Source organism: Arachis ipaensis, chromosome B8, assembly GCF_059453495.1.
Source record: "Arachis ipaensis isolate K30076 ecotype BB chromosome B8, ASM5945349v1, whole genome shotgun sequence".
Lineage (NCBI taxonomy): Eukaryota > Viridiplantae > Streptophyta > Magnoliopsida > Fabales > Fabaceae > Arachis > Arachis ipaensis.
In genome coordinates, this window is record NC_142443.1 from 1,276,080 (window position 1) to 1,337,027 (window position 60,948).

At 32.9% G+C, this 60,948-nt stretch overlaps 6 protein-coding genes and 1 non-coding gene across 7 annotated transcripts in view; 5 read left to right on the forward strand and 2 right to left on the reverse strand.

Moving 5' to 3' along the window:
* The window catches only part of LOC107612814 (homeobox-leucine zipper protein ATHB-15), a 6,629-nt gene extending 3,416 nt beyond the window's left edge, over positions 1-3,213 (forward strand). The window contains exons 11-18 of the mRNA XM_016314566.3: positions 1-78; positions 502-687; positions 782-862; positions 1,488-1,622; positions 1,723-2,048; positions 2,382-2,487; positions 2,646-2,795; positions 2,889-3,213. The exon at positions 1-78 is cut by the window's left edge and continues 115 nt beyond it. Coding sequence (XP_016170052.1) covers positions 1-78; positions 502-687; positions 782-862; positions 1,488-1,622; positions 1,723-2,048; positions 2,382-2,487; positions 2,646-2,795; positions 2,889-3,035 — 1,209 coding nt within the window. The 3' untranslated portion in view covers positions 3,036-3,213. The remainder of the gene's footprint in view (positions 79-501; positions 688-781; positions 863-1,487; positions 1,623-1,722; positions 2,049-2,381; positions 2,488-2,645; positions 2,796-2,888) is intronic.
* Positions 3,214-4,871: 1,658 nt separating this feature from the next.
* LOC107610300 (uncharacterized) lies at positions 4,872-6,120 on the forward strand. Its single transcript, XM_021108462.2, has one exon. It carries the CDS (start codon positions 4,974-4,976, stop codon positions 5,550-5,552), a length of 579 nt encoding a protein of 192 aa, XP_020964121.2. The 5' UTR covers positions 4,872-4,973; the 3' UTR covers positions 5,553-6,120.
* Positions 6,121-7,066: 946 nt separating this feature from the next.
* LOC107614348 (Avr9/Cf-9 rapidly elicited protein) lies at positions 7,067-7,948 on the forward strand. The gene has a single exon (XM_088497106.1). It carries the CDS (start codon positions 7,126-7,128, stop codon positions 7,729-7,731), a length of 606 nt encoding a protein of 201 aa, XP_088353232.1. The 5' UTR covers positions 7,067-7,125; the 3' UTR covers positions 7,732-7,948.
* Positions 7,949-28,572: 20,624 nt separating this feature from the next.
* Positions 28,573-28,644, reverse strand: TRNAC-GCA (transfer RNA cysteine (anticodon GCA)). Its single transcript has one exon. It is a non-coding gene; the product is annotated as a tRNA-Cys (tRNA).
* A 3,573-nt stretch (positions 28,645-32,217) lies between these two features.
* On the forward strand, positions 32,218-33,586 carry LOC148546971 (uncharacterized). Its single transcript, XM_088496836.1, has 3 exons — positions 32,218-32,907; positions 33,028-33,033; positions 33,233-33,586. Exons 1-3 carry the CDS (start codon positions 32,218-32,220, stop codon positions 33,584-33,586), a joined length of 1,050 nt encoding a protein of 349 aa, XP_088352962.1.
* A 6,138-nt stretch (positions 33,587-39,724) lies between these two features.
* Positions 39,725-44,812, reverse strand: LOC148546972 (uncharacterized). The gene is made up of 2 exons (XM_088496837.1): positions 42,584-44,812; positions 39,725-42,418 (listed from the first exon to the last, which is right to left on the reverse strand). Exons 1-2 carry the CDS (start codon positions 44,810-44,812, stop codon positions 39,725-39,727), a joined length of 4,923 nt encoding a protein of 1,640 aa, XP_088352963.1.
* A 2,908-nt stretch (positions 44,813-47,720) lies between these two features.
* On the forward strand, positions 47,721-59,770 carry LOC107612651 (ABC transporter G family member 29-like). Its single transcript, XM_016314348.3, has 23 exons — positions 47,721-47,856; positions 48,053-48,423; positions 49,939-50,148; positions 50,248-50,332; positions 51,123-51,282; positions 51,390-51,466; positions 51,581-51,634; positions 51,722-51,812; positions 52,971-53,272; positions 54,574-55,172; positions 55,817-55,977; positions 56,074-56,180; positions 56,266-56,419; positions 56,530-56,682; positions 56,785-56,960; positions 57,050-57,382; positions 57,471-57,761; positions 57,850-57,933; positions 58,023-58,156; positions 58,255-58,482; positions 58,574-58,745; positions 59,001-59,255; positions 59,351-59,770. Exons 2-23 carry the CDS (start codon positions 48,074-48,076, stop codon positions 59,621-59,623), a joined length of 4,449 nt encoding a protein of 1,482 aa, XP_016169834.2. The 5' UTR covers positions 47,721-47,856; positions 48,053-48,073; the 3' UTR covers positions 59,624-59,770.
* Positions 59,771-60,948: the final 1,178 nt, after the last annotated feature.

Genomic DNA, 60,948 nt, shown 5'->3' on the forward strand with positions numbered 1-60,948 from the left:
CTGAATCTTTCCTTTGCCAATGGATTTCCTTCTGTCAGTAATGCAGTTTTATGTGCCAAAGCTTCAATGCTGTTACAGGTCAGGATGCTTTGAAATTTCACTTGTGTTTCCCTAAAGTTATAAACTAAAATATTTTATTGCTGTGGAATATGTTATAGACAGTTATATGTCAAGAATACTTTTTTTGTATGACCAGTTTAGCTTTTGTTAAACTGAAAAAGAATCACAGAATTCAAATTGTTACAATATAATGGCTATCAGTTGCTTAGTTGACTAAATTACGCCTTACGAAAGGGACATACAAAGACTTGGTTGATCAGTTATCAAGCTTTTGTATTGAGCTATTCCTTAACATGTGTCACTCTTGTCATCACTAGTTAAAGATAATTATTATCTCCTTTCTAATTATGCTCTTCTCCTTAATTAAATGTACCAGAGACATTGTTAAGTTTTAATATTTCTCTGATGTTTCTCTTTTATGGCTGTCTTCCATTTCTTCAGAATGTGCCTCCAGCCATTCTTCTAAGGTTCCTGCGGGAGCACAGGTCAGAATGGGCAGACAATAACATGGATGCGTACTCAGCTGCTGCCATTAAAGTTGGTCCTTGCAGCTTATCAGGATCTCGCGTAGGAAATTATGGGGGTCAAGTTATTCTTCCTCTAGCCCACACTATTGAGCATGAGGAGGTAATAAATTGGTGTAAAAATCTGTAATAACAAACAAGAATTATATGATTGATCTATTCTAACTTCTTTTTAATTTTTTTTTAATTAATGGTAGTTTCTGGAAGTGATTAAATTGGAAGGAATTGCTCATTCTCCTGAAGAAGCAATGATGCCCAGAGAAGTCTTTCTTCTGCAAGTGAGTTTCTTCAGTTTCTTTCCCCATGTTGCTTGTTTCACTGCTTCCTCCTGTAACATCTGGTACATACTTAATGTGCATGATTTTGCTAGATGTGAGTCTAAGATGTAGAAGCCAACATTTAGGTTCTTTATTATAACTTGAGGTCACATTTCCCTCATGTAATATGACGCAATTTGGATTATTTAATGATTTTGTAGTCACTTTTGATTTTCCATAAAATATGGTGTGCTTCTAATGTTTAGCCTTGGATTTGGTTTATTTCTTGATTTGCACTTTGCAGCATGTAAAACTTGATTGCATATTGGAATTCAAAGAAAAGTAGTGTGATGGCTTCGTATGTTAGAATTGGCTAGAATCGATTTTTTTTTAACCGAGTTGCTTAAAGCTTAATTGCATGCACGTCTGACGACACATTGCCATGAATACTATGTGTTATTGTAGACCAAGTCTATAGTCAAAGTATTAATCTATCTATGATCTATTATGAGAAAAATGTTTATGGTTTGGGGCCCTTCTCTTTCTCTGTTAATAGACACTTAGTGGAGTCCAGGAAGAAGTGTCATTTTCTCACCAATCACCATTTGGAATACTTTCTTACAGTTTATTCAATTTATTTTGATAGCTATGTAGTGGAATGGATGAGAATGCTGTTGGAACCTGTGCTGAACTTATTTTTGCTCCAATTGATGCATCCTTCGCTGATGATGCCCCCCTTCTGCCTTCAGGATTTCGCATCATTCCTCTTGATTCTGGAAAGGTTAGCCTCAATTATTGTTGAAGTAGTATATTTTGTTTGTATTTAATATCTTATCTTTCACAAGGTTCTATCTTTTCAAATCGTGATGCAAAATTTGCAGGAAGCATCCAATCCAAATCGTACCCTTGACCTTGCATCTGCCCTGGATATTGGCCCCACTGGAAACAGAGCTTCGAATGAAACTTCTGGAAATTCTGGCTCTGTGAGATCTGTGATGACAATAGCATTTGAATTTGCATTTGAAAGCCATATGCAAGAGCATGTAGCTTCCATGGCACGCCAGTATGTTCGCAGCATTATATCATCAGTCCAAAGGGTAGCATTAGCGCTTTCACCTTCTCATTTGAGTTCACAAGCTGGGCTTAGGACACCATTAGGCACTCCTGAAGCACAAACTCTTGCTCGCTGGATCTGCAATAGCTACAGGTGTGTAAAATTCTCGTGTCATTTGCCTTCACTGTTCTGAAACTTAGTACAGCGGTTCACATTCTGTGAGATGTTCACATTAGGAACTGAATTCTTTTTAGGCATGTGCATGCCCAAGTGTTTAATAAGGACTTGTGGCACCAATTCATGATATGTTGCAGTTTTTAATATATAATCTCTGGTGTCTGATCCTTTCTTATTATTAATCAATTGATCGAGACATCCATATAAGTTAATAGATACATGTATTGCATTTGCACATTGAGTGAATTTCTGGTTTCTCCTGCTGCAATTTCAAACACTAGAATGATGTTTGACAGTTCTAATTTGTAGGTGCTACTTGGGTGTTGAGCTACTTAAATCGAATAATGAGGGGAACGAATCTCTTCTCAAGTCATTGTGGCATCACTCGGATGCACTATTGTGCTGCACTCTAAAGGTATCCTTTGAATTTATTTCAATTTCACAACACTATTTCTCAAACCTTAAAGCAACTCCTGAGAGAATATAACAGTCAGATTTCAACTTTGATTCTTTCCAGTTATTTTAATCATTTACCAATTAGAAAGAGCATTCATTGAAACTTGGTTTTTGCAGGCATTGCCAGTGTTTACTTTTGCAAACCAAGCAGGGCTTGACATGCTGGAGACTACCTTAGTTGCACTGCAGGATATAACTCTAGAGAAGATATTTGATGATCATGGCAGAAAGATTCTCTGCTCAGAGTTTCCCCAAATCATTCAACAGGTACTTTTCATTTTATTTTTCAGATTGCAGCATTTTTGTTGCTTTATACAGTTCTCTTTATAGATCATTGTGTTGATTTCTCTTGCTTTGTAGGGCTTTGCATGCCTTCAAGGTGGTATATGTCTTTCAAGTATGGGGCGACCAATCTCTTATGAAAGAGTAGTGGCTTGGAAGGTGCTGAATGAAGAGGAGAATGCACATTGTATTTGCTTTATGTTTATGAACTGGTCTTTTGTTTAAACATTATGTGTTTTAAGTCTAGGAACCGCAAGTGTCCAACACCAACTCTTTTTAAGACATATTTTGTTGGCTGCTGTTGTTTTAATTTCCTATATTTGATGCCTAAGACTTGGATTGCCTGTAAAACCTACTTTATGTGTTAACCTATGTTATGTTTATTAATGTCTGATTCCCAGTCTATTATATATAGTACCTAATTTTACTGTCAAGTTTTGAAATCTTTTACACAATTAAGATGCACTTCATTAAAAAATAAGTGATACTTTTCCTTACTAGGCAGTACTTTCACCAAACCCTGTGCATTTGGTTGCCTCATCACAGTAACCAAATTTATGGAAGCTATAAAAGTAGTAATAATTAGTAAATTTAAACCGAGTGTATTTTATTTTTAAATATGACTATTTTATAATTTCAAATTCAAATAATTTTGGGAAGAACAAAATATAGTAAAGATTTGATTGAGAGGATCCATGGAGATTATTCTTGCATCATGTTTCCCTTACCTTGAAGGCTCTAGCATGATTCACTAGATAGATAGGGACTGCAACTTTATTGAATAATATCTTCCTTGAAAGATGAGAGTTGAAACCAACTTCATTCATTCACTTTCCTTTCATACTTTTAAGCTCGTGAAATGAAAAGTATATATATATATATAGAGAGAGTAAAAGCTCGTGCTCCATACATAGCTAAGTCCCTTTCTTCCTTCATGTAATTATATTTTACTAAAGCAGAAAAAGTAGAGGCAAAGTATATATGTATGGTTTCACCGTGCCATCATGTGAATACACCCCACACTTTATAGTAATTGGTATTCTGCTTGCAATGGACCACATATGAATAATGCAATTGCCAAAGGGAACAACTTTTTATTAATGTCAACTAACTTTCCTATTGCATGGATATGATACATTGATCCTTGTACATCATCCTAACAAAAAAGAAAGGAAGTTTTTTTTTTTTTTTTTTTTCATTTTCTTGAAATATTTTCTTTTCAGTGTGCTGATTAAGCATGGCCATCATGGCAATCCAAATTACATGAGATAAAATTAAAATGAGTGGATACGGAAGGGCCAAGAGAGTAACAATTAGGAAATACTACATATTTAGATCCTCTAAATGGAGCATATTTGTATAGTGGACAAGAGATGAAAAACTAATCATTTAGTAGAACCCACAAAATTATATTAAAAATAAATATCGAAATTAACTTTTAATTATTCAATATTGATCAATTTTTTTATTTTTGTAACTCTTATTTTATTTTGGAGAATTTAAATTAGGTAGAAACTTAGGTGCAGTCGACTTCACGTGAAGTTGATACGTGAAAGCCGTTAGATGAAAATTCAGTCAAATCATCTGACGGCTCTCAGTATCAACTTCACCTAAAGTCGACTTCACTTGAGTTTTCACCTTTAAATTATTCTAAATTTTGATACACTCACCCTGAATAATGTAAAAATTAAATAATGAATGTGTGTATATACATTATCCTAAGACCAGTGATACATTATTATTCAAGTATCATCAACTAGATAAAGAAATCATGATCATAATTAATTGTTAATGCAGGTGAACCATACCTTTTCTTGTAGCCACAACTACCAATCAGCATGCATTGCAAGTTATTATTAGTCCAGTTGCATTGTATACAGATTATTACAGACCTCTGATTTGAAATAAAAGCTACTACTCGACTCATCACATCCTTTCCAGAAAAATCTAGTGAGTTCACGATCTTGAAAACTGACATTCCAGTTTCTAAGATCCACACATGTACCATTGTCTCATCCTTAGAAACAATAGTAGATTCATTATAAATAGGATCCTTCCTTCATTCTCCAACAACTTAATATATTCACTGTAGTTTCATTATTCAATATCAAACCTTTTATATATTTTCTCTCAAAGTAACCAACTTCAATTCAATTCAAAAGTATGGCTCCCTGTGGAGAGAGTTTCCCAAACCCTAATTTTGGTAGGAACAATATTGCCAAGCCACCGAAGCAGTCACTATGTAATAACAATCATATTCAAAGAACCTTCTCAGACATCTCGTTCGAGCTCGCGAAAGAAGAGATCAATGATTTGAAGACACTTACGCCCATAAGTGAGGTAGAGGATGCAAAGTGCGAGTGTTGTGGCATGTCGGAAGAGTGCACGCCGGAGTACATAGGCCGCGTTCGTGGCAAATTCTCCGGCAAGTTTGTGTGCGGGTTGTGTTCGGAGGCGGTGAAGGAAGAGTTGGAGAAGAACGGAGGGAAGAAGGAGGAAGCACTGAACTCACACATCAATGCTTGTGTTAGGTTCAACAAGTATGGTAGGGCTTTCCCTGTTTTGTTCCAAGCTGAAGCCATGAAAGCCATGTTGAAGAAGAACAAAATGGAAGGGAGAAGGGCTAAGTCCTTTAACCCTAGGGACACCAACAATGGACCAAAGAGAGGATCCATTGCAAGGAGTTCAAGTTGCATTCCTGCAATCACAAGAGAGATCAATGATCTCACTCTTGCAAATTAATTAATTAGTTTTGCGACTTGAGTGCAGTTGTCTGATGTTGTTTAACGGTTTCTCAATATCAATTTTACATAAAGACAACTGCATACAACTGCATGTGAGTTTTCTCCTTCGAAATAACTATCGATTTAGAAAAAGTAGTAATTGAAAAATTAATGTATTTTAGACAATTTGTCTGTATACATAGATTTTTCAATGAACTACTTTTTCGTACTAATTAAGGGGAACATGGTTATGTATTATCTTTGTTTACCTGTTCCCTATAATTTTCTCTGCTGACCGATGTTTCAATTTGTGTGCAATGGGAAGAAGACCTAAGTCACCTTAATTGTAAGGGTTTTTTTCAGGTCTTTGAACCCATGCATGCATGAATTATAGTTTTTGGAAGTTGGTTTGTAGTGCCACTTCTTATTTTTCCTTCTTTCTCTTGAGACTTGAGAGGGTTATAGTCCATGTTGCGTTTTAGGTCATCAGGGTATGCATGTCTTTTATTTCTTGTTTTATCCAATAAATTAAAATAATATGTATTCTAGATATTATTGCCAATCTTATATATATATGTTATTCTTAATTCTACCATATATATATGCATGCATGCTGAGAATTCTTAATTCTGATGTATCTTGAACATTTTTCTAATCGATGTAAACACATAAATAGTTATAGCCTTTGGCTTTAGGTCATTCACTACTGTTACATATATATTAAGTAATAGCCACCAATCTAGAAATGAAAACAAAGACGAGATGAAAGATTTTTCAAAAATAAAATAAAAAAGCAAACCCCAAAAGGATGTCTGGTATGAATTATTCCAAAATATCTCAAACTCAAAAAGGAAGCGCAGCACTCCACCAATAATGATAGATGGGGTCAATAAAATAATAAAAGAAAGACATAAAGTATCCAAACTAATATGTGGTGTATGCACCCACGGTTTCTTAATTAGGGTTAGGTTATTATAATTCTAGCACAGGATGTATTATACAATAATAACATATAAATGCATATATTATTTTTAATAATTTAATCAAATATATTAAATTATTAAATATATCTTAAATTATAAATAAATTATTAATTTTAAATTCTAAAATATTATAAAGTTAGGGCTAACTAAACATTAATTTCTACTGGTTTATACATATAATAACTTTTGGTAGAAATTCAGGTGTAGTCAATTTCACGTGAAATTGATATTTAAGAGTTATTAGATGATTTGACTGATTTGACTAAATTTTTGGTGAAAACTCATGTGAAGTCGACTTCATGTGAAGTTGATAGTTGAGAGTCATTAGATGAAAATTTAGTCAAATCAGTCAAATAATCTAACTGCTCTCAATGATCAACTTCACGTGAAGTCGACTGGATCTGAATTTCCACCTAAATTTTTATCTAAAGACTCTCAGATATCAACTTCACGTAAAGTCGACTTCACCTAGTTTTCACGGTAATTTTTTGCTCTTCAAAACCTTAAAGTACTTGATTCCCAATGAGTACTATATAAGGTCCTCACACCCCTTCCCTTCTCTTCAATCCATTCTCTCTTCAATTCTCTCTCTCTCTCTCTCTCTCTAAAATGGAAAGCAATAACGTTCCAATAATGGCAAAGAAAGTGTGGAACATGGTACGTGTAGTATTCTTCATGCTTAGAAGAGGCATATCAAAGGGCAAGCTCGTGATGGATCTAAACATGTTCCTCAAGCGCCGCCGCAAGCTCGCCGGAAAAGCCATCTACAACCTCATGTTCCATCACCACCACCACTCAAACAACCCTAATCTACAGTTCTCCGCCCCAAGGGAGTACGAGTTCAGCTGCAGCAACACTCCCAACAACCACTACTTCTTCCCAATCGGCAAGCGCCACCGCAATCACAACCACCACTTCTTCGCATGCGCTCACGCGCCACCCACTCTCGACGACGACGTGGTCACCGCGAACGCGCTCAAGGCGGTGTTGGAGATCTTGAACAACAACAACAATAATAATGATCAGGTGATGATGGCTATGGTGGAGGCTTCGCCGGCGCTTCCAGGGTTCGGCCGGAGTCCAATGGTGAGGCAGCTGAGAGTGACGGACTCGCCGTTCCCGCTTCATAACGACGACAAAGACGACCACCAGGTTGATAAGGCGGCGGAAGAGTTCATCAAGAGGTTCTACACCGAGTTAAGGAAGCAAGATTAGTTTTAATTAATTAATCATCATTACCTTAATTATTATGTTAATAATAATAATGTTCGTTTTCCAATGTTAATTATTAGTTCATCATATTTTTGGATATATGTTTTCATCATCATGATCCTGAGTTCAATTAATAAAGATATACATGTTTGTATTCTACTTCAACGTGTAATAATATTTGTTGCTTATAAACAATAAAAAAAATCAATAATTTATAGAATGGAAGAATATTATATAAACTATATGAGTGAATATACGAAATAAATCGGATTGGAATTTAAGGAATCTTTATTATTTATTATTTATTTTCTCAAGTTTAGATTTATACCCTTCGTACACCTCCTTGTACTGGGAATATATTGAATCTTTGCATCTACAATGAATAATGCATCTCTTAATAATAATAATAATAATAATAATAATAATAATAATAAGGTGAAAACTCATGTGCAGTCGACTTCACGTGAAGTTGATACCTGAGAGCTGTTAGATGAAAATTTAGTCAAATCATCTAACGGCTCTCAATATCAACTTCACGTGAACGTCGACTTCACTTGAGTTTTCACTTAATAATAATCAAGCTTTATTAATGATCCTGATTATTATTCCATATATTTATTATGCTCTCTAGCTGGCTAGATGATGAATAACACAATATTATACCAACAGTCATTAGCAACATAATCTTGAATTATTTGGACTTATGGCATATGATTGGCGTGATTATTGGTGATCCAAAATATTTTAATTTGGATTTGAAGTTAATTAAATTGGGTTTTACAGCAACAAAACAAACCCCACTACTCTTGGGTGTCTTCATATGATTCCACTAACATAATAATGACTAAGTAAAATTATATAGCTGGCCCCTCATCAAAATATTGTTGCCTTTCTTAACTTTAATTTTGCTTCTTCTTTTTTCCTTACTTTTGCTTTTTCCTCTTTATTTCTTTATTTCTTCCCCTTTTTCATGCCAAGTTAATGAGATTTTCAAGTTTTCCAATATACCACTTTTCTGATGCTTAAGTGGTTGCTATACTATATAGATATAATAAATCAACTAAAGTGTCACCTCTCTACAGAAATTAAAGAACACACTAACCACATAAGATGAAGAAAAAGGTGGCAATAATATTGACTTTGTTTAACATGCTTTGCTTTTTAGGTTCCCATTACCATTTACATGCCTCAAGGCTGTAATAACACAAGGCAATTTGAAAATAACTTTTTATTATGAACTAATAATGTGAATTAATTATACATTTTAATTCATTTCATCTGCTAATTAAAATAATACCAAACAATTATCAATATATATTCATGAATTTTGGATTAGAGAGTAGATATTAAAAATATAAGGTTTAATTACTCTGTTGATCCCTATAGTTTTGCAAAATTTTCAATTAAATCCCTATACTTTTTTTTTTAATTGAGTCCATATACCAATTTTTTTTTTTAATTGGATCCCTACACTTTTTTTTCCTTTTATTTAAGTCCCTGCACCAATTTTTTTTTAGTTGGGTCCCTATAAAATTAAGCCGATTACTGCTAAGAGGTACCTAATTGAAAAAAAATTGGTACAGGATCCAATTAAAAGAAAAAAAAAAGTATAGGGATCTAATTGAAAATTTTACGAAACTATAGGGACCAATAGAATAATTAAACCAAAATATAACTGTTTATGTATCTCTTTTTATTAACTTAAATTTTTTAAATTAGACAAATAATTTCATGATATAATATTAGAATTTTATAACTTAAATATTTTAATTTTAATTTTATTGACTCTAAAGTTTTTTTAATATAAGACAAATAAAAAAATGTATACAAATTTTACATGAATGTTCAAATTAACTGGAACTTTTTATTATTAGTGAGAGGCCTTGTGATTTATATTGGATAGCTTGTTAAATAAAGGAAATTATTAAACATGATTTATTTGTCAAAATTAGAGAGTAAATGGCACCACTAATAATACTGCTGATATCAAATCAAATGAAAATGATAAGACAATGATTTAATTAATAGCGGGTAGGTCAGACAGAGTTTGTTAATTTGATGAGTTACTATTATGAACAATAAATAGTTAAATAATTAACAACAAATTCCAAAATGTCAATTTCTGGAAATAATTATTGTAGGTGAGGTGGATACCTGGATTTGTTCTTTCTTGTGGGCAAATTAAAAAAGATGGCACACTCAATTTAAATTAAAAACAAATAAAAGGACCTAGTCATTTTTAACTTTTATCAACAATCACAATTGAATTGAAAGGTGGCAGCTCGTAAAGCCAAAAGCTTAGGTGAAGTGTTTGCTACTATTTTTCTATGAAATTATTGTAAGGAAAAAATTAATTAATCTAAGTTTGATTGGGAGACATGTGTCACTTTTAGAACTCATCACCTTTGCCTTCTATTTTCGACATGCTTCACGTGTAATCAATCTTCATGCCATCACAATCATTATTATTAGATATATATTACTTATAATTGTATGCTCAAAATACGTGCCTAAAATGATTGTTTTCATGTTACCATATGCCAGAAGAAAAAAAATTAAAATAGTGTATTTTGTGTATAAGAAATTAAATTAAAGAAAACTTTAGGTTGTAATAGGCTAATATACAATATAGTAATTGTTGTTGCTGGTCCTGTTACGTATCAACACAAGTTATTAATGTATCATAAAAAAGCAGATACTTTAGGTTTTTCTTAATTTATTGAATTAAAATTAATTTAATCTTACAAATTTTCTTACTATATATTTTATAAAGCTCCTTGGTGACCCTTCTTTAAATAGCACTAATAATTTGTCAGTAATACTAAAAAAAAAATATTTAAAATTATTTTATATAATATAATATTTATAATTGTATATTTATTATATCTAAAATTATACAATTATTTTAACGATAATTAATAAATACGAAACAAAATAATTTTAAACTGTTTTAATTGATTTTTTATTCCCTCCAAAATATTATTGATAATTAGTAATGCATGGTGTGCTAATATAGCTTGCATTTAATTATAATTAGGGGCTGCTTGAGGAATAATGAATAGTTTTAAACGTGAGAAAGTGTCTCTTTAATTAGGCACAACGGGAAAGCTAAGCATGCATGATATACTGTTTGACCGCATGGCAAAATTCAAAGTACTTCTTATGCTTTTATGTGCTTTTTCTTTTTTGGGTCGATGCAGCTTTGTATAAAAGTTGACTTGTATATATATATAAGCTCCCATGGATGCTAAAATCTTAATTATTGTTGCATATACTTTGCATCTCAAATCATTATTTTAACGGGTTAATTACTTAGGGTTCATTCATGATAAATATTTAGTTATGGAAATCATGATGAATAGTGTACGGGGATGCTCCCATAAAAATGCATAAAATATTTTTTTTTAAAGATATTTTTTAATAATTAAAATTTAACTTATATAATCACTTAAATTATATTATTTTTGTCAAAATTAGGTCAGATAAATTAATTTGATTGAAAAATAGTGAATTAAATTTTAAATTGGTCTAAATTAATATTTTTTTATAAAAAATGACTACAATACCCCTATTATATAAAATGACTAAAATACTCTTATTATATATATTAATTTTGAGAATCCTAAATTCTAGTCTTTTCTTTTCTGTCATTATAGAATTAGAATTTAAAGTTTTCAAAATTAATATATATATATATAAAATAGGGATATTATAGTAATTTTTTATAAAAAATATTAATTTATACCGGCTCAAAATTTAATTTATTAATTTTTTTGTTAAACTAATTTGTCCAGTCTAATTTTTAATAAAAAATAATACAATTTAATTGATAATATGTGTTAAAATTTAATTTTTAAAAAATATCTTTAAAAAAAGACATTTTTTATATCTTTATCTAAGTGACTCCTATAGTGTATTGATTGATTGAGTCCTTAATAAAAAGAGACTATCAAATACTAATCAATTCTTTTATATAGACATTTACATCAATAATACTTAAGTTTTTTTAAAGATTAATTAATAATGATTAAGAATAATATTATGATAAAGAGTAAAGTTTTGGTAAAGATTAAAAATTATTTTTTTTTTTTACCAAAAACAATGGAAAAAATTATCATGTACAACATATTTTTTTATTAATTAATGGAATGTTTAAAAAAAAAAAAATCAAATATGGTTGCCCTTCAATTTAAACGAGAATACGTGGTTGAGTTTTCATCCACGTAAATTCTAAAACAATTTAAGTAAACTCCGCCGTTTAATGTGGCTACTTATGTGTCATTTCTACGAGTTTCTTGTGTTAGATTTTTTGGGTTTCAAAATGCAATCTGAGTCTAGCAACGGATTTCGTGCAACTCAATTATTGGAAAATATATATATATTATTTTTCATTATTTAATACTTTGAACGTTTCATGCATAAACCTTGTCTCTTTCTTCGAATGTTTGTTTTGTCTTGTAATTATTGGAAGTGGTGGTTGAGCAGTCAATATCATTGTGAATGTATATAAACATGGTGCAATCTAATAATATTATGATTGAGCTAGCAGCTACCATTCAATAAATAAATTTAAATTAACTAATTAATTTCATTTAATTTAAAGTCAATGTAATTAAATCTGGCTTAAGATTTTAACCGTGTCATTTTGTACACTCGCGCGCAATTTTGGGGGGACGTCGCTGTATATGAGCAAATATTTGTATGAATTAATATTTAAAAGGTCACAAAAAAATGGTTTAATTTTACAGGAAGAACGGTGCATCCACTTGTCTTTTCATAGAAACTTCTATGAATTAATATTAGGTTTAATTATTCTGTTGGCCTCTATAGTTTTGCGAAATTTTTAATTAGGTCTCTATACTTTTTTTCCTTTTAATTGAGTTCTTGCACCAATTTTTTTTTAATTAGGTCCCTACACTTTTTTTTTTCCTTTTATTTAGGTCCCTATAGCAATTCTTTTTTTTTTAGTTGGATCCCTATAAAATTAAGCCAATTACTATTAAGAGGGATTTAATTGAAAAAAAAATAGTGCAGGGACCTAATTAAAAAGAAAAAAAGTATAGAGATCTAATTAAAAATTTTACGAAACTATAGGGACCAACAGAGTAATAATTAAACCTTAATATTATGTAAAATTGTTTTATATTTTCGTACAATAAAATTATACGAACATGTTACATTATTGTGGATGGTTATAAACTTATAGTAATTTAATATCGAAAATTGTGAATAGTTAAATATTTTGTTACCACAATGTTAAAACAAAAATATTTTTATTTTTGGAGACAATAAAATTAAAAATCAATAAAAAACAGCATAAAATTAGTTTATTTTGTATACTTTAATTACCAATAGAATAATTGAATAATATAAGATATAATAAATATATAATTATAAATATTATACGTATAAAATTATGAATATTAAATTAAATAAAATAATTTTAGATTATTATTATCTCTTTATTTATTTATTATATTTTAGGCAAAAATTGCATAAAATCAATATTCAATACTAATTAGCATGATTCTAAATTATATGATATTTTTTGTAAGAAAACACGGTACAAGTTCCGTAAATTTGAAGAAAAAGACCACAAGAAAAATCTATGCATGTCAAGGAAAAATATCATGGAAGCAAACATTTTTATATCTTTTAATTTATATGCATTTTGCTAGATTTTAATTTCTTTCCAAAATTCTAGGGGAAGACGCCAATGGTGCTAGAAGGTATGTTACACAAAGAAGTGGGGGCAGGTAGCAAAAGTTCATTTTCTTTGATGCTAAGCTTTCTCTTGTTTCCGCACTCCACTTTTGTAAGTCTTTCCTTTTTCTTTTTCTCTTTTTCTGAATTTTTCCATTAATTCAGATTAATTACAATAATAACCTTGTTATTAGAGATTTTGGTAGGCTATTTATTGTCTAATTTAGAGACAAATTAAGTTAACGAAAATATTTAATAAAAAAAATTTTAAAAATTATTAAAATTTATTATTTTTAATTTTATTTAATATATTTTATAATAAATAAATATTAAATAAGATAAATTTATATTATTTTTATCTCTTTAACATTATCGAACTAATTTATTCTCCTAGCCAAATTAAAATAAATTCAGGCTTTTAGTTTTAGAATAAATATTTTCTAACAAAAAAAACTTATTCAATTAAGTATCAAAGTATATAATCTCACTAAATATGTCCATTCCAAAACTCAAACACAATATAAACTTATAGTCAAACCTGCTTTTATGAATAGTTATCATCAATATCTAAACTTGTAGTTTATATATTTTGCTATCTACAAAAATAATTAACATTAAAAACAAACAACATTTATGTAAATATATTTACAAATCACTCAAATTATCGTCGTAATTATTAAACTATTTTTTTTACTTTAGTTATGACAATAATAAAAAATTTTCATAAACTATAAATTTAGCCCAATAAAATTTATAAATTTAATTATTATTTTAATTTTTATTATTTTATCTTATTTTTATATTATTTTTTTATCTTATATTTACGTACTCTTTATGTACTCTTTTAATTTTATTAATAATAAACAAATAAATAGTCATAGAGTAAAAAAATAAAAGTGTATGATAGCATTTATATATTCCATCCAAAAGCATCTAACTAAACTCCTGTAAATTACATTATTGGATTTCATTCTATTATATACTATTGAAGTCCAACTCTAATTATGTACTCTACTGATAGTTTTAATATAATATAATAATTTATAATATCATACTATTGTACATAGCACATTTTATTAAAAATAATTTTTTATAATAATTAAAAAATCACATATGAATTATAATTAATTAAAAGGATATTTTGTCATGAATTATAATTAATCATTCTGTATGTTAGTTTGAATTATATGAATCATTCTGACCCAAAAAGAAACATGATTCTTGCTGATTTTATTATATCTATTTGGAATGAGCTATCAATCTATATCAACATTTCAGATAACAAAGTACATCTACGTTTCAATTCAAATTTCTTCAAAAGAGAAGTTTTTAGCGAGCTTGATCGGTTGCTTAATTAACGCAGCAGTCGCCTATATGTGCCTATATGTTCCATTGGGGATATCATTAAAGTTCCTGCAAGCTTAAGCGATTATTGCTGAAGCACAAAATCACAGATTTTTTATTTTAATAAATTAAATAATATAATAATTATCGAAAATTCGAAATAGATAATTTAAAAAGATTTCATATTTTATGTCAATGGAGTAGTAATATATTAGGTCATTAAATAAATTACGTATATTTAAATTATATTTTAAATTTTTAAATAATAGATAATTAAAAAAAAGCAACCGTATTAATAGTAAGTAGTACATATAGTTTTTCTATATTCACTTATTTTTTTCATTTATTATATGGGAGTACATACAAATTTTATTTGTTGTACGGGAGTACATAAAGAATTTAAATAATTTTAGTAGAAAAAATTTCATATTCTATACCAATAGAGTAGTAACATGTATTAACTGGATCATCAAACAAATTATGTATATTTAAATTATATTTTAAATTTTTAAATAATAAATAGTTAGAAAAAAGATAACAGTTGGCAGTTTAATAGTGCACTTATGTACAATACAAATAAACGTGTTAATCTTATTATTTAAAATGAACGGTTTATCTTTTTTATTATTTAAAATCGTACATCTTTTCTATTATTTAAAATATTCTATTCTTAATAGTTTAGTCTAATTTAAATTATTAATATTTTTTATTATTTTTAAAATTTATATTTAATTATTTATAAATATATATATCTTATTTATACTATAAACAAAATAAATTTGCATCTATCGATGTATATGAATATTGAAAAAATACACATATAAATACAAGTTTTATTATGCATGAAAAAAAAAATCAAAACATATATATAGCCACATATGGCTCTGTCCCCTTCATAGGCTATCATTTCATGAATTTTTTAGGTTTAGTACTTCATGATTTGATTTTAGTTACTATATATAATGCATGGCTGGCACATAAAGTTAAATTATTAGATTTCTTGCTTCAAACCATTCGATTTGTGACACTTGAACGCATAGAAATAAAGATGAACAATAAGACAATAAATTATTAAAATGAACAATAAGACAATAAATTCTTAACCATCCTCGAGCTGCTAGGTCTATTTTTTCGGACTCTTTAGAGAAGATCAAGAATAGGTTGGCTAGTTGGAAAGGTCGGCTCCTTAACAGAGCAGGCAGGCTTTGCTTAATTAAATCTGTTGCTTCTTCTCTTCCTATTTATCAGATGCAAGTGACTCTTTTTCCTATTTCGATTTGTCAAAAGATTGATTCTGTACTTAGACAATTCTTGTGGAAGGGAAAGGTGGGGGAGCGATGCTTAAATTATGTCAAGTGGAGCAAAGTTGTCACTCCAAGAAAATATGGAGGCTTGGGAATTAGAGATACCCAGTGTGTAAATTTTGCTTTATTAGGAAAGCTTGTTTGGCAATTACTGCATAATAATGATAAGCTTTGGGTAAGAATTATGTTGGCAAAATATTTATCTGGGAGGTCTTGCTTTTCATCCAGTTTTTCTAATAATGTTTCAAGCACTTGGCGAGCGATTTATAAGACAATAGAAAAGCTTCGTGATGGTTTTGATTGGTGTACAGGCAGGATGTCTCAATCCTTTTGGTATCATGCTTGGCGACCATGTGGAACACTAGCTCCTTTGGTTCCTTTTGTGCACATCTCTGATTCTCACTTGAAGCTAGAAGATGTCTGGTACCATGGACATTGGCGGTGGGATATTCTTTGCACAATGATTCCGGAAGAAGTTAAACTTGATTTGATGCTCTTTAATCCTATCAAGCAGGCAGGAGATAAAACAGGTTGGTTTTGGACAAACTCAAATACTCTCACCTACTCGACTAAAAGCGGGTATGAATGGCTATTGAAGAAGAAATTTGACTGGAACGATAATGAAAATTGGCTTTGGCTTTGGCGCTTGAGAATACCGGAGAAGATAAAGTGTCTGCTCTGGCTTTGTCTCAACAACGGAGTTCCCACAACTAGTTACCGGTTTCAAAGAAGTCTTGCTACTTCTGATTTTTGTCAGCGATGTTATCTTGCTCTAGAGGATATTAACCACTGCTTTAGGACTTGCCAAAAAGCTCGTCAGATTTGGATTAGCTTAAATTTGGGAATGACCGCTGAGGACTCTAGTTTGGATTTTGTGTCTTGGATTCGTTCTAACCTCAACAAAAATGAGTTTCTCTTTGCAGCGGCCTTTTGGTGGATTTGGAGGGATATGAACAATGACATCTTCCATCAAGATGATCCATGGAGTAAGGAGAAAATTGTTCACTTAGTTCAACATGCTGCTCGCGATTTCTCTAAGGTTGTTATCAACCAAAAACATATTATTCCTTCCTCTTTGCAATATAACTGGGAACCACCTCCAATGAATGTCTGTAAAGTGAACTGCGATGCAAGCGTTTTTGAAAATGGGCAATTAGCGGGTTTTGGATGTATTATTAGAGACAGCATGAGAATTTGGATGAAAGGTTGTTCTGCCAGTATACCTATTTCTAGTGTTCTCTCTTGTGAGCTTCATGCTATTTGGAGAGGGCTTGTTATGGTTTGGGATTGCGAGTGTAAAGAAGTCATATGTGAAACTGATAATTTTGATACATTTCTTCTTGTTTCGCGAGGCACAACCAGCATGATTACGAATGACTCTGATCTGCTTGGCAAAATCAAAGAGATGCTTCAGCGCAATTGGACAGCTACTTTAGTGCTCATCCAGCGTACAGCAAACAGAGCGGCTGATTTAATGGCTAAGACTGCTGCTTTAAACAAGCAGGTGTACCTAGAGTGGTTACAACCCCCTAATAATTTAGACATTATTATTAGAGAGGAGTGTTACTCTTTCTCTTAGGTGTTTTTTCTTTGTGTTATATTCAGTCACAAAAAAAAAAAAGTATTATTATTATAAAATTATGCCTATACTACACGTATAGTATCACCAAACAATTCGAACTTGATTAATCAAATTAAGGGTCCATCTAGTGTACAGATGTATTTTGATACAGATTTATAGATTTTTGTTTTTATTTGATTGTTTATTGATTTAAAAGCGTATCATTAAAAGTGTTGTTTAAAGAAAAAGTGTTATCCTTAATCGTTAACTTGGCTCTGATACCAATTTTTAAAGTCGACTTTTCTTTTAATTTCTTTTTCGAAATTTCTATTAACTCTTCATATTTTATTTTGAATAAGTTTATAGTTTGTATGGATTCAATTGATTATGCAAATTCATAATCAAAAGTGTTGACCATTTCTACTATTACTAGGTATTTATAATTCTGATTTCAATTTTATATTTTTTCAATCTTGTTTTAGTTTATAATATTCTTTTTTGCATAGATTATTATATATACAATCTTTTATCTGTTTGTCTTTTTCTTTAATATAATTTTTCAAATCTTCAAAAACTTCTTTTATTTCTACACTTTCTGTTGTTTCTAAATATCTTTTTAGTTTTTCAACTTCATTCTCCATTTTTTCTTTTAACAGTTTTAATTCTTTTAAGTCATAATATGGTTTTTCAGGCATTTATAAATTTTTTAAGTTTAACTCCAACTTGTTTATATTTATTCTTATTTCTATCCTTTTTATTATAAGGTCATCAATTTCGATCTGAAGATTATTTAATTCCCTTTTATACTCCTTTATTTTGCTTTTTAATTTTTTCGCCCTTTCTCTTTTTATTTTATTTTCTGGTCTTTCAATCTTTGTATGCTTCATTATTTATTTTAGAATTTCTGCAAATTCTATCATCGATTCATCACTATTTTCTAGAGATTCTATTAATTTTTCTAGCTCTTCAACTTCTCTTTTCAACTTGTCATAGATTATTTTTAGAGGTTCAAATGCTCTTTGATTTATTTCAGAAAACTGTAAATAATTCAACCGATTTTCTCTTTCAAAGAGCTCTTGTTTCTTATCTTGATAAGTTACATATATTTTTTCTTTATTTATTGTCATAATTTAGTGTTTAGGGTTTCATTTAATTTTTCGACCTTTTTTGTTAATTCTTTTATTTCAGAATTTTCCTCTTTAATCTTTAACTTAGATAAACTTAAAGGGCTATTAATTTTAGATTCTCTTATTTGAAAATTCGATGAAACTAATTTTTCTGATGGTTCTTTTAATAATAGAACTGGGTTTTCAATAGCTTTATATTTTGGTATTTCTGTTTTTACAATTTTCTGAAATAATTCATCGACATAAATTATTTCTTTGTTTTTAAATATTATACTATAATGGCTATTTGTTAAAGCATAATTTATTGCATATGTAATTGAAAATGGTTCATCGTCTTGTTCCATTAGATTCTTTCTGTGGAATTTATAAGCCAAACTTACAGATCTTCTAAGATTTTCAGTTGATAAAGGTATAGCATATCCAAGATGGGCATTAAATTTAACATTTACGTTTGCCGAGTTTCCATGGACAATTTCAATTATTTGATCTATTGGGTCATCAGTAATTCTTTTGTCACATATTGCTAAGCTTATTGGTGAATTAATTCCTTTCATATATGTAGATTTGATTAAGACTTGTATAGTACTAATATGAATCCATCCAATTTTAGATCTTTTTTGTTGATCCTTAATTTTCTCAATCTATTTATTCAATTCTTCATCATTTATCAAAGCTATTTCAAGTTCTCCATTGGCAGATTTTATCTTTATAGGGGCTTCTAGTTGAATTTTTCCATAGTATATTATATTTTTTCTATTAAAAACTTCTTTTAAAAGATTTTGTTTATTAAAATTTTCATTTGATTTGAGATTTAATTCTGTTTTTAGAACAGCCTGTTTTTCATTATCTAATAAAGCAGTTAATCTATAATAATCAGATTCTTCTGTTAATTCTAAACTTTCTAAATAATTCATAATTGAAAGACTAGAATGAAGATGTACCTTTCTGGAGAAAAATTTTCTTTATTTAGTATATTTTACATAAGGTGTTTTTATCTTCAGATGGGAGATTGTAGATACTAACTCCAGAGGGGAGTTTAGAATTATTTTTCCCTAAGGAAATTCTTTCTCAGACTATAGAATCGCCTCGGCAGCTTCCTCCTTGCTCTCCTAGCATATGAGTACTCTTAGCCTCCTGCTTCCTATTGTCTGATGCCTCTTACAATTGCCTAAGCAATCTATTTATAATGGTTGGGTCTGATGGACAATTCCCATCCTTACCCTTCTTATGACGTCATTGCTTACGTCATTGTTTATTACCTTACACCAGCTACATTGTTGGTGCCTTATGACCTAAGCGCTTACGTCATTATATAATAATATTGAGGGATGCTTCAGATGCACTGTCCTCTTCTTTTATCATGTGGGCTTCAGATGCATTGTCATCTTCTTTTATCATGTGGGTTGATTCCGTTTCATTATTGCTTTCTTAAGATATTTCTGAGGCACATAGCTGGCATTTGTGGTCTTCTCTGTCTTTTATCAAATAGCAGAGATTCCTCTTTATCCCTTCAGGGAGCTTTTCTAAAAGTCAGATAAGTTGTAGAATGCTGATTCAAATTCCACCAAGAGTCTCATCTCTCTTTCTTCAATTTCATTTCTTTTACTGGACACAAGCAGAGTATTTCTACTTTTATAATTAATCCTTGTGTGAGATTCCTTCGTTATTTTTTGAGTTCTTTCAAAGACCCTTACTAATGTGCTGACTAGCCTTCCTTCATGACTGTAAATTGTTAAATCTTGAATCTGATCAATTGGTTGAAAATTTCTTGGGAAGACGGACATGAATATTACTTGGTGTGCTGGAACCAAGCATTCTTCTTCTTCATTAAAAATAGGTTGACTGTTTGTAAATTTTAGGGATATATCCCTTGGATTTACATTGTCAATCATATTTTTAAATCTCTTTACTGCATCAACGAATCCTGCAGAAAACTCACTAATAATTTTTAGATCATTAAAAATTAAAATTGTATCAATTAATCCATACTGGAAAAACTGATAGGTGTCAGATGGGGAAGCATCTGGAAATATAACCAGCTTTGTTAGCTGTTCTTTGACAATAGGATAATATCCCAAAATTGCCCTTTTTTCTTCAGTCCAATTCAGGACTATGTTAAGGGTTTCTCTGAGATTAGATCTACAGACCCTTTTCTTTTCCTTGATTTCAACCCTTGTAGGAATGTTTCTTATTATCCATGTTCTCTGGGTTTGAATTGGAGCTTTATCTGCTCTTTTTAGGGTTTGCTCTGGATGGAGAGCTTCATATTCCCTGAAGGATTCCTTTGCCTTTTCCAGTGTTAGAAACCCTCCTTTATGAATTATCTTTGATTGATGTGTGAATGGTGCTGCTTTTTCCCAGGCATCATATACTCCTTTCATGGCGCCATTATAAATTACATAATATTTTTTATCTTGGGTGGATTTTTTAATGATTTCAGCAATTGTTTTATTTTCTGAAATTTTTTCTTCACCTGATTTGTCCACCATGCTTAGCTGGCTGAACTCTGATGGTTTTGCTTGTTGTGTTGATTTCATTGCTTCAATGGCCTTCTTGAGGGATTGGATCTGTGTCCTTATTTGTTGACAATGCTTGCATTTTTCGAGTTCTTGCTCATATTTTTGAATTTCTTGATCTAATGCGTTGTAGACGAACTCCATTCTCTTGTTAATGTATCTGCAATAACATTTTTGTCACCCTTAATATATTCAATTTTTATTGGATATTGTAACAAAAATAATTGCCATCTTACCAATCATCCATGATTATAATCAACTTTTAAATTATATCGTATGAAACCTGTTAGGTAACTTGAATCTGTCCTTAATGTAAATTCTCTGGGTAGTAAATCAATTTTCCATTTCTTAAGAGATTTAATTGCTGCTAGAGTTTCCTTTTCATGAGTGGTATATCTCTGTTCTGTTGGAGTAAAAGTTCCTGAAATATACCTGCAAAGTAATTCCTTTAAGGAATACTTAGAATCTAGTGATTCTTTTTCTTGTTCCAAACTTTTTATAGCTTTCTTAGCTTTTAGACATCCTGACCAGGTTATGTCTGAAGCATCTGTTTCTACTATTAAGTAGTCGTTTTCTTCTGGAATATAAAATTCTGGAAGTTTTTTACATAATTCTTTAATTCTTTGAATTTGCATACTATCTTTTTCATCCCATTTCCACTCTTTTTTAGTACTTATTTTTGGAAATAAGCTTTTAGTGTATTCTGTTATATTCTTTAAAAATCCTTGATCAGAAATATAATTTATACACCCTAAAAATCTTTGTAATTGTTTTCTATCTTCTATTTTATTAGAAAATAAATTTACCTTTTCTAAAACATTTGGTTGAAGTTTTAGCTTTCCTTGAGTAGATAGAATTAATCCAAAAAACTCTATTTCTTGTTTTGCTATTCTTGCTTTCTTTTTGCTAAGAACTAATCCTTTTTCTTTACATCTTTCTAAAACTATTAATAATTTTTGAAGATGATCTTCTTTATCCTGTTTTGTAAAAATTAGTATATCATCAATGTACACTAAAACAAATTCATTTAACTCTTTTAGATTTTCTTCCATAAATCTTTGATAAATACCTGGGGCTTGTTTTAATCCGAATGGTAATACATTCCATTCATAAAGCAACACACTTGTTGATTCTTTTGTTGGGCAAGTAAAAGCAGTTAATTTCTTTGTTTCTTCGTCTAAACGAAGTTGCCAATATCCTGATTTTGCATCAAGAGATGAAAACCAAGTTGCTCCTTTGATTTTTTCTAAAATAGAATCTTTTCTTAGAAGTTTATGAGCATCACCAATAGTTGCTTCATTCATCTTCTTATAGTTAATAACCATTCTTCGATTTCCCCTTTTAATTTCATTATTGTTTTCGACATAAAAAGCTGGAGCCGCATGAGGACTTTTACTTAATCTTATAATTCCTTTTTCCAAAAGATCTTTATATTCTAATGAGAACTCTTCTCTATCTCTTGCGGAATAAGGAATTTGATTTGGAACATTTATCTCTTTTGTAGAATCTTTTAATTTAATGCTTACTAATTCGTTATTTGTATTTTTAATATCTAAAGGATTTTCAGCACAAATTTCATCCAAAAGTTCTCCTATCTTTATTTCAAGATTATTTTTTGGAATATTTATCTGAAAGTATAAATTTAAATAACATGTTTCTAATATAGAAAATATTTTAAATTTTAAGATCTTATCTATAGTAGTAGTTGGTATTTTTATACGTTTTGATTTTTGATTTATTGAAGAATCGTGTGGAGCTTTTAAAACTATATATGTTAATTCTTGAATGAATGGATGATATAGCTTTAAAAGGTTATTGCCTATGATAAAATCCATTCCAGAATCTAACATATATATAGATGGAACAATGAACCTATAATTTTGAATAAAAACTTCAGCTATCTCTGCTTTTTGGTCAATTTTATGTATTGATTTGTCAGCTATTCTAACTCTTAATGGTTTATTTAATTTTTTCCAATCAAGTTTTATATTTGTACTAGCAAAGCATTGTATTGCTCCAATATCTATGAAAGCATTTATGAACTTTTCTGATATTTTTATGGTAATAAATGTGGCATTATTACTCAGTCTCTGAGTCTGTTTTCGAGACATATTCAAAAATATAGTCTAAGTTATCATCAAATTCTTCTAATGGTTCCATGAAACAAGACTTAGCAATTTCTATTTGTTTGGTAAGATCCTTTTTATCCTTCTTTTTTGGACATTCATTTGCATAGTGTCCTTCTTCTTGGCAATACTAACACTTACAATTTTCTTTTTTATTTGGGCAATAGTCATTTTTTTGTCTTTTGTTTTTATTGTTATTTTTCTTTCTAAAATACCTCTTTTTTCTCCAGTTTGGATAGTATTTTCTTTTTCCAAATTGATATTTTCTTTTTCTTTGAAAATTTTTATTAAGACCATATTTTTGAGGTATCTCTTCATTATCCTGACAGCAAATTCTAATTATATTTGCAAATTTTTTTGAGTTGCTTCTTGCATACAACGTTCTTTTATTTCCTCTCTTATTGCAGAGGTTGCTCCACCAAAATTATTTTCAATTGTCCCTCTATTTATTTCTCTTATAAATCTTCCCATTATAAATTCATTAGCAGGATATGGAAGTTTTGTTATATACATACTAAGATAATGATTTTTATCTTCTTCTTTTAATTTGTAATAATGTATTCTATATTCACTTATATAAGACTCCACATTACATAAATCATATATCTGAATGTTAGCTAAATGGTTTTTTGCTTCTTGATATTCTTTATTATAGACTTCTTGTCTATGATCTATAATATTTTTTCCAAAAAATTCTTTATATAGAATCATCATTATATATAATATCTTATCATAAGCTGTTATTTTTGTTGCTAATTCTTCTATTATTTGGTTTTCTATTGATGTCATATAATCTCTTATAGCTCCTTTAGTATGAAATCCTATGTAATTCCAAATGTCTCTTCCAGACAATTCACTAAGTTTTGGATTAGTAAAGACTTCTAATAAGAAGGAATTCAACCAGTTTTCGAAAATTTCTTTTTCATTCTTTTTACAGTCTAAATCGAGCATTCTTTCTCCTTCCATTTCCTGGATTTTAGGAACTTATTTTGATGGTATTTTTGTATATTTTGAATCTTTATTTATAAACCCTTTTTTAAAAGCATAATTATCAAAACATGTTTCCATTTAAATTGAGATTGACTATCCTTAGATGTTCCAGCTTCATTTTTTACTTGTATTGGAATTGCTGGTTCTTCGTCACTTGAATAATCTAGGATGTGTTCTTCATTTTCTATATTTTCAGAATTTACTAATTCTTCTTCTATTTGAAATCCCTGTTCCATAATATTATTTTCTTGAGCCATTTTTATTTGTTTAAAAAGCATTGTAACTTCTTCTAATTTTTCTTCAATATTCATAATTTTAGTGGTGGTTTTACTTTTAAATCTGTTATGTTGATTATATTTTGAAATTTTTCTTCTTTGGGATTCTCTTTTTCCTTATTTCTTTGAAATTTTATAGATACTAATATTTCTTCAAGCATATCTACTATAGAATTTAATTGTGGGTTAAAAGTATGATAAAGATGTGGGGAATCATTTCCATGGTAACATTTCTTAGAAATTCTGTGTGAAAAATAAGTTTTTTCAGGTTTTTGAAATCCTTCAATAAAACTTATAGTAAAATAAAGATTTTGAGAAAAATCATTTTGTATTGATTTTAAGAATTCAGTGTCATTACAGTTAATATTAGTTAAAATCATTAATTTTTTATCTATTAATTTTGATAATTTAATTATTTCTTCTCTTAAATCTTCTAATTTACTTTTTTCCATTAGGTGACGCTTTTTTTTGTGACGAGTTATGGTTTAAAGTGAAAAGTGTGGCTTTTAGAAAGTATGGTGTAAGCAAATCTTTAAATCTGTATGACTTTTTGATCTGTATACTAAAATTCACCTCAAATTAAACATCTATATCGGGTAAATAATGCGCAATAATAACATAGATTTACTTCCTTCTTTTTTTTTTCTAACTCAAATGGCATAGACTCCCCATACTCAATTAAGAGGTCGTGGGTTCGAGTCTCCTATCTCTTCAAATTTTAGATTTACTTCCTTCTGCCAAGTAATTTTAAAAAATATTTAATCACCTAATAGAAGGCTACCATATTAAGGGTTGTGTTTCTCTTTAATTATTGCTTTAATAACAAAATGTTTATTATATATAGCATAGTGCAAGCTAAGGAAAAAAAGAGCTTTGGCTTATTGCTTTTGGCCACTTCTATAATTAAATAATTGTTTACTCAACCATTGAATACTGACTCTGCCAAAAAAGCTTTCAAGTAGCTAGTGTTATAAAACTAGTGCTTACTTTAAACGATAGGACTAAAAAAAAATTAAAAAAAATAAATAAATAAAAATGAAAATCTTTTGGTTACCAAAGGAAGCTTGTATGTTGGATTTAGTGGTGGCAAATTCCAACCTAGCCGCCTTATTCCAAACTTTGGCCAACACAGGAAACATAATAATTTATAACAAAAATATTATCAATTATAAAATTAATTAGTCATTATATATTATATGAATTTACATATTTTTTAATTAAATAATTAACTACTAAAATAATCAAAATTATTCATAATAGTATAATAAAAAAAATTGTCAAATGAAAAATATATTTTATACACAATAAATTATTAATTGCTAAATTTTTGTGTTATAAAATATAATTAAATATATAATTGTTTATTAATTCAATTTAAACTATATATAAAGTATATATAGGTTTCAACATTTTAGTTTTAAAATATTGATCTCAAAAATAATTTAAGTTCTTTAGTTCTATTACTTAACAAAAGAAAAAAAAATTTTAATATGAAGTAGAATTTATTATTTTTTATTAATATTTTTAATTATTAATTTAATTTTTTTAGTCTAATAATTTAATAATATATTTTTAATTTATTTTTTAAATATTATTAATTATTAACAAAAAATAATAAATTTTATTTATTCTCTGACGTTCTTTCGTAACAAAATATAGGGGGTCTGTATTATATATAGATTAAGCAGATAAAAATAATAACCGAAAAAAAAATTGAATTATCATTCATCAAAATATCATTTATTTATCAACATAAATAAACGAAAATATATAATTCCGAAACGTAGAATAAAAATTCGTTTATTTATGTTAAACTTTCGAAAGCTCATTCAAGACTTACTCAAATTATTAGTCAACAAAAAATCAAAGCGTTCATTTTGATTAATAAAAATAGAGATAAAAAAAAAGATTTCACAGTTGTGGTTCCATTCAATAAATTAAATAATTGGTAACAATTAAAAAAAACAATACAATAGGATATATATATATAAAATAGTGGTGGGGTCTCCCATGCAATGTCTTACTTTGATTATTTGATATATATCCTATGGGGGCCATGTTTAAGAATTAAGAGTCTTCAATTGTTTGTCCTTTGTGTTATTTGTGTTATATATACAAAAGCATCATGTGAGGGTTCCAATTTTGCTTAAATCCTAAGTAAGAGGTACTAGTTGTCCTCACGGAATTTACGGAACAACAAGAACAAGAAAATTAAAAGTAAAGATAGAATCCAAAGGATTAACAAAAACTATCACTAAATTTGAAATATGTTTCTCTAAAATTAAGTACACCGCAATATTATTATTTGATGTTCCCGAGTAGTACTCAAGAATTTCATGCACATATTTTGAAACTGTTAAATTTGATATATGTTTTCATCCAATCACATGAATATACAAATAAAATTCCTATGTATGTTTTAATCTAACAGATTCTTAAAGTAGTTACACTAACGAACTTCTATTGTCAATAAAAAGAAATTCACATAAAAAATGACGAGGAATGCTAGGGATCAGCAACTTTTGTGATTTGTAGCCATCAAATAGTCATCAATGATAGTTTTAATGGTGTGAGATTAGTGTGAGATTTCATCAAATAATTCACTTTTCTTTGTTGGTTATATGCTGGCCAGAATTGAACAAAGTTGCTGGCTCCTAGATTTTTTAAAAAATGACATCTCTATCTAACCTACTCTATTTTTTTCAATGCTTACAGCCTCACAAAAGTGAAAAAAGTGAGGGAAGTACAACAAAGCTAGTTACTTCAAATCAAAACAACTACAATAGCGACAGACTCATCTAAACCAAGTCAAAGGAAAAAAAAAAAAAAAGAAACAAACATATCTAAAATAAATTATATTACATATTAAATTACGTCTCTTCGCGCAAAAGTCTATTTTAAATTTATCTGAATTTTGTTGTTTTATGCTGATATTTTTGGGGTCAATAAAATTAAATTTTAGACCATTAAGTCATAACAATTCTGATATTATATTATAAAATTATTTTTTTTCGAAAACTTAAATTGATGAAAAAATATACATCAATAATTATATCTTTTAAAAAATCATTTATTAACAAGGTTAAGTTTACTAAAATTTACAATAGAAAGTTTTGTTCAGTAAAAGCAGGTCATAGAACAAAAGTTGCATGTCACGCATTAAAAACTAATTAAAGGGCCATTAATCCATTATTATGTGTCTGTTTTTTTTCTAGTTATAACAACAATATACGTATGATTAAATTGTCAATTATGGGAGAAGTTTGTCCCCCCATTGCTTTAGTTTATGTATGCTTAGTGACACACTACTACTTAATTAGGATGCAAAAGAATCAATTGCTTTTAATTTCTTTTTGGTCCATCCATTCAAAAATCAAAGGTTATCTGAATTAGCCAGATGGGAATTATGTTTAAATCTTTTAGATCCAAAGATTGGATAATGTATCCAAAACGGTTATTAAAGTAGTATAGGTTGCTCTTTTGAGAAGTGGAAAAGCATCTATATCCATTGCTCATCATCACAATAATTCAGATGAAGGGTTGGATAAAATTTTGCGTTATCCGTTCAAGGATTGGATATTTGGATCATAATTAGAGCCTTTTCCCATTATTTTATTTTAATGCATTTTCTGAAAATCCTTTTTAATTTATTTACATAAAGTAATAGGTTCCTTCAGAATCTAGATGAACTCTTTGTTAAGGATGTGCCTGATGCGTATATAGTTAGTGGCAAACATAAGATACACGGTGTGGCCTATATAAGCAAAAGTAGATTATCCATAACCACTTATGATTAATTGAACTAATTCCATTTGAATTTGGGATGGAGCTGCTGTTTTTATAATAACTTTGGCTAAAACTTGGAAGGATAGAAGACTAGATGAAAAAATAATACATTAGGGCCCAACCGGGTTCGAACCAGTGACCTCTTGATCTGCAGTCAAATGCTCTACCACTGAGCTATGGACCCTTGGATGTTAAGGTGTTTAAATATATTAGAATAAAAAGATATGCAACAAATATTTTACTGCTAATCAAAATGATAATCTTGATGGTATGATTTAATTTTTGAAATTTTTTTTCCATATAAAATGTTTCACATAAACATTAATAACGACATCAGTATACTAGAAACTTTTTTTTGGGACATGAGAAACTTTTAACATCAACATGGGCCTAAGCCCTAAATCCAAAACTGGCTGTTGGGCTTAAGTTTATTAGGATGCACGACAAAATTTGTTTCCAGACCAAGAGAAAAAAAAAAAAAAACAGTTGTTTAGTCAACTTGGGTTAATCTATATAAAAGGCAATAGATGTACGGATTATCTAGTGTATAAAAGCATTGAATTGGAAATAGGGTTTCACTTTTGGGACACTCTTCTAAGAGAGGTAGTAAATATTTTAGTTGAAGATGAACAATGAGTTACTCTACCCTATTTAGTTTGTATGTAGGTCTTTTTTATTGGACTTCAAGTCCTGTTTATATATCAAAGAAAAAAAAATTTGGGTTAGTGTAATGGTTAACTAATTAGTCTATCTAAAATAAGTATTAAAAATTTGAATCTCATCTTGTACATACAGCAACTTATTAGTTAACGACAAACTATTAAATAAAATTCAAAAGATCTATGACGAATTAGTTTTTAGTATGTCGAATTCATTCAAAGATATAATGAAAACGAAAAAAAAAAGGCGATAATGATTAGTTGACTACTCTCATTGTGGTAAGTCATTTACTCAAGAACAAATAATTAGTCATTTAAAAGACCATGTAATGAGCTATGAAATGATAGCCACATGTGATTTAATCACCATGTTTTATTTGTATGCACCACATATATACACGCAAGAGTGTGACTTTCTTGCAATATATCATCGTCAAAGGCAAAAGTCCAATTGTTTGACAATTCCCTACTTCACATTAAATTCCCTCATAGTATATACATGTATATATACCCTTTTTCTTTCTCTTTGGTTCGATGTACATATATACGATGATGATGTAAGTTTAACATTCTCAATAACTGAATAAACAAAACAAAACAAGGTATGGTGATGATCAGAGATTATCATGTAAGTATTAATAGTGTTCACCACAAAATTGAGACACGTGTGATGCCAAAGTTGAATAATGAATATTAATTATTCCTGTTGAGTTATAATTATTCATGAATTTTGAGGTAATTAGAAGAAAAACTAAAAAAAAAATAATGGCTTAAAAATTTTGTTCACACAAGTATATATATGAATAATGATTATAACAGTCTAATTAATCAACTTATATTAGAATTGAGATATATAGAGCTAACTCAACTCAAAAAATTAATTGATAGCGCAAAAAAACGACTAAAATTTCAAAGTAGTCCCTGAAATTAGGCGAGTTACTCATAATCGTCATTGACTTTCAAAATTTCCTAACAGTATCCCTTACATCCAGCTCCGGGACCCATAGTTATCCTCCGACCCTTTTTGGCGCACAATCAGCAAACGGAATAATGATCTGACACTTCTCATGCCATGCTGGAGTCAAGTGAAACGACGCAGTATCGATTTGGCGCCCAATAAAAAAATAAACGACGTTGTTCATGCATTGGAGCCTTTGAAAACGGTTTGCCTTCACCATATTTGTTTGAACACTCTCACACTTCGTCTCCTCTCTTCCACGCTCAGTCTTCGTCTTCCAATTCTCTCATCAATGGCACCGAGTTAGCTTCGTCTTCCTCGTCTCCTCCACCGTCACACTTCGTTTGAAGAGTTTGGTGTTCCTTTGGAGGCAAGTGGTTTCTCTATCTTCTGCGTCGTTGAAGGTATGTGTTGGTTGAAATAATTTTTCGAATTTATTTCCTAAATCAATATATGATGAAGGTGTATCATTGCGTTGTTAGTGTGTTGGGTTGTCCTAGAGTTTTATGGCTGCATTACCTAAAGGATTGTATTTAAGAATTTTTGTTAGGGCAAAGGGTTTGGTGTGTATATGCTCTGTTTTCAAGCAATGAAACAGAAATTTTTTTAATATTGGGTTAATGCATGGTGGTGATTGTGATATTAATTTATAGGTTTTTAATATGATGTTGAAGTCCTCTGTTACGATTGTGTGTGATTTAATGGTTTTGAGTTGTTGGTGCAGATGGATGTGTTATTGGATATAATGTTTTATCATGGAGGAAACTTTGAGAAAGATGATGAAGGAAACTTGAGGTATACCCCTGATAACTTAACTTGCCTAGGTGATCTGGATGAGGATACCTTGGATGTTTTCTTCATCAGGAATTATTACAAGGAGTTAGGCTATGACAAGATCCTTCATTGTTGGTGGCTAGTTCCCGGGAGGACGTTAGAAACTGGATTAAGGAATCTAAACAGTGACGACAAACTTAGGAAGATGTGTTTCCTTGCTCACAAGAATAATGGATTGGTGGATGTGTATTTTGAGCATGGGGTGTCATCTCCAGATTATTTACAAGATCAGGAGAAAAAGGTAGGCATGGACAATACAGGTGTGGATATTGCAGAAGAAGGAGGTGCTACGGTCACTCCTAATGACAAAATGAGGAACCCCAGCAATCAATCCCCCCAAAACAAGCCAACGTCTGTCAAAACCATTGACATTCCGAACCCTCCTATTAATCCAATACCTCCTACTAATCCAACACCTCCAACTAAGCCAGAATCTCTCATGAATCCAAAACCTCCAATTCAGGAGAAGCCTCTTGCCAATCCAAATGATCAATCTCAGGCAAAGCCTCCTAATAATCAAAAGCCAAAACCTCCCACTAATCCAAAGCCGAAGCCTCCTACTAATCCAAAGCCAAAACCTCCTACTAATTCAAAGCCGAAGCCTCCTACCAAGCCTATTCTCCTTAAAAGTGTGTCAACAGCAACACCAAACTCCACACCCAAATCCACCCTCAAGAAGAAAACACCAACAACCACCCATAATTTTAGGCCTTGTACGAGGAGTGCTGCTAAGGGAAAGGCAGTGATGCAAGCACGACAGGAGGGAGGTGATGCACTATCCTCTGATTCATATGATAGTGACGAAGATAGTTTGTATAAGCCAAGAATCGAAGATAGTTCTTCTGATGATGATGATTATGATAATGATGTTTGTAAGGCTAAGACTGTTAAAAAAGACATCAGATTTAAACATGCTCCTGCTGCTGCGTTTGCTAAGGATAAAAAGCAAGTTACTGTTGAGGATGACGCATTTGTTGAGGAGGTCTCAGATGGGGATGTGGACCTATGCTTTGTGGGAGGAACAGGGGATGATGCATATAATGCATATGATTCAGGGGCTGACTCAGACGGGGCAAATTCATGGCATTCTAAAGAAATGAAGATTCCCCCGAATTCAGAGGATAAGGGGATAGATGAGGAGTCCGAAGATGTTTGTCCTGTGTTTAGAGAAGGTATAAGGTTTGGAGAATTGCAACTTGAAGTTGGCATGAAATTCAACACAAAATGGGACTTTAAGGAGGCTGTTGGGGAGTTCACAATCTAAGAGGGTAGACAGATTAGGTTCAAGAAGAATGACAATGTGAGGATGAGGGCTACTTGTAAAGTGAAAGGATGTCCACGGGTGGTGTATGCATCAAGGAATCATGAAGATACTTGTTGGCAAATAAAGACCTTCGTTAATGATCATACATGCCCAAGGGAGGATAAGAACAGGGCAGCTAACAGAAATTGGGTGGCGAGCAAACTAGTCAAGAAGGTTAGGAAGTACCCAAATTTCAAGCATTGTGATGCTGCCACTTATTTCAAGTCAAGGTTTGACTTGTCTTTGAACAAGAACTCAATATCAAGGGCCCTCTTTGATGCAAGAAATGTGGTGTTCGGGGATGAAAAGGAACAATACAAAATGCTGCGAAATTATGGTCTTACACTTCTTAAGACTAATCCTGGATCAACAGTTGAAATTTGTTGCACTCACCAACCTCAATCTGATCCAGTGTTTGAGAAAATGTATGTGTGCTTGAATGGATGCAAGAATGGTTTCAAATCCGGATGCCGACCATTGGTTGGGCTGGACAGTGCTTTCCTGAAAACTCAATTTGGTGAAAAAATTCTGTCGGCAGTGGGGCAAGATGCTAATCACCGTATCTACATCATAGCGTGGGTAATTGTTGGCGTAGAAAACAAGGAGAATTGGAAGTGGTTTCTTGAGTTGCTACACCAAGACCTTGGAGACTATAGGCAACATGGGTGGTGCTTTATATCTGACATGCAGAAGGTATTTTTTTATTCATGAGTATGTAAGAAAAAGGTGCATTGTTATTCATGAGTAGAGCTGAAAATTGTATGCATTGTTATCTCTTCCATGTGTTGAACATCTATGCTGTTTATTCATTAGGGAAATGTATGAATTGTTATTCATGTCTATGTTGAATTTTAATACTTAGGATAAGGAACGACAGATATGATGGACCTATATGAGTATCGTTTATCAAAATCAGGGACTATTATGTGTAAATTATCAAAAGTCAGGGACTATTATGGTGAGCGTGAATGAGTGTTAAGGACTATTATGCTGATATGGTATATGGTTTTGTACCCAGGATTTGTTGTCGGCAATGGAAGAGATGATGCCACAGGTTCATCACTGCTTTTGTGTTTGGTACTTGTGGAGGAATTTTAACAAACAATGGAAGGATTTACAACTAAGATCTTTGTTGTGGGAGTATGCACGAGTCACCACGTATCAAGAGTTCAGAGACAATATGGACAAGATCAAGCGCATCAACCAGGATGCATGGGCATATCTATCACAGTGGGAGGAGAACATTGGACCAGGAGTCAATTCAGTCACAGGCCTAAATTGGATAGCATATGTAATAATGCGTGTGAGGTATTCAACTCAAAAATTAAAGAGGCCAGGGCCAAGCCAATCATTACTTTACTTGAAGGTGTGAGAATGTTTGTCATGAGAACAATAGCGAAGAACAAGGTTAAATTAGCTAATCATGTGGGTAAGTTGCCGCCTGTAATTCACAGTCGTTTGGAGAAAGTGAGAAAAGAGTCAAAACATTAGCACCCAATATGGACAGGTGATACTGGTTATGAAAAATTTGAGGTACATAGTTACCCAACCAACCATGTTGTTGATCTAGGAAAGCACCTTTGCACGTGTCAATTTTGGATGCTGACAGGTTGATTTTATTATGTGGAAAGTAACATTTATTCATACATTACTACCATACACTAAGTACTAACTTGATTCATTGCTATTTTGAATGTAGGAATACCCTGTGTGTATGCCTGTGCTGCACTAGCTAGAGTGAACAAAAATCCAGAAAATTTTTACCATAAACTAGTTACTATGGAATCCTATAGGGAGACGTATCAGCATCATATCAATCCAATTCCTGGGCAGACCTTCTGGGAGGTTTCAGAATCTCTTAAGCCCCAACCTCCAAAGATTAAAAGGGGCCAGGTAAGTTACAACAAAAAAGGCGGATGGACACAGATGAAGCTAAAGGTGGCCACAAGAAATCCAAACCCACTTCCACCAAGGACAACACAAACCTAAAGAGGCAGCTTGCACCATTCACATGCAGCTACTGTGGAGAGAAAGGCCATATAAAGAGGGGTTGTAAAGAGAAGAAATTAGCAGATGTTGCTGCTGCTAAAAATACAGGTGGAGCTGAAGCTAATGTTGTTGAACATGGCCCAAATGTTGCTAAACCTGACCCCAATGCTGAACCTGATCCGAATACTGCTGATGACAACTTTGTTGGTAAAGATGCTCCAGCTGACTCAACAAACACTAATGTCCAACCAGTTGAAGTTGAGCTTTCTCAACCAATTTACTCTGAATCAGAGGAATCACAGCAGGTAATCAATTTACTTTTCATCTAATGACAACTTGTAAACTGTTTAGTGTTATGTAATTATAAGCGCATCTTCTGATATACTATAATTCTTGTAGGCTGCTGAAGTATGTACCATCACTAAGTCAAGACCGGATAAGCTGCCACGAAAGAGCAAATCATCTAACTCGCCAACTTCTACCCATGCACCAATTAATCCCATGCAAGGTGCTAGCTCCGGAACAGCTGCAAGACTTGGCAGTATCGTCAAGTTCATTCCCACACCGGGATTCAAGGCACCTAGAAAAAAAATTGAAGACTTTTGTATAACATGCTTGTTGTGTTGGGAGTTATTTTGTATAAGACAATTTGCAAGTAATTTTGTATAACATGCTTGTTCGGTTAGGTTCACTTTGTGTTTATGACTACTTTGTTACCAGACATATGGTTATGTTTATTTTGTTAGCAGCACCTTGTTTATGGCTTTGTAAGACAGTCAAAACTTATGACTCATGACTTTGTTGATTTAAAATGATTAATATATTTTGCTATTGCTATATATCCAGATTACCTTTAGTAGTACAAAAACAGTTAGTATCTCCAAAAGGTTGGCTAACACAGTTAGATGTTGAGCAACTTTTTTTCATTCATGCAAATATTACACATACGATCTCAATCGCATCATTACTCAACATTGAGTTCAAAGTTTGTAAAATACCACTAGTAAGAACAACAGTATTACAGAAACAACTAGAAACAATAATTTGATCATAAACTTTTGACTCCTAACATCAGATTCTAGTTTTTCCAGCCTCCAACCTACTGTCATCTTCTGGTCATCATTGTAGTTAACACTTTCTGCAACAGCAGGTACAGCCTCTTGCCCAACATCTGCCCAAACAAACAAACCACACCATCTTTTACAAATTGTCTACAATCAACGAATGTTTCAATAACTAAATTAGAAGTTGGGGAACGAATGAAAAATCAGAAAAAACCAACAATTACAGCTAATATTATAATTTGGGCACCCAAAAAAGGGCTTATTTGGGTTGGAATTTATCCCAGACCATCAAAGCACAGGTCGGCAGCCGCAACCACACCATTCTGGTACACGCGTAGCCCTGCTACGATTTTGGGTCTTTGCCCTGTATCCATTGCTTGTTGACCGTATCGAGCTCCCATTGGCTTGCCTTTCACCTCCAAACATCGCTTTAGAGCATCAATGGAATCTCCATTAAATCACAATAGTGGACCATAATTATGGGACGAAGGAGAAGGGAAGAAGAGATACTACATATAATAATCATTCTTAGCTTTTAGGGTTTTAATAAGACCATGACCACATTGGGTAGAAAATTAAGATTTGCCACGTTAGTTAGCCGTTGCTGGCTCCAGCATGGCATGGGAGGTGTCAGATCATTACTCCGTTTGCTGACTGTGCGCCAGAAAGGGTCGCAGGACAACTATGGTTCCGGAGTTGGATGTGAGGGATACTGTTAGGAAATTTTGAAAGTCAAGGACGATTATGGGTAACTCGCCCAATCTCAGGAACCACTTTGGGGTTTTAGTCGCAAAAAAACCAACTTATATAAGAAGATTATGTTATTTGAGTTATAACTTGATTCGTCCTGTACTGGGTAGGCCGAGCTTAAGCACTTCCGAGTGAGTCGTCGACGGAGAGGAAGAGCTTCACGTCGGCCGATGGACAAACACCGCGGCGGGAATACCTGCAAAAGATACTCCGACGCTCAAGTTAGTAATAGTCTCAGAAAAGAGAGAGAGAGAGTAATTAAGTGAGAGTGAATAAGTAAATATGAAGAATGATAGTGGAACCTGAGGCCTAGCCAAGTGTATTAGCTAGGTTTTATAGAAGTTGGTTTCTACCCGTTAGTGGGTGAGTCCTAGTTTATAGATTAGTTAAGATATTCTGTTATGGTGCTATAAATCTGCTGAGCACGTTTCCTATTTTACAGTTGAGTGATGCTGTTTCGGTCCTGATCACGTGCCGAGATTTTCGGACGGCTGATACGGGACCGAGCTTTATGATGCACGTGTCTTTTTATTTGAATAGGTGAGACCGAGCTTATCTGCATTTGTTCCGAGCTTGTTTAACGTGACGTCAGCCTCGGATATTTGTGTGCCGAGTATTCCGGGCGACCGAGGATACAGGTAACGTATCATAGCCCCCAAGCTTGCCTTGGTTTGGACAAGACTAAGGCGAGCTTTGTATACTTCGGATGGCCAAATCCTCGGTCGCTTTTATGTGTGCTCCTCTCAGCCCCCGAGCTTGTCTTAGTTTTGGCGCATTGGTGTTTTGAAATGGTTTGTAGCATTTATTGCCTGCGTTGTTCTTCGTGCGGTAATGAATGATTGATTTGATTGCATTTGTAAGTTTCGAGGAGCCCCTGACCGTTTGATTTGCTGAGTATTGATCGTGGGCTTTCTAAGGGTGTAGATCATAGGGAGACGTTTCATATGTAACTGCCTTTCATTATGTAATAAACGTGCTCCCCTTCCCTAATATTTTTCGTTTGTGTTTGGTGCTTCTGCGTTTTTCGGAGAAGATGAGTAAGAAAGGTGAGTGTTGATTCATTTTCTTGCTGCCTCTCCCTACTTCTCTTAGTTTTCATTTTCTGCTCCCTGTTCTTATGGAAGGTACAGTGTCTAATGAAGGTGAGGGGGGTTTATATGGTTGGGTTGATTCTAGGGTTAAGGAGTATGTGTCTCAGTTTAGCGATAAAGAGTCTGTTGATATGCTGGGTTCGAATGTTTGGGTTAGGAGTGGTAGTGATATAATGATAGAGATACTTCCCTGTGGTGTTGATGACTGGGTTTTTCATTCTCGTGATGATTGGGCTTACTTTTATATGTACAGCTGCCTTTTTACTGAATTGGGGGTTAGGGTTCCTTTTACTGACTTTGAATGTGGTGTTCTTTATTGGTTGAATTGTGCTCCGAGTCAACTTCACCCAAACTCCTGGGGGTTTGTTAGGGCTTTTGAGGTGTTGATGGAATTCCTTGAGCAGCCGCCCTCTCTTCGGTTGTTCTTCTCCTTGTTTCAAGCTAAAGGGGTTAACCGAGGTCTCTGGATTAATCTGAGTAGTTCCCCCGTCGCACTATTTTTGGCCTTTATAAGTCTTCTTTTAAGGACTTTAAAACTATGTATGTTAAAGTGAGGAGTGTACCTGAGGAGTTTCCTTTTTATCTAAATGAGTTTCTTGTTGAGAAGTTCCCTTTATCTTGGTGTTCCGAGCCCGTGCAAGCGTTAGACGTGGATGATAGGTCGGTTGATGATCAACTTGTGATGGAGTTTCTGTTTGAAGAGTTGGGTCCGAAGGGTTTGCTATCTGTGTCCGAATTGTTAAAATGGGATTCTGATAGAGAGGCGGTTCTGAGATATCTAGGTAAATTAGTTGTTTTTTGATTAGTTTGTCGTTTTTGTCCTTGTCTGTTCTTACCTTGTTGGCTTTTTGGTGCAGGTGAAAAGGTGCCTACGATTACTACTGCTGGGTTGAAGTCATTCTTCAATCAGCGGAAGAAGGCTGAGAAGGGGAGCTCGGCTACCAATGCTGATAGAGACCTCGTGATTCAGTCCGAGGCTGCTCTTAAGTCTAAACGAAAGAGGGGTTTCGCGAAAGAAAAGATTGCCGGGACTTTCCTGAAGGAAGGGGAGTCTTCTGTGGAGCTTCAGCGAGTGAAGTCTGCCTATGAGTCTCAAAAAAGACTGCATGGCTATTCGGAAGATGTTCATTGTCGCTCGTTGTGGGGAAAACTGTACCCTTTTTCTGTCATGGCTGATGAGCTGTGTTGCTTCCCAGATGATATGAAGATGATCGAGGATGTTGGTCATGTGGGAGTGAGCCGTTTTATGCAGGTGAGGGTTGTATTTTGTCTTAGTGTGCATTTGTTATATTTTGTTGATGTTCTTTGTTTTGGTGTTAGGTCATTGGTGCACGTATGGTAGCTGTTGGTCGTGCTCAAGAGTTAGTTTTTGAGAGAGAGCACAAGTCTGCTGTGGATGTTGCCGAGCTGTCCTCGGCTTTGGAAAAAAAGGATAAGACTATTATGGAACTGTCCTCCTCGCTGAAGTTGAAAGAGTCCGAGCTTGCTGATGAAAAGCGTCTTCATCTTTCTTGTGCAGAGGAGGTGAAGACTGTTAAGGATGACAATGATTGCTTGGGGTCAAGGGTGAAGGATTTGCAGACTGAGGTTTATGAGTCGTATGCACAAGGCTTCGAGTGCGCTGTTTCTCAAGTGCGGGTGCTGTTTCCTGGATCAGATGCGGATATGCTTGATGCAACTAAAGTGGTTGTGAACGGGCAGCTTGTGGGTGATGGTGCTGCTGCTTCAGATGGTAGCGGGGAGTCTAGTATTGGCGATAAGGCAGACTAGGCCTTTAGTATTTGTTTATTTTGTATATGTGTAGCCTCTTTTGAACTTTGTGGCTGTCTATCTTGAACTTTGTTTATGAATATTTGGTGGAAATGTTTTGGGTACCAAGTATATAATCTTGGTTGTGACACTTTTTGTTTTCCGAGCATACAGCTCGGCTTGATGATGACTTATGAAATTTGATATTTTTGGATAAACTTACGATTGTGTGTTAGAAGTAGTCGTGTATATATAAATCGAAGATGGCCGAACCCATTCTGTTTAAGTGAACTTGTTTGGAAATGAGAGTAGATGTTCTAGTGTAGAACTTGTATAGAAGCACGTTAGGATTTGTTTAAGCGATTTGATGATATTGTTCGTTTGTACTTCTTCCGAGCAGTATGCTCGGCATGCGTATGTTGCTTTCCGAGTATGAAGCTCGGATTTCTTTGAAACTTTTATTTGTTGGAATGTATGGTAGAAACCATCGTGATAAATGTTAGTACTTGTCCGAGTATTTATGCTCGGCATGTGCTTGTAAACCTCCGAGGATGAAGCTCGGATTAGTTTGTTCATTGGAAAAAAAAAACGTTGACTTGTTTTTGTGGTGAAAGTTTTCCGAGGAATAAGCTCGGATCGTGATGGTAGGGTTCCGAGGATTATGCTCGGATAATTTTGAAGTGTTAATCGAAATGTATGCTAACTGTCAAAATGAGAACTGTTTTGGTTGCACATTAAGTTGTGTGGGTACAATGATTTGTTGCGTCTGGCCTCATTAAAACCCTTTCCGAGTAAAACCCTTGCGTTTTGGGAAAAAACCTTCGGGGGGAAAAAAGAGTACCATCATTCGCTATTATACAGGCTATGTCATGACTGATATTCTCTTAAAGAGGAGACATTCCATGTTCCTGGGAGTTGTTCTCCTCTAAGGGTTTCTAGTTTGTAAGCCCCCTTTCCGAGGTTTTGGAGAACTCGGAAGGGACCTTCCCAATTTGCCGCTAATTTGCCATGTGCTGGTGGTTTCCGTGCATCCTCTGTTCGTCTGAGTACAAGGTCTCCATTGTTGAAAGACCTGTGGACTATTCTTTTGTGGTGTCTTTGCTCTAGGTATCGTTTTCTGGCTCGCTGCTTTATGGCGGAGATGTTTCTGTCTTCTTCTACGAGGTCCAGCTCAGCTGACCGAGCTTGTTGATTGTTTGGTTGGTTATAGAGCTCTGTCCTTAACGTTGGGACGCTGACCTCTACTGGAATGAGCGCTTCTGCACCATATACCAGTTTGAAGGGGGTTTCCCCTGTGGCAGATTGGATGCTGGTGTTGTAACTCCATAGGATTTCTGGAATGAGGTCGGCCCACTCCCCTTTAGCTTCGCCGAGTTTTTTCTTTAATCCCTGCAAAATAATTCTGTTAGCTGCTTCAACTTGTCCGTTAGTTTGCGGGTGCTCTACTGAGCTGAAGTGATGTTTGATGTTAAAATTTGTCAGAAAGGTGGCGAGCTTATGATCTGTAAATTGTCTCCCGTTATCCGAGATTATCTCTCGTGGGATACCGTATCTGCATATGATATTTTTCCATATAAAGGATCGCACCTTTTCTGCTGTTATGTGTGCTAGTGGTTGTGCTTCTATCCACTTGGAGAAATAATCAATTGACACTAAGAGGAACTTTACCTGGCCTGGCGCTTTCGGAAAGGGTCCGAGGATATCCAATCCCCACCTATCGAAAGGCCAGCTTACCTCTATGGTATGGAGCTCTTCGGCTGGGGTCTCTGAGAGGGTGGCATGCTTTTGACAATTATCACATGCTTTGACTTTTGTGATGCAGTCCCATTTTATCGTCGGCCAATAGTATCCTGTTCGCAAGATCTTTGCTGCTAATGCTCGGCCGCCGATATGCTTGCCACAGACTCCTTCATGCGTTTCAGCCATAACCTCCTCGGCTTCCTCTTTGCTGATGCACTTGAGCAGTGGTTGTGAATGTCCGCGCCTATATAAGGCGTTTCCGAGCGTTGTATAGAAGCTTGCTCTTCTTCTGAAGAGCGGCAAGTTTGGCTCACCTTTTGGAATGGTGCCTGTATTAATGTAATCGATAAAAGGTGTTCGCCAATCTGGGACCTGTGTAATACTCAAAATTGTTTCTTGCTCAAAACTGGGTTTGTCAAGTGTTAGTTGGGACAGTGCCGATGTGTTTTCGGCTTGCCGTGTTGTGGCTAACTTAGATAATACATCGGCCCTGGTATTTTGTTCTCGGTTTACATGGATAATATTAAATTCTTTAAATTTTGAAATTAGATCCTTTGTTATGAGCCAATATTTCTCTAACAAAGGATCTTTTACCTGAAATTCGCCCTTTATTTGATGTACCACCAAGGAAGAGTCGCAGTAGGCTGTTATTCGGGGTACTTGTAGTTGTAGGGCGAGCTTTAGCCCAGCGAGTAGGGCTTCATATTCTGCCTGATTGTTGCTTGCGTTGAAGCGGAACTGTAGTGACTGTTCGGCCACCACTTTGTCTCCTTCTTTTAGTAGTATCCCTGCCCCACTGCCTTCTTTGTTTGACGCTCCGTCTACGTGCATGCTCCACCTAACCTCTGTATTATGTGTGTCTTTAGTCATCTCCGATATAAAGTCGGCTAGCACCTGTGACTTCAGTGTTTTCCTTGATTCGTATTGGATGTTGAACTCGGAGAGCTCGACCGACCACTTTATCAATCTGCCGGCGAGCTCGGGTCTGGTTAGTATCTGCCTCAGCGGTTGGTCTGTTCGCACTATGATTGTGTGGCTCTGAAAATAGTGCCGCAGTCTTCTTGCTGTGGTGATTAGTGCTAGCGCCAGTTGTTCTATCTTCGGGTACCTTGTTTCTGTTGGTTGTAGCACCCTACTGATGAAGTATATTGGGCTTTGCTTTCTTCCTGTTTCTGTTACTAAAACCGAGCTTATAGCATGGTTAGATACTGATAGGTATAAATACAGTGGGTTACCTGTTTCTGGTCTTTGGAGGATTGGTGGTGATGTTAAGTGTTGTTTAAGTTCGGTAAAAGCATTTTCGCATTCGTCTGTCCAGTTGAACTTCCTGCCTTTAGAGAATGTCTGGAAAAAGTGATAAGATCGGTTTGCCACTGCAGGTAGGAAACGTGACAGGGCAGCTATTCGTCCTGCAAGTTGCTGGACTTCCTTTACCGTTTTTGGGCTTGCCATGTTCAGCACGGCCCTGCACTTTTCTGGGTTGGCCTCGATGCCTCGAGATGTTAACATGAATCCCAGGAACTTCCCCCCTTGTACTCCGAACGCACATTTGTCTGGATTGAGTCTCATGTTATATGCTCGGAGTTGTCTGAAGATTTCTACTAGGTCGTCACAGTGTGACCTCTGCATAGGTGTTTTTGCTACCATGTCATCTACGTATACCTCCATATTGCGGCCTATCTGTTGTTGGAACACTTTGTCCATTAGCCTTTGATATGTCGCACCTGCATTCTTTAGGCCAAAGGGCATTACCTTGTAACAAAAATTCCCGTGTTCTGTTATAAAAGCTGTTTTGCTTTGGTCTTCTGGGTGCATTAGAATCTGGTTATAGCCAGAGTATGCATCCATAAAACTCAAAGCTTTATAACCAGAGGCGTTATCAACTAATTTATCAATGCAAGGCAGTGGATATGCATCTTTAGGGCAAGCTTTATTTAAATTTGTAAAGTCGACGCACATGCGCCATTTACCTGAGCTCTTCCTTACCATTACCACGTTGGACAACCATGTGGTGAAGCGAATCTCTCTGATGAAACCTGAATTGAGGAGCTTCTGGGTTTCTTCGAGTGCTGCTTGTTTTTTCTCTTCTCCGAGGTTCCTTTTCTTTTGTGCAACTGGTAGGATTGTTTTGTCGATTGCTAGCTTGTGGCAGATGACTTCTGGGTTGATTCCGGGCATGTCATCTGGTGTCCATGCAAAAAGGTCGGCGTTCTGACGCAGTATGTGAATGAGTCTTGCTCGGTCTGCTCCTTCTAATGCCTCTCCCACATATGTACATTGTTTGTCATCTGCTGTTAGTGTTATTTGTTGAAGATCGTCCATTGGCCGAGGTCTTTCGCCGAGGTCTTCCCTTGGGTCTAGATCGGCTAGTGTTGCTGAGTTGGCCGTAGTGTGGATTGCTTGAACCTGGGGCCGAGCTTCCTGTTCTGTTTGGACTGGTTTTAGACCAGCGTTGTAACACTGCCGAGCTTCTTGATGGTCGGCGTACACCGTAGCGATCTTGTTTTCCTGCACTGGAAACTTGACACACAGGTGTAATGTGGACACCACTGCCCTGAATATGTTCAGTGCGGGTCTCCCAAGTATAATATTATAAGGGCTGTAACAGTTTACTATTAGATATTGAATATCAATTGATTTTGACATAGGGATCTCTCCCATTGTGGTCTTTAGCCATATATGCCCCATGATGGGGACTCTCTCTCCGGAGAACCCAATTAGCTCTCCAGAGGAGGGTTGTATCAATTTCTCTGATAATTTCATTTTTGTAAAAGTAGAGTAAAATAAAACGTCAGCACTACTACCTGGATCTAACAATGTTTTTCTTACCAACAGCTCTCCGACCTGGATGGAAATTACCACGGGGTCGTCGAGGTTAGGGCTTGCCGATTTGAAGTCTGTTTGGTTGAAGGATATTGTGACGTCTGGTTCTTTGCCCTTCTTTGGTTGTATGGTTCCTTCGATTGCCAGCATTGCTCTATAGCTCCGCTTCCTGGCCGAGCTTGTTTCTCCTCCGCCTGCGAATCCTCCTGATATGTGGTTGATGACTCCTCTTGGCGGATCAGGAGTCGTCCTCTCTTTTTTGTCGTCAACTGTCGCTTGCTTATGCTCTGCCCTGTCCGAGTTTCCTCCTCTGCCCTTCCGGGTCTCAATGTATTTGTCCAGGAGACCTTGGCGTGCTAGTCTTTCCAGGAGGTCTTTCGCAACGATGCAGTCATCTGTGGTATGACCGAACTTTCGGTGGAAGGCACAATGTTTTGTCTTGTCCACGAATCGTTGATCCTGGTAGTTCCCTGCTCGGGCTGGTGGTTTTATGATTCTGGCGTTGAGGATCTCTCTGATGATGTTCTCTCTTCTAGTGTTAAATCTGGTGTATGTGTTGTACTTTGACGCGGGCTTAGGAGGTTTCTTTGTGTCCCTGTTACCTGGCGATCTGAAAGTCCTTTCCTCATCTCTCCGATGTGGCTGTTTGTCTGATTTCTGGGCTTCTCGGAGTTCTTCGATCTCCATTTGCCCAGCCGCCCTTTCTCGGAATTCCTCTAACGTCTTTGGTTTTGTTATGGCAATGGTTTCCCGAAATTTGCCTGGTCTGAGGCCGGCCTTGAGAGCATGTAGGTGGACGGCCGGGTCCAAGTCTTGGATCTCCATAGTGGCGTCCGCGAATCTGGTCATGTAGTCTTTCAGACTCTCGTGCTGACCTTGTTTGATGGTGCCGAGAAAGTCCGAGCCATGTACATATATTCTTGATGCAGCGAAGTAATCAATAAATGATCTGGCGAGGTCTTCAAAGGAGGAGATCGAACCTGCAGAAAGTTTAGAAAACCAGAGTAACGCCGCACCATCTAGGTAAGTGGGAAATGCTCGACAGAGGACGGGCTCATTGTTCGGGCCGTTGAAGAACATCATCGATTGGAACTTCTTTACATGGGCTCGGGGGTCGCCGAACCCCTTGTACGGCTCCAGCGCGGTGGGCAGCGTGAAGTTTTTTGGCATCTGGTAATTTGTGATCTCCTCGGAGAAGGGGTTGTCGAGGGTGAGCTTTTCCTTTGGCGGGACGATGTTTAAAGGGTCCGCCGTACTTTGAGCTGAGCCTTTGGAGTTCTCTCCATTATTTTGTGTTGAGAACTCGGCTATCCTTCGTACCTCCGCCTGAAGCTCAGCGATCTGAGCCAGGAGGTCATCCTGTGAAAGTTGTGGATTTTCCTTGTCAGCCATGTCCGAGGATCGGGGATCCTGCAAAATAAGGTAAAAGACTAAACAAAGGAAACAGTGGGGTTAGATGTACTCCCGGCCCCACGGTGGGCGCCAAGTGATTCGTCCTGTACTGGGTAGGCCGAGCTTAAGCACTTCCGAGTGAGTCGTCGACGGAGAGGAAGAGCTTCACGTCGGCCGATGGACAAACACCGCGGCGGGAATACCTGCAAAAGATACTCCGACGCTCAAGTTAGTAATAGTCTCAGAAAAGAGAGAGAGAGAGTAATTAAGTGAGAGTGAATAAGTAAATATGAAGACTGATAGTGGAACCTGAGGCCTAGCCAAGTGTATTAGCTAGGTTTTATAGAAGTTGGTTTCTACCCGTTAGTGGGTGAGTCCTAGTTTATAGATTAGTTAAGATATTCTGTTATGGTGCTATAAATCTGCTGAGCACGTTTCCTATTTTACAGTTGAGTGATGCTGTTTCGGTCCTGATCACGTGCCGAGATTTTCGGACGGCTGATACGGGACCGAGCTTTATGATGCACGTGTCTTTTTATTTGAATAGGTGAGACCGAGCTTATCTGCATTTGTTCCGAGCTTGTTTAACGTGACGTCAGCCTCGGATATTTGTGTGCCGAGTATTCCGGGCGACCGAGGATACAGGTAACGTATCATAACTCATTGGCAAATTTTTAGGTTTTACTTGAAATTAAAGAAATGTATTATTATTTGAGTATTGTATATTTTACGTATACCTGGAATCAAATAACAAGTCTTATTTTTAGTTTAAAATTTGGATTTTTATTTTTAATTGTTATTATACGTGTTGGATGTCAATAAAGTGAATAAACACTTTACTTCTACTTGTTTAAATTTCAAATAACATCTCTTTCTAAAATAAAGACAATGATGCAGCTCTTTCATCCGATCCCTTTGAATAATATGCATGCAAATTATTAAGGAGCAACTGCTCATCCTCTACTCTCTAAGGTCAAAATAAACTTATTTATTTTTCTCTGGTATAAATAATAAATATTTATCATTTAATTTTATCAATTATTTTTAATAAAAAAATATAAAATTAAAAAATAATATACATAAAAATGGTGCATATAGTTGTTAAAATATTAATGTACCTTATTCCAAGCTAGTGTACATTTCTATTTGTTCTAATGTGATAGTTCACTATTGTTATTGTATATTAAACTTGCAAAAAGGACATGCAAATGTGTCATTTGGTTTCATATTATGTATAATTGTTATTTGGTACATGATGAGGTAGCTAAACAACTTTAATATCAAACAATAATAAATAAAACAGATATGGATGGACTGCTAACAAATTAATTACATGCAAGTAGGTTGGAGATTTTGAAGAAACGATCAACATATTAAACAGCCGAACGACTGCACAATTTTTTATTAAAAAAAATAAAAAATCAAGTTTGATTATAAATATAAATTTAATTTGATTACAAATCAAACCATCAGACCATTCCATATTTTTATATTAATAGTTGGTTGTTTCTGATAAAAAAAATGTTCTATTTCTACTGAATTAGTAACTAAATAAAAAAAATTCACAAATATTATGAACGGATGAAAAATGTATAAATATAAGATATCTTAACTGGAATTAAAAAAAAAAATCATATCAACACTAATTCATTTTAAAGTTGAAAGTTTAAAGTTTAAACCAAGATAAATGATATACATGCAAAATTATTCAAAAAAATATTACATATTAAAAATCCTAAGTCCTTAGTCTTAGCTTAGTCAAACTCATTGCTTAATCATTCATAGATTCCTCTAAGCTGAAGTATCTTCTTTGGAATCATAATTTCTAAGAAGAGTTTAATTTTAACAGTATAAAATATTATACAGTCGTACAATTACATTTATTTTTTTAAATGATTATATATGCGATTAATGTAAAAAATAAATTTTGGTTGATATAATATTACGTAATTAAATGCACGTATAAAATTATTTTACACTAATAGTACATCAAAATTAAATTATTACTATAAAATTAAAACTTTTCTGCCTTGGGGTCTTGGCCAATTGGCCATTCTTGCTAGCATTTGACCAATTCTTCCCATAAACCATCCATCCAAACAAAACAAATCATACAAAACAAATTCTTCCAACATCACACGACACTCTCCATGTTTGAGTTTTAAAATGATCTGTTCTCTATGTATGTCTTGGTCTCCCTATACAAAGCTACAAGAAAATTTATAAGTAACTAAACATATTTAACAACAATCAAAACCTAAGCCTGCCTCTTTTAACGAATTGGTCAATTACCGAGCTTGTAATTTTACTATTATTATTAAAGGATATTTATTACAGTTTAAAAAATCGTCTATCTTAATTTATAGAGAAAAATCTAAAACAGCCCCTGACAATTACTTTGAAAGACAACGAGGCCCTTGACAAAAAAAACTCAACCCAGCTCCTGACAATTATCTCGAAATGACAACGAGGTTCCTGTGCCAAAAAAAAGTCAATGTTGTTTTTTTCACAGGGGCTAATCTGTCCCAAAAAAAAGATTAGGAGTCGGATTTGGTGTTTTTTTTTTCTTGAGAGTCTCGTTGTCCTTTCGAGATAATTGTCAGGGATCGGATGGGGTATTCACTCTAATTTATAATGACGAAGAGAATTTATAAAAATTAAAAAATTAAGTGATTATTTAAAAAAAATATTAAATGTGTTTTTAAATCATATAATAATACTTGATCGCCTCGGTGTTCCCTCTCTTTCTTTCCCTATCAATTCATCACTTTTGTATGCATCTATAATTTATTTATTATAAATAAATATTCATTAAGACTTTGAGTCCAAGTCGTTTGTCATTTGAAGTTGTTTGTGAAAACAGAAAAAGCATGAGAAAGAAAATAAGAGGCAACACATTCTCTAAGAAGGAAGTCCTGTTTCAAACTAGAAAAGGCCACACATAACTTTTCTAGTTTCCAACTCTAACAAACTAAACCTTCCCTATATTAACCACACAAGATATTACTTCTCTATCTCCTTGTCTTCTCTTATTCCAATTCAAAGTATGTATTCTCACTATAAACCTTCCTATTCTGTTATTTAGTTATGCTTGTTTTGATGTGAATCATGAATAAAGTAGTTTTTATTGTTATGTATATATAGGTTCTATAGTTCAACTCTGTTCTCCCCTGCATCAAAACAGGGGAAAAAACAGGACAACTCTGTTTTAGGACACTAACTCTGTTTTCGTCGTCTCAGTTATTAGGGAAAGGAAGCAAAATGGAGGGGAAGTTAACAAGAACCATCAGCAGGAACTTGAGTAAGACAAGTTGGAGAATGGAGGAAGTGTTTGCGAGCGGCCGATATTCGCGAAGGAGCTCGAATGTTGATGAAGATGAAGAGGCTCTCAAATGGGCTGCCATAGAGAAATTGCCAACCTATGATAGGCTTAGAACAAGTATCATCCAAACTGCTTTGGAAGGGAATGATGATGCCAAAATGGGGCACAAGGAAGTTGATGTTCGGAAGCTTGATATCAATGAGAGGCAACAAATCATTGACAAGATTTTCAAGGTTGCTGAAGAAGATAATGAGAAGTTCTTAACAAAGTTCAGAAACAGAATTCAAAAGTAAGCTCTGTTTCTATCTTTCACGTTTAATGTTCAATATAAAATTATTTAATTTGTATGTAGTCCATATAAAAGAGTTTTAGATGTATAATTAATGGTGGAAACTCAGGTGCAGTCGACTTCACGTGAAGTTGATAATTGAGAGTCGTTAGATGATTTGACTGATTTGACTAAATTTTCATCTAACGACTCTCAGCTATCAACTTTACGTGAAGTCAACTGCACATGAGTTTTCACCATAAATAATAGTGAAAATTTAGTTACAGTAAAATTCATGTAAAATTTGATAGTTAAGAGGCGTTAAATGATAATCTAGTCAAACCAATCAAATTATTTATCGACTCTCAGCTATCAATTTCACATCAAGTTAACTGTACTTGTGTTTCTACCATAATCAATATGATATATTGCTAGATAAGTAAAAATAATTAACTTTTAAATTTATTATTTAAACTATGGTTTTTGTTAAATAATTATATTGTCAATAGAACAAAATTAAATTCATCAAAATATTGATAATCTTAAAATACTTATTATTAACTAGAGAGGTTTTTCAACGAAGTGCACATGAACATTGAGTTTCGTAGCAAGCTTACAATCTTGCACCATTAAAAGTCTTAAGAATTATAGTTTGAGACTCAAAATTTCAAACTTATAGGAACAAAATCAACATAGATGACTGTGAAGTCGTGTGAACTCTTTTCAACTAGTTTCTGACTTGCAGAAATATAATACGAGTTATTAAATTTTATACTTTTCCTAACCTTTTTTACCACGTGTAAAGAGAGACAACATCATTGAAGATTTTGTTTATGATTTAGATTTGACTTTGAGTGTGCACGTGACTTGACTTATTAGTTATTACCTATGATGCACGGACACGGACACGGACACGTAGACATGCGAATTTTAAAATCTTACATGATACGGGGACACGCATATATATAAAATATAAAGTATTTTTTAGATAAATTGTAATTATATTTTGATATTTTATTGATATTAAAATATAAATTAAATTTTTTAATTTTTTTAATGTCTTATTTTAATTATATCAAGTATTTAAAATATTTTTTATTTTAATAAATAATAATATATACTATATCTAAATTTATTTTAAGAATATATGTTAAGAATAAGACTGGACACGCGGACACGTGATTGTATTTTGGTGTGTCCAGGAGTGTCCAGAGAAAAAAAAATTATTTTTTATTAAGATACAGTTGGACACAACAGACACGCATGATTTTTCCAACATGAATGGAACATAAAAGAATATGTTTCCAAGAAAGATATATATATATATATATATATATATATCTTTATTCATATTATCAAAAACAATGGTTTTTTAAATTACTCACATAAAGATTATAGCTAAAAATTATTAAATAATTTGATATAACATTACAATATTCACATAAAAATAATTTTATACGAGTATCTATGTTTTAGGTATAACTATTCTTTTTTCAATTTATGCAAAGAAAGGATTAAACTTTCTACTAATGGCAGGGTTGGAATCAGACTTCCAACAGTGGAAGTGAGGTTTCAGAATTTGACAATTGAGGCTGATTGCTATGTTGGAAGCAGAGCCCTCCCAACACTACCAAATGTTGCATTGAACATTTTGGAATCTGGCCTAAGTTTATGTGGGATTAGAACCACGAAGAGAACAAAGCTCACTATTCTTAAGAATGCTTCTGGTATTATTAAACCTTCTAGGTATGATCACATCATTATTTTTGTTTTGGAATTATATTATCTAGAAAAGTTTTCAAGTTAGTTGATCTATTATAATATTTTTGTTGTTATTGTGTGTAGGATGGCCCTTTTGCTTGGTCCCCCTTCTTCAGGGAAAACGACTCTGTTACTTGCATTGGCCGGAAAATTGGACCCTCACCTCAGGGTACCTTCCAATCCCATCATTTTCATTACCACACAATATAGCTTTATATATATTTTTCATAAAAAAAATGCTTCATATATTTATACATATTAATTCATATAATTTTCTAATTAAATAAATAATTACCAAAACAATTAAATATTTCATAAAAAAATAATTAAATTTGCAAAGCTGCGTTTGGTTTTGAAAATAAAACAAGACAAAAACACTGAGAACAAGACAGGAAGGATAGAGCTATAAAAATTTACTGTTCTTATATTTTGTTTGATGATAAATTAGAACAAATTATGAAAGTCTAATTTATTTTTATTTTTTTCATCTAAAAATTTGGGAAGAAAAATATAATAATTAAAAATATAATTATAAAAAATTAACAAGAATAATAAAAGAAAAAATAAAACATAAGTTGTGTCTCTTATTAGTATTTTTGTGTCTTTTTTGTTAGGATAGACACAAAATACACTAATTCAGTAGTTTTAGATACAATGTCTCCTCTGTCTATATCTCATCTCAGATACGATTTTATGTCCCTCTATCTCTGTCTTAGTGTCTCATGCCTGTAAACAAACGCAGTCCAATATATAAACAATTAAACTTGTTTACAATAGTATACTGATTTTTTTAGAAGATGTCAAATATATATCTTTATACATAGTGACTGATTTTTCATGTACGAATAGCATAATTGAAGTGATGTTTGTAACATGATTTTATTGCCCTAAAAAAATACTATTTTGTTAACATGAGGAATTGAAGAAGAGTGATGTTTGTATTGGTTTGGATGAAATAGGTAGAAGGTGAAATCAGTTACAATGGACACAAGCTTAATGAGTTTGTTCCTAGAAAGACTTCAGCATACATTAGCCAAAATGATGTGCATGTGGGTGAAATGACCGTTAAAGAAACCTTGGACTTCTCAGCTAGATGCCAAGGGGTTGGAACTCGTTATGGTAACTTAATTAACTAACTAACAAAAAATTTCATATTAAAACATGGGTTAATAATGTTCTATTTTTGTATTAACAACTTTAGCTTTATTGTTTAATTGTTAACATAGACTTGTTATCCGAGCTTGCTCGAAGGGAAAAGGAAGCTGGCATATTTCCAGAGGCAGAAATTGACCTTTTCATGAAGGTGCCATTAATTAATTTGAGTTATGTAGTAATTAAATATTCATAGTTATAAATAATTTCATGCATTAATTGTTTCTTACTGTGTGGAATATATTTTTGATGCTTATATATTTAGGCTACGGCATTAGAAGGAACAGAAAGCAGTCTCATTACTGATTACACTCTCAAAGTAAGTGAATTCTACTTTGACAAATTACATTAAATTCTACCATGCATGATTTCTTTTAGAGATTAATGATTTGATAATGTTATGCAGATATTAGGGCTTGATATTTGTAAAGATACTATTGTGGGTGATGAAATGCAGAGAGGTGTTTCCGGTGGCCAAAAAAAGCGTGTAACAACAGGTTTTTCTTTTTTAATTTAAAAAGTCAAAATAATATTTTTTTTGAGTTATGCTACCTGTATATCAAAATCAGCCACTAATATAAAATACATGGTGAGATACAAATACATTATGAAAATAAATTAAACCACACATATATTTATACACAAATACATTGGTGACTGATTTTGGTGTACAAATAGCATTTTTCTATTTTTTATTTTCTGGTTCAAATTTTTTTTTTTTGTCTTTTGTTTCTGCTATTTTATTTTTATTTTTATTTTTAATCCCGAAGCTTGCCTCTATCAACGTTTGAATAGGTTTAGTTTAATTTTATACACTCATCGTCAGATGTAATTATTAATTAAAAAAGAAAACCAAAAGAATTCTTCTTTATTGAAAGGAAGAAAGAACCATTCAAAGGTAATTAGAGCTTGTTGCAATAACTTATTAAGAAAATGAGTCCGGCCAAATAATACCTTGATTATGCTATACATTACCTAATCTCTGCTACATTCTAATAATATAAAACAACATTGGCCTGCATGCATTATAATAAGATGCATTTGTGTTTTTAAAATGAATAAATTTCCGTTAAATATATACAGTAGAAGGTTCTATTTCAAAATTTTATAAAGTAAATAATCAAATTCATCTGCGAAAGATTACTCATTTTTTAAATTGGTATCAATTTTTTTTTAATCAAATTTCTTTCTCACAAATTTTAAATTAATCACGTTAGTCATTCTATAATTTCTTTTGTTGATGGTGTGATATTATACATTGAGTGATACAGTATACACACTTAATTAAAAATTTTAATTGACTATTAACATAATAAATTTATAAAATTAGATCAAATTAAAACATAATTTAAAAAAAAACTTGATGCATTGAAATTTCTCGCTTTGAATTTGATTTAATCTAATTTTATAAATTTATTATATTTATCGTCAATTAGAACTACCGGATGTATATTATGATGTTACTTAACGTACTACATCAATAAACTCTTACATAATTAATAACGGAAATAATAAAAAAATTAATATAACTAACTTAAAATTTTAAAAAAATTAATTAAAAAAATTATTTTTTAAAAATTAATTTAACTATTTACTTATATTTTATAGTTTGTTCTAAGATGAAATTATTTTTTTTTCTCTTTGGTATGTTACAGGAGAAATGATCGTTGGGCCCACAAAAACACTATTCATGGATGAAATATCAACAGGTCTTGATAGTTCAACAACATATCAGATAGTAAAATGTTTGCAGCAGATTGTACACATAACTGAAGCAACCATATTCATGTCTCTCTTACAACCTGCTCCTGAGACATTCGATCTCTTCGACGATATCTTCTTAATATCAGAGGGTCAAATTGTTTATCAGGGCCCACGTGAGCATGTAGTTGACTTCTTTGAATCTTGTGGATTCAAATGTCCTGACAGAAAAGGAACTGCCGATTTCTTACAAGAGGTAGTATATCAATTAGAAAAAATTTAAAGTGTACTGAAAATATCGGTATTTTAATTATTTTAATAGTTGATTTCAATTAATATATATTATATATATTTTTTAGAATTCAAATCAACGGTTAAAATAATTGGAACACTGATATTTTCGATACATTTAAAACTCAAAAAAAATTTAAAATATATCATTATAATATAACATTAAAAATTTTTTAAGTGTATCAGTATATTATTTTAGTAATTATATATAATATATAATTAAAATTATTACTTAAACTTTACTAAAGCATTTACTGATGTACTTAAAATTTTTTTTATAACATTACAAATTACAAGTACATCACATTAATAAATTAAAACACATCAAGCTCTTGTTATTAATAAGTTAAAATTAGCAAATATAACAACAATAACAAAATTTATCCTAATAAAAACAATCTGCTATATAAATCAAACAATATAATTGCGTCTTATCATATTTATATTTATTGCAAAACTGTTTATATATAGATTTTTTTATTATTTTGTATATTTTTTTTACCATTTATCTATCTTCTATTTAATTCATTCTCTTAATTAAATATTATACTGATTTGTTCAACATATTCAAACTATTTAAAATGAGATTTTTCCATCTTTTAAAAGTAATAGATAATTATAAAAAAAACTAGATAAAATATTATTTGACATAATTACCATAAAAATTTTAAAAATATTTCATAAATACAAACATGTGTATTTATATATATTATTTTGAATAATATTATATGACCAATAAATATTATCATTTTTTATTAGTATTTTATCAATAATAATTTATATTTATATTTACAAAAATTTTACACACAAAAAATGTATAATTTATATCTATATTTATCAGAATCTGTATACATGAATCAATATAGTTTGCATCCATATTTTTTAAAAAATTACACACATAAATTAATAAAATTTATTTGTTAAAAATAATTTAATGTTTGTACTGATTAAATAATAACAAAAAACACTAAAATTGTTAGTCCAAAAATTTCTCTGTTAATCAATCGGCAAATATAAAACAATTCTATCATATCAAAATAATCAAATTTTTTTATATATATTAAATATGTAAAACTTAATCAAATTTTACTAATAATAGTTTCTTAAACGGTGAAAACTTAAGTACAGTCGATTTTCACATGAACCTGAAAGCTGTTACATAATTTGACTGATTTGACTAAATTTTCATGTAAGGCTCTCAGCAATTAAATTCACGTAAAATTTTTACCTTCTTAGACACAAATGAGAATATGATTTTGATGTCAGGTGACATCAAGGAAGGACCAAGAACAATACTGGGCAGACAGAAGCAAACCATATAGATACGTCACAGTCAGCGAGTTTGCAAACAAATTCAACAACTTCCACGTCGGCATGCAACTGCAGAGTGAGCTCTCTGTTCCGTACGACAAATCAAAGGGACACAGAGCAGCTCTTGTTTTCAAGAAATACTCTGTTCCAGCAATGAAACTGCTCAAAGCTTGTTGGGACAAGGAGTGCCTTCTCATCAAGAGGAACTCCTTCGTTTACGTCTTCAAGACCACGCAGATTGTCATCGTTGCTGTCATCTCCGCAACTCTCTTCTTGAAGACCACAATGCACCGAAGGAATGTGGACGATGCTGTTCTTTACATTGGTGGAATCTTGTTCACCATGACCATGAACATGTTCAATGGCTTTGCTGAGCTTTCACTCACCATTAAGAGGCAACCTGTGTTCTATAAGCACAGAGATCATCTTTTCCATCCTGCATGGACTTACACTCTCCCTAACTTCCTCTTAGGGATCCCCATTTCTCTCTTTGAATCTGTTGTTTGGGTTCTTATTACTTACTACACTATTGGTTTTGCACCAGAAGCTACTAGGTATACTCACTCTCACCTCTCTATGTGATGCATTTATACAGTTAAAAATATAAATATTCATGTGTTTTTTTCTGTTAATTTAAATTTTTTGAAAAAAGTAGTTAATAAAACATGAAAATTCAGGTGCAGGTAATTTTGTGTGAAGTTGATAGATAAGAGTCGTATGACAGATTTGACTAAATTGTCATCTTACGATTCTCAACTATCAGCTTCACATCAAGTTAAAAGTAGTTTATACTGTTAAATGATAGATAAGAGTCCTTAAATAATTTGACAGATTTGACTAAATTGATGCATTTATATTGTTAAAAATATAACTATTCAGGTGTTTTCTTCTGTTAGTACTCATGTGCAGTTAATTTCGTGCGTGAAGTTGATAGTTAAGAGTCGTTAAATGATCTATCAGATTTGACTAAACTGTCATCTAACGATTCTCAACTATCAGCTTTATATCAAATTAAATGCACATGAGTTTTCATCTTAATAAAAATGTAGTATCAGAGTTTAGAGTTTAATCCTTGTTAACTCTCAAAAGGAAGAAAATTCATGCAAATTCAGAAAAGCTCTTACGTGAGGAGACGTGATAGAAGTAGTTTCATAACTATAGTATGGAGTTTTGAATCTTATAAAATATTTTCTTGTAGGTTCTTCAAGCACTTGTTGTTGGTATTTCTAGTCCAACAAATGGCAGCTGGAATGTTTAGAGTAATTTCTGGAGTTTGTAGAACAATGATTATTGCCAACACTGGTGGAGCCCTCATGCTGCTTCTTGTATTTTTACTTGGTGGTTTCCTCATCCCAAAACGTGGGTAACTTATTATCCAAACTTTAACATAAATGTATGCTATGTGTTTGAAGAAAGTACTCACACACTTATCATATTATCATTAATCTTTAACAGGTGACATTCCAAAATGGTGGATATGGGGCTACTGGATTTCTCCACTGACATATGCTTTCAATGCATTTTCTGTGAATGAAATGCTTGCTCCAAGGTGGAATCATCCGGTAATTAATTATTTCAAAAACTATGAACATTATTTGGTGTAGCACAAATTGTTTCTGACTTAACTTTCACTGCTTAACTTAACAGTCCTCAGATGGTTCTCCCACATTGGGTGCAAAAACATTAGATACATTTGGTGTTCCAGATGAGAAAAGATGGTATTGGATAGGTGCAGGGGCTCTTATTGGTTTTGTAATTTTCTACAACATTCTCTTCACTATTTCACTGATGTATCTGAATCGTAAGAGCTCACATATCCTCATCAATATTTCTAGTGATCAATTATTTATTTCTTTCATTTTACTCACTAACTATTCTTATTGGTATGTCTGGTATCATTTGGCTCACTAGCTATTGGAAACAAACAAGCAACTATATCTGAAGAAGAAGCAAGTGAAATGGGGGTTGGAGGGGACTCCAAGGAAGAACCAAGACTCGCAAGGCCTGAGGCCAACAAAGAGTTTTCACTTCAACCATTGTTTGTTGCTGATGGAAATAACACAAGTAATAAAACATCAAATTATAACATAACTTTTAACTTCTCAATTATGATTTACCTGATAAACATGCTTGATCATACTTAATTGTCATGTTTTGTATTTTCAGGAGAAGTGGCAATGCAAAGAATGAGAAGCCAAAGTGATCCTGGTGGATTGAAAAAGGTTGATTCATCATCAGTTGAGTTAGCAACTGGAGTTGCTGCAAAAAGAGGAATGGTTTTACCTTTTCAGCCACTTGCTATGTCTTTTGATAGTGTTAACTATTATGTAGACATGCCTGCTGTAAGAATCCCCATTAAACATGTTCATTTATTTTAATAACAAATTTTTCATGGGAATCATGAAGCCAGATTTGATCATAATTGTGACAGGAAATGAAAGATCAAGGAGTGACAGACGATAGGCTACAACTGCTTAGGGAGGTAACCGGTGCCTTTAGGCCTGGAGTTCTAACTGCTCTTATGGGAGTTAGTGGAGCTGGAAAGACAACTTTGATGGATGTCTTAGCTGGAAGAAAGACAGGTGGATACATTGAAGGAGATGTCCGAATCTCTGGATTCCCTAAGAATCAAGAAACCTTTGCAAGAATTTCAGGGTACTGTGAACAAACTGATATCCATTCACCCCAAGTTACAGTCAGAGAGTCTTTGATTTTCTCAGCCTTCCTTCGGTTACCTAAAGAAGTTAGCAACCAAGAAAAGATAGTAAGAACACAAAGCATAATATCTGTTTTGTTATTCTCTTAATTAAGGTAGTGAAAGATATTCTTACAATGGTTTAAAATCTTTGTAGAAATTTGTGGATGAAGTAATGGATTTGGTGGAGTTGAATAATCTCAAGGATGCAATGGTTGGGCTTCCAGGAGTTACAGGGTTATCAACAGAACAGAGAAAGAGGCTAACAATAGCAGTTGAGCTTGTTGCTAATCCTTCAATCATTTTCATGGATGAGCCTACATCAGGTCTTGATGCAAGAGCAGCAGCCATTGTTATGAGAACTGTGAGAAACACTGTTGACACTGGAAGAACAGTAGTTTGCACAATTCACCAGCCTAGCATTGATATCTTTGAAGCCTTTGATGAGGTACTAATCAACTTCAAAATTTTCACATCTCTTGTGTTTCTCCTGATCATGTATGTTACTGACATTTATATATTTCCTATTCCATTAGTTGCTATTGATGAAGAGGGGAGGACAAGTGATCTATGCAGGACCATTAGGAAGAAATTCCCACAAGATTATTGAATATTTTGAGGTATTACCATAACTAGATATATTTATATAAAAAATTCTTGTTAAAAAAGGGGCTCAACATCTGATTTCATGTTTAAACATTGCTCAAAGGCAATTGAAGGGGTCCCAAAAATTAAGGATAAGTATAACCCAGCAACATGGATGCTAGAAGTAAGTTCCATAGCAGCTGAAGTTCGTCTCAGAGTGGACTTTGCTGAATACTACAAATCGTCATCCTTGTATCAGTAAGTATATAGATTAAATAGCTAAATTATTAGCAACTTGACAATTGCATATACATTTTTGGTTTGAGCAAACATTTATATATATCCTTTATGAGCAGGAGAAACAAAGCTCTTGTAAAGGAGCTAAGTACACCTCCTCCTGGAGCAAAAGATTTATATTTCCCAACTCAGTATTCTCAATCCATATGGGGACAATTTAAGTCCTGTCTATGGAAGCAATGGGTTACTTATTGGAGGAGTCCAGATTATAACCTTGTCAGATATTTCTTCACCTTGCTTGCAGCTCTCATGATTGGAACAATATTTTGGAGAGTTGGAAAGAAAAGGTTGGAGATGCCTTTTTATGTTGAGATCTTCAATCATATGTCTTTCATTTCAATTAATATGATTATTATATTTTGCTTGTCATCTATGCAGAGAGACCTCTGGTGACTTGACCAAGATTATTGGAGCATTGTATGGTGCTGTTATTTTTGTTGGTATCAACAACTGTCAAACTGTTCAACCTATAGTAGCTATTGAAAGAACAGTGTTCTACAGAGAAAAAGCGGCTGGAATGTACTCAGCTTTACCTTATGCTATTGCACAGGTCAGAAGATGGATTATTTACTTTAGAGAACCATATTGTTATTTATTTATTTGAAGATGATCACTCACACGTAGTTATCTTCATATGAAGTTGATAATTGAAAACCGTTAGATGGCAATTTAATCAAATATGTCAAATCATCTAATAGTTCTTAACTATCAACTTTAAATGAAGATAACTATACGTGAGTCTTCACCTAATTTGAATTTAGGATCTGTTACTTATTATGGTGATATTGATTTTTCATTATTGTAGGTTTTTGCTGAAATACCATATATACTTTTTCAAACTATATACTACTCACTCATAGTGTATGCTATGGTGAGCTTTGAATGGAAAGTGGAAAAGTTCTTTTGGTTCTTCTTTGTCAGCTTCTTCACCTTGTTGTACTTCACATACTATGGCATGATGACTGTTTCCATCACACCAAACCACCAAGTAGCAGCAGTATTTGCAGCTGCTTTCTATGGAGTCTTCAATCTCTTCTCTGGCTTCTTCATTCCAAGACCAGTAAGTATATACCTTTTCCAATTTGCTAATTCTTCAAAGCATGTTATAATCTTCTTGCTAACTAGCAACATTATCCAACAACTTTGGCATTACAGAGAATTCCTAAATGGTGGATTTGGTATTATTGGATATGTCCAGTGGCATGGACAGTGTATGGATTAATTGTGTCTCAATATAGAGATGTAACAAAAGAAATTCTTGTGCTTGGGACAAATAATCACACTGCTATCAAAGACTATATTGAAGATCATTATGGATTTAAACCAGATTTCATGGGACCTGTTGCTGTTGTTTTGGTTGCATTCACTCTCTTTTTTGCCTTTATATTTGCCTACTGCATCAAAGCACTCAACTTCCAAACTAGATAAGAGAAAAGGATTGATGGAACAATCTAGAATTCTTTTAAATCATTGGCTGATTTCTATAGTTTTTCTTGGCAGAATCAAAATGAAAAATTAAAGCACAATTCTTGCCAATTTCACCATATGTACCTTGTGTATATGACAGTATATTTTTCTTTGCTAGCAAGTTTTCAGAGTTGTCATCTTGTCTAGTGGTATAAATGTAAATCATGTGGACATATATGTAATTTTGTTGTATTGGTTTGCTACACCTACATATATAGAAATAGAATAATAAAATTATGATAAACATGCTTATCTTATGTCATAATTGATCTCGAGATGAAAAAACTCTGGAGATTTTTTCACTTTTAGTGACTAAAATTGATATATAAAGTGAAGGGGTTACATACTTACATGCAATCATTCTTTTTCTCTTTTATTTAATGAAAATGTGTTATTATATGCAAAGAAAGTCAAACTCTTTTGAGAGAGAGAGAGTCTTATAATGTGGTCTTCTTCTCTATTTTTCAAAACACAATCATAATTCTTGGCTTGAAATTAGTGTGTAGAGCCAAGTCAACAAGACATGTTTTACTGGGCAAGGGTGATGATATAAAGCCTTTATTATTTATTATTAATTATTATAAAATTAAATTCTAGATGAATTGTAATAGCAAGCGGTTTAACTTGTCAAGGTCAAATTCTAGATGAATTATGCTGATCTGTCGTATCATGCATAGACAAAATAAAAATATCTAATAAAGAGGCAGCAATTTTTTCTGCCCAAATTTCTTTGGTCAAAGTTTTGAACCTTCAACACTAGTAGTGTATGCAACTGTTCCCTCTTGTTTGTGAGTATTTACAATATAATATAGACATCATTTTTAGTATTTATGAACTGTCAAATGGAATATATATATTTGTTTATTGTCGCTGTTCCGTTGTCATAACGCATTTCCACGTTTTGACTAAACAATATTATATTACAAAATGGCAAAAACGTCAGACCATATAATTAATATAGTGAAAATGAAGTACGTAACTGACAATTAATGTGAATTTGACCAACTTATATATTGCGGTGCTAATCTAAATAATAGATACTTTAGAACGGTCTACTAGTACTTTTCATGCTTCATTGAAATTCCTTTAAAGTAGAATTTTCGTTGAGTTCAATTAATAATATCCATATCAAATATATCAAATCCAATTAAATTGTGGAAAACTAAATAGCGGAAACATTCAAGTCATTAATTCATTAGTCTCTTATCCTTTAATTTGATGGAATATTCATAATTTTCAGTTTCATAAATTTTTCTCTTCTTGAAGTTCAACCCACGCCAAAACTA

What these genes read in the sequence shown, in the direction of transcription:
- LOC148546972 (XM_088496837.1), bottom strand. Translation starts at nt 44,812, where the DNA reads ATGGCTGACAAGGAAAATCCACAACTTTCACAGGATGACCTCCTGGCT. An exon ending in GGTTGTCCAACGTGGTAATG is followed by an intron (nt 42,419 to 42,583) that starts GTAAGGAAGAGC and finishes GGCTATAACCAG; the next exon opens with ATTCTAATGCACCCAGAAGA.
- LOC148546971 (XM_088496836.1), top strand. Translation starts at nt 32,218, where the DNA reads ATGAGGGCTACTTGTAAAGTGAAAGGATGTCCACGGGTGGTGTATGCA.
- LOC107614348 (XM_088497106.1), top strand. Translation starts at nt 7,126, where the DNA reads ATGGAAAGCAATAACGTTCCAATAATGGCAAAGAAAGTGTGGAACATG.
- LOC107610300 (XM_021108462.2), top strand. Translation starts at nt 4,974, where the DNA reads ATGGCTCCCTGTGGAGAGAGTTTCCCAAACCCTAATTTTGGTAGGAAC.
- LOC107612651 (XM_016314348.3), top strand. Translation starts at nt 48,074, where the DNA reads ATGGAGGGGAAGTTAACAAGAACCATCAGCAGGAACTTGAGTAAGACA. An exon ending in AAAAAAGCGTGTAACAACAG is followed by an intron (nt 51,813 to 52,970) that starts GTTTTTCTTTTT and finishes GGTATGTTACAG; the next exon opens with GAGAAATGATCGTTGGGCCC. An exon ending in TCTTTGAAGCCTTTGATGAG is followed by an intron (nt 57,762 to 57,849) that starts GTACTAATCAAC and finishes CTATTCCATTAG; the next exon opens with TTGCTATTGATGAAGAGGGG.